Source organism: Copadichromis virginalis, linkage group LG19, assembly GCF_057382275.1.
Source record: "Copadichromis virginalis isolate Kocher_CV1m ecotype Utaka linkage group LG19, C_Virginalis_male_GT1.1, whole genome shotgun sequence".
Lineage (NCBI taxonomy): Eukaryota > Metazoa > Chordata > Actinopteri > Cichliformes > Cichlidae > Copadichromis > Copadichromis virginalis.
Window position 1 is genome coordinate 27079991 of NC_140636.1, and position 59097 is coordinate 27139087.

General features: G+C 40.2%; 1 protein-coding gene across 4 annotated transcripts; it reads left to right on the top strand.

The window, feature by feature from the left end:
• Positions 1-17229: 17229 nt before the first annotated feature.
• On the top strand, positions 17230-55093 carry LOC146686301 (single-stranded DNA-binding protein 3). 4 transcript variants are annotated; one of them, XM_085441312.1, is made up of 18 exons: positions 17230-17466; positions 24755-24827; positions 25580-25641; positions 30949-31033; positions 41187-41276; positions 45619-45702; positions 46839-46898; positions 47021-47087; positions 47503-47567; positions 47956-48017; positions 48265-48310; positions 48881-48916; positions 49062-49116; positions 49371-49441; positions 49848-49926; positions 50017-50045; positions 50207-50308; positions 53092-55093. In XM_085441312.1, the coding sequence occupies exons 1-18, from the start codon at positions 17411-17413 to the stop codon at positions 53260-53262; spliced, it is 1293 nt and encodes a 430-aa protein (XP_085297438.1). In that variant the 5' UTR covers positions 17230-17410; the 3' UTR covers positions 53263-55093. The 4 variants fall into 4 exon arrangements, with proteins under 4 accessions (XP_085297438.1, XP_085297435.1, XP_085297436.1 ...); XM_085441309.1 differs by lacking the exon at positions 53092-55093 and adding an exon at positions 52809-52903; XM_085441310.1 differs by lacking the exon at positions 53092-55093 and adding an exon at positions 52809-52903 and having other exon boundaries at positions 49062-49113.
• Positions 55094-59097: the final 4004 nt, after the last annotated feature.

Genomic DNA, 59097 nt, shown 5'->3' on the forward strand with positions numbered 1-59097 from the left:
AAAAAATAGAGACAAGAGGCCAGCACGAGGGTTCAGCATAGCAGGATAGGCATAGAAAAGCAAGGGGAAAGCAACAAAATGGAGTTCACAAACAGACATTAAGGAAACCTGGGAGGCCATGGAGGGCAGATCATGGAGTTGTTTCTTGGAACCAACATCAGACATGAAGGAGAAACCACATCCAGCAACAGGAGACTTACAGTGAGTTACAGCTGACAAAAGATACACGAAAGAGTCTACACCTACAATATGGCTGCAATAATTTTTTAAAGCATTTGTTTTAAAACTCTTGTAGCCATGGATGCCATGTACTGTTGGACTGCTAGTTTGACTTCTGCAGATTTTACTGTTAATGCCCTGGTTTGTTTTCATAGTCTTTTATTGTTGGTTTTAGAGTACAGGAATTTTAGAGATTGGAAAGAAATTAAATTTTCTTAACCACTACCCTGATCCTGTTTACTCCTAGGTTACCATCCCCCTTTTTCAGCTGCTCTCCAGTTCACCTTCAGGTGCATGTTTGTAGGTGTCTTTGCATTTAGTTTTGTATTTTCATTCATGAAGGCGTCTCCTGATTGTTGACTTTGACAAGATACGCCTATCTCGTCAAGAGTATTCTTGACTTGGCTTGATGTTATGAAGTTGTTTTTCCCATAGACATAATTCTGTCATTACACACTTCAGTCATCTTATGTGGTCTTTCAAGCCTTGTGTCTTTCATTTTAAGAATGTCCAACATTGTTGATTTGGCCTTTTAAGTTTTTTCTCTCTCCGAGAGGTTTATTTACTCTTTTTCTTTTTCAGCCCAATGATGGCCTTTCCTCACTTGCTCTGACATCTGTTTGGGCTTCATATTTAAAACTACAGAAAAAAACTCTAAAATACAAATGCAACACTTTAAATCAACTTCAGGTATTGTCTACTTTTTTTGTCATGAAGCAACAAGAGAGCAGGCCTCACTTAGCCATTAAATTGCTTGCCAGTCAATTGTCCAATAAATTTTCAGCCTCTGAAAAAGGGAGCTGTGTATAAAAATTGCTGCAATTCCTAAACAGCTAATAAAAATGTTTTGTAAATCCTTTTGATTTAAAGCTAAAATCATCACTGTGTTGGTGTAGAGAGGGAAATCTACAAAAACTGTCTTTATCCAACAAATGTCTGAAGCTCTGAATTTGTCTTTCGGGCATTTCTCAGAGACCCATGTAAGAATGCAAATGTCCAGTGCAGTTAGATTGGACATTAGGTAGTCTTTAGTCCATGTGATATTGCATTGCAGCCCATGTGCAAATAGCACATGGAATAAATACCTTGCTGCATTCAAAAGTAGTGAGTGGGCATCATGTGGACTGCCTCCTTCAGCTCTCTTTAAACCACCCGTAATACATTTCCTGTTGTGAGTACAAGTCTGAACCTGATTATCTCCTGTTGCGAGATACATGTGAAAAAGAGTGACTTTGGACATTTCCTAGACCTGATTTTACAAATAACCAAAGTTTGTCTGTGTCAACTGCTGCACATTCAGTCACCAGTCACTGACATAATATCACCATTATTAATTATCATTTGCCACGTTTTCTGATAATAATTAGATTAGAAGGTTTTCTTATCTTTTAACAACAAGATGAAGACAGCGTAGTGGCAGTAAAAGGTGGCGTGGAGTCAAATCAGAATACTTTCTTTGATATATAAAGACAGGATTTATTCCAGTTCATGGTGGGATTCTTGTTGAAGCAATTTCATTTGTAAGTAGAACCATATTGTGTTCACATAAATACCAATGCCTAGTGTGTCAACTTGTGTGTGTTTTATTATATGTGAGTAATAAATCTTGTAGAGCCAACTTGTACCAGAGGAAAATGCTTTCAATATCAATTATGTCAAGTTGAACATGTTATGTAGCATACGTGTTCTCTTCGGGATGCAACCTTAGTTTCATCTGTTGACTCTTGGTGGGTCTCCAATCATTGTTGTTATTTGAGATAGATAAATCTCCCAGGAGCAAGCTTAGTGTTGCAATCGTTTTAAAACACAGGCTAATCTAATCATAACTGCAGCAGCAAAAGGAATTTTCCCACTCTGAACTTGATAAAGTGCAAATAACCTGACCCTAACCCGACTCCAAATTTCTTTAGGAGCTATTGTAACACATCAACCAAGAAAACACAGTGCACAGTTGTGTTGAAATTTTTGGCAACAGTACGTAAGAATGAGCTCAGGTAGTCAATAGAAAGATTGTTTCAAATGCAGTGGTTCAGTTCCACTGTCATTTTATCTGCTTGTCTGTCTCACCACAGAAACTAGTGAATAAATACTCACTCCACTGTTATATCTGCGGTCACCTGTTGATTTCTATGTGGCCCCTTGTGATGTATTCTATTGTATTTCTATTGTTCTGGAGAGTCTGGGTTTGTTCTTCGTCATTTTGTGGCTTTTTTGTAAACTTTGTTATGTTGCCACTGAAGCATCAGCCTCGTTAGCAAGCTGGTGAATGGCACTTTTACTATTCATTCTATCATATTTACTAAACCCAAGCCTCAAAACTCTCCTTTATGCGCACAACACATCTGGTTTCCTAGGACACTTGTGGTTGCCTAGGAATGATGTTAGGTTTTACATAGTGATGACATCACCCCCGGAACAAGGACAGTTTTCATGTTTGAGAACCTGCTTTTATTGCAATGAAAATGCTCACAAAAAATTCAGGAACCGATTCCAACATTGGCCCCTTGTTGGTGGAAAAGCCTCAGGGGTGAAATGGGATCGGGCCCCATAGAACCCCACAGTGCGTGTGTGCGTTCGGATGCACATGTACCTGTATGTGCACGCGAGCATGTGTGTATGTGTGTTTGAATGGAATTGTGTGTGCAGTGCAGATGAAAGTGCGTGTGTGGAGTGTATATGTGTGTATTTGTGTCTATTCCCGCCAGCCTTTAATGGGGATCATGTGTGGAGTCAGCAGCACAGACGTACAAAAACATGCTAACCCCCACCCCCCATGCACGGTCCGCATTAACACCCGTGCACACACGCAGACACGCAGACACACAAAAATGCACACAGAGCGTGCCTCAGTCAGCGAGTTAAGAACAACTCCTAGGGGAGGTAAAGCACCAGTTTTTGTGTGTGTGCGTCTGTGGGTGTGTGTGAGAGTGGCAGAACACACACTCTGTTTCAGAAGGATGGGGGATGGTGGGGGGGTGGAAGGCTAAGGGGGAGGGGAGAGAATGGGGGGGCGAGTCGTGCAGAGAGAAAGGAGAAAGATATGGGCAGCGAGCAAAGGCAAAAGGATGGAATGGGTGTGTGTTTATGTGTGTGCGTGTGTGTCTGCGCGCATGTGTGTGTGTGTCTGTGTGAGCAAGCAGCAAAAAAGAAGGAAAGGGTGTAGAGAGGGAAAGAAAGCTGAAGATGGACAGGGAGGATAGAGCGAATGGCTGAGAATATTTGAAAAAGAGAAAAGGCGAGAGGTTGAGGGGCCCGTTGCAGGGGGGAGAGGAGGGCCTGTAGTTTTGGCCAAGGGGCAAGACAGTCAACAACATATGCATCCAAACCTCCAGACAAACCTCTTCATCGAGGACAATAGCACAGAACAAGAGCTATGAATCTCATAAACCCGCTCTGCATGTGTGGAACAACTACAGCTTCCCCCAATGCTTATTTGTGTTCATTTGTGAGAGCGCTAATGCTGACTGTTGACCCTTAGCAGCTTTGGTGCTGTAGATGCAACCAATGGGAACATGAATACACCTTGAATGACAAGATTTTTTTTTTAATGTATTGCACGCCTCTTGGAGTAAGAATGTCGATCCCCCCAAAAATGTAAGAAAAATTATTTTTTAAAGTCATGATCAAGCTTACTTCGATTTTGACTGCAAGCACAGGTTTGGGCAATAAAAAGAAAAAACACCCTTTCACTTGTTTGCTTTTAATATTTTTACACCTTTTTCTGAGTATTATTGTATATATTTTAGTATTGATTTTTTAAAGATCTCTTATTCAAAAAAGCTCAAAATGCACAATTAAGAACCCACCCATACATTCATCCACCCTCACGGTTTGTGGTGTTTTCTTTTTTGTTTGTTTGTTTAAAGCCCCAAAACAGTCAGATGAAGTTTCAGACACACTACTTTATAACTGCTGTTGTAGTGTTCAGGACTTCAGTAGACATAAAGATTGGGCAACACATATTTCTTGTAGTCGCTATCCTATTTACTGACACTGAGTTCTGAGTTAAAGGTGAGCACATCAGACATATGATGAGAGAATATTCTTTGTTGTGATGCAACTAATGTTCATTGTTCAGTGCTAACTCATTTTATGGCAGTGTAGTCCAATTCAGGAATAAAACGTACTCTAGCTGGTAAATGCTCAACTGTGTTCACAAGGTAATTGCTCTCATTTTGTCTCCAGTGCTGAACACAAAGTGTATATTTTGCTTATTAGAGCTCTTTTGCCGAAAACCTCAATCTTCCACCACTAAGATGTGAACCACACCCATACAACCCCCCCCCCCCCAAAAAAAAAAATCATAAATGTAAATGTAACTGCAAACACTGACTATATATTAAACACATAATAGCTGTGATTAGACATTTCCCTTAAATCTTTTAATATGTGCTGCTGAAGGTTCTACGATGTCTTTTAGCAAGATCAAGACCTGTTAACTTCTCGTTAGTGATCACCATTAACTACAACTGATAGTTTCTGTTTTCATAAAAACAATCAGTTTGACAGCACTCATTGGATAGAATAATATGCATAACAATAGGAAAGCCCAAGTAACTGAAGGTCTAAGCAGGAGAATTGTAGATTTACACGTTCTAAAATACTGCAGATTCCAGTATCATCAGTTCAAACAACTGTACATAAGTACAAGTTATTCAAATGCATCATCACTTTGCCAGGGTCTGAAAGAAGACCCAAACTGTCACCGTCCGAGGAGAGAAAATTGGTTAGGATGTGCAGGAACCACCCAGAAACCATCACTGCTCAAGCCTAGCGGTAATATATCTGTGTTCACCACTTAGAACAAATAGAGTGAAAGAATGTTGTTGGTGGAAAGCTGGTAAAATATTTAGATGTTCAGATTTGTTCATGTTTTAACTCTGTGTCCACTTTAAATAAATTCTGCAAATATGTCCTGTGTCAGTCAACAAAAATCTATACGTAATTTTATGACTTGGCTTTGCTTCATCTCTAGTGTAGCAGCAGCTGTGGTTCATGGTCATCAGTCTTTAGAGCACCAATCCGGTGGAATAAACATGACTTTTAATTTAAAATTCTCCTCTGTTTGTATTGCAGAAAGAAGATGAAAGAAGACAAAATAGCAGCAGTAGACCCGCCTAGCTTATGACTCAATTTGTTTATAAAATGAACAAATCTTTGCAGTCATTGACCATAGACTGTATACACAAGATACAACAATGACAGCACCTATTGACTTGTGGGATAGCATTTTTTTAAAAAAGGCCTGAATCAGAGAGCATCTCAGGATCAATGGATACTCTGACTGTAAGCCAGCAGATGAGGACACTGTACTGTACTTGAAGTGTCACAAGGATGCTTAATAAAGTTAGTAAACGGGATATCCTATCTTATGGCAAAAAAAGAAAAGCTGGACATCAATGAAACAACAAATTGTAAAGACAGTCGATTGATCCAGAGACCTGTTGTGATCCAGGGCCTTCTGCGTGGTCAAACTGCAAGGACTACAGCACCGACAGGTTGTTCAGTCAGTGAGAGATGTCCAAACTGTTACAGTATAAAACATGTGAACACCAATCTTACTACATTCAAAAGTGTTAAAAAACGACTATATCAGAAAATCGAGACCGTTCATATGCCATAACTTGTTTTGATCAGCCATTTATCCGACACAATTTTCTCCTGTGAATTATAATGAACTATTCACTGTATCAGTGTTTATCTTACTCTAAATTATCAGTATCTATATCCGTATTTTGATTTGGGGTCATTGTTCATAAAAGTAATGCATTATATATTACTTGTTGCTGTTCCTACAAGTAATGTAGTATGTTAATTTCTCGCTGGAGAAAGTAATTTGTTATACTACTTGCTGAGTTACAGTTGTGTTACTTCACAAAATGAACTGAATTGCACTGTCACATAATTACAAGTTAACGCCATAAAAACTGGGCTACAGTTCCACATGCAAGCAGAAATCCACAAATCACAAAATTATTTTAGTGTTTACACAAATACAACGACACAAACCAAAGTTGAAAACCAGCTCAGAGAGACATCAAAGCGATTGTCACAGTGATTCTACTAAAAACAAGGTAAAGGTATAAATCGAGAGTACAATGAGGCTTACCACTGACTTTGTTACTGCTGATGTTGTGTGGGTTGGGATCGGCATACACTCAGCTTCAACAACACTCTGGGTTTTTCGCTATATTTTGCTATAGTTTTGTCTAATCTAATCTACTCTAATATTTGTGTTAGCATGCTAACACTAAGCTAACGCAAAGCTAGCCAAAGTATTGTTAACACATAGCTGGTCAAAAGCTAGTAATGCAAACGTAACTCAGCAAGTAGTATAACATTGTTATGTAGCTGTTTCTGTCCTGAATGCAGTTTGCACTTCACTTCACTTCAAAAATAAAAGTCATGTCCATATTCCCATTCCTCAAATGCATTTACTTCCTCAAGCAAACTAGCATGAGTGCGCAAAAAGAAAAGGGTATGTTTGTTTGATTTTTAGCAATCTGCCCAGAATGCAGGTAACACGAGTTGTGAATGTAAAGTTTTAACATCGGGATCTGTGGAGTTCTTTTAGTGTCGATTTGATGACCTGCTTTTGACTTTTCGTCTTTGTCTTCATTTTTAGCTGTGGAGGTTCCAGCTTGGCTGTGAAAACACAAGCAATTCATAAAAAGTGCTGAGCATCATCATCGTCATCATGAAAACAACATCATACTTTTACAGTTACAGTTGTTAATATGTTAACAGCTTTTAAAGTCTAGCGACATCACAATGGTCAATTTTGAAATGAATGGAGAACACCCATCCTCAATCTTAGAAGGTGACAGAGAAACAGTCTTTAGTTACTCTACTAGCTGAAGGAAAAGAACATCTGTAGACTGTCTGTGCAGCCAATTATACCACCGCACACTCATGTTTGTCTCTGATTAAAAAAAAAAAGAAGAAAAAAGGTCTTGTAACTGTTCAAACGTTTTTGAGAGGACACACAATCTGGATCCAATTTGACATCGAGGGCAACATATGTTTCTGTCGCAAGCTTTCAGGTCAAATGTAAATAGAAGACTGTGAGCACTTCATGTTGTGAATTCTTCACACAACGGCAAAAGCAAAACGAAAATAGCCAAATCCATACCAAATGCATGACTTATGCTTTTGTGGAATACGGAATGAAGCGATGTCCTCAACCGTAGGTGAAAAAGTTAAATGTTCTATGTTAAGGGAACTTAACATATAGCTCCAAGTGCTTTACCAAATTTACAATATGCTCATGTACTATCAGAGAAAAGATACATTTACAGCTGAAATCTTCACAAGTTATGTAAAGGTAATTAAAATGTTCCGCTGACATCATCCACAATACCAGCTGGTTCGTCACCACAATATCTGATTATCAGAAAAAACACACCAAACTCTCTGAGGACAATAGGCGCTGTATTTTTGGAACATTTGACTCTAGAATAACTGCTGACAGCACAGGAAGGAACAGTTTTTCACACCACTTAAAATAAATCGGGAAAGAAACATACAAAACAATATGCATTTGACATATGTAAATATTTGTTGTTGTTTAAACTGCTCTGATCTTCCTGTTACGTGGTGGCTTTCCTTCAATCAGTGTTGGGGGATTTCTGTGCTTAAGTACAGAGCAGATGGATAAAACCTAGACGGTTTTTTTTTTTTTTCTTTTTAGGTCCCCTGACCTTTTGGGCCGCTGTGTCAGTTTAGTAAGCCAGCTTTGACTATCCGCTGTCAACAAATAGGTTCGACGTATCTTTGAATTTCTTTATAGATACCACAGAATCTTTAACCAGCTCTATTCTTTCAGTTTTACTACACTGGATATTATGAAACACTCAAAAATGACCAAATACTTTCCTTTCCAAAAGGTTATAAGAACTGATTTTAATAGCTGTAAGCATAACTGAACCTAGCATTTCTTTTCTTTTAGAGGAGCAGTAACAGTGGACTCCATTGTGGTAATTACAAAACACTGATCATGCTGCAAGCTGTGCTTGAACTTCAGAAAATGGTTTTATTGTTGGACCAAAGGTTGTGCTGGCATTTGTGATACTTGTCGTACTTGACCAGTTATAGAAATCTGTAAACCCACTCAAAACTGTTTTGAGTGGATTTGCTTATTTCAATGTAGTTTTAATTGTTTGTCAAGCCAAGCATCAGAATGGGGAAGAAAGGTGATTTAAGTGACTTTGAATGTGGTATGGTTATTGGTGCCAGATGGGCTGGTCTGAGGATTTCAGAAACTGCTGATCTGCTGAATTTTTTCCCACACAGCCATCTCAATGGTTTACAGACCCCCCCCCCCAAAAAAAAAAAAAAAAATCCAGTGAGCGTCAGTTCTCCAGTTGAAAATATCTTTTTGATGCCATAAGTATGAAGCAAGTGGCCAAGGTGCTTTGAGCTGATAGGAAGGCGAAAGTTACTTGGAAACCCACTTATTATGGCCAAATATTCAAAAGAGAATCTCTGAATGCCCATCAAACCCTGAAGCAGATGGGCTACACCAGCGGACGACTACACTCGGTACTACTACTGTAAGCTAAGAACTGAAAACAGGGTGGCGTTTGCACAGACTCACCAACATTGGAAGCTAAATGGAAAAATGTTGCCTGTTGTGATTCAACGTGCTGATGGCAGGGTCAAAATTTAGCATACACAACATGAAATCATGGATCCAACCTGCCTTCTGTTGAAGGTTCAGGCTACCAGTGGTGGTGTACTGGTGTGGGGGATATTTTCTTGGCACACTTAGCCCCTTATTACAAAGGAATATTATTTAAACACTGCACCCTACTCTACCATGTCCATCTCTTTATGACCACATTGTGCCCGTCTTCTGATGATTCCTTACAGCAGAAAAATGCACAAAACTCAAAATCGCCTCAAACTGGTTTCTTGAACATGACAATGAGTTCACTGTACTTACAATCACCAGATCTCAACCCAAAAGAGCACCTTTGGGATGTGTGATGCCATCATGTCAATATGGATCAAAATCTGAGATGAAAGTTACCTTTTTGAATATATACCAAGAAAAATTTAATCGGTTTTTAAGGACAAAGGGGCTCCAACCAGTGCTTGCAACATGTACATAATAATGTGGTAAAAGTAAATGTTTACAGGCACGTTGACCTAACTTTTGCTGCTTATCTGAGTCTTGTGTAGTTTAAGGTGCATTCAGTGAAAAAAAACTCAAATTCTCACATTCAAGCCTGGTTGCATAAATGATTCACAAACAGTGCAAAATAATTTGAGGGTAATGGGTCGATTGTTGAACTTTGGGCAGAGCCTAGACTTGGTATTTCCTTCTGCTTTCCCATACTAAGCTAAGCTAAATACTTCCAGACATTAGCTCTACCTCTAGACCAAAGAAATAAGGGACTATAAAATGGCACTGGTCTTCTAGTGCAACATACTTCCCAAAATGTTGCCCTTAAACCTTTGCTGTTGCATAGCAGGCGTTGTGCAGTCTCAGAGATAAAAGCTAACACCGTTTTTCTGAGAACGCTGAGAACAGTTTGACAAAAGCCCCCTGCATCTGAATAAAGTGTAAGGTTATCAGCTTGCATGTTACCGGTTCCAGTGTGACTTTTTCTCTGTGTGCATATTTTCACATGTCACTCCCTGAAGGCATGTTGCTGTCAACCATGGGAACATGTGTATCTAACTGTAAGTCCACAGTCCTGCTCTGTCAGAAATAGGCCGGGTTGGGTTAGAAAATGTTTCATAAGCTTAGACTGACCTCCTTCTTCTCTGTTTCTCCCTCTCTGCCACTCCTCACAGCCCTCCCAGTTTCTCTATCTTCTTCTCACCTAAACATTAAAACAGTCAATGCAAAAATAGTATCGTATACTTTCACCATATGCACCCCAACATCTAAAAAAACCTACTTTTCATAGCGATTTCATTTCACTGCTGCATATTCAAAGTTCTTCCTCTCTTTCTTCATTTTTAATCTCTCACAAAAGTCTCCATTCTCATTAATATTTCCTGCATTCTGTTTTCTGATAGCTTTGTACTCCACGAATAATAGTCTTCCTACTAAACTGACTGAGGGAGGTGACTGAAATACTTGAATTTATATGACACTACAGTATGTTCTTGTAAAAGTCTGCACGTTGGTGTGCGAAGGTGCGTGTGCGTCTGTGTGTCTTTACACAGATGTCTGCGAGAGTCTCTATCCATGCGTGCAGTTGCCAGTCTGGATATCCATTTGCATGTGTGTGTGTGTGTGTGTGTGTGTGTGTGTGTGTGTGTATGACTGTGTGAGCATGTAATTGCATGCATGTGTCTCCGTGTTTGTCTCCATCTACCATTTGACTGCCATCTGAATCTGTGGCACGTATAGCAGGAGAGCTACGAAACAGCAGAGAGACAGACAGGCGGAAAAGAGAAAGGGAAAAGTGTACTTATGTGTATGTGTGTATGTGTGTGTGTGTTTCTTTTTTTCGGGGGGGGGGGGGGGGTGAAGGAGACAAGAAGTAGGGAACAAGTGAGGAGGAGAAGGATGAGAGATGAGGACAAGGAGCAGAGGAGAAAGAGAGACAGGGGAAAGATGTGAGCATGAGAGAGTAAGACAAATAGAGATACAGAGAGAGAGAGAGAGAGAGAGAGAGAGAGAGAGAGAGAGAGAGAGAGAGAGAGAGAGACAGGCTCGGAGCAGGACGGGTGGGGGTGGGGAGTGGGGGGGCATCAGCATACAGAGGCAGTCTGTGGTCTTCCAAGCAGCAGCAGCAGCAGTAAAAATAGGGGAGAGGAAAAACAACGATGGTTTGAAAGATTAAATTCCTGTTGGAATAGGAAGTGCAGAGAGAGGGAAGGGCAGATACTGAGGTAGGCAGTGGGGCTGCTGGGTAAAGGTACTGGTTTTGGCTTTAGTGCAGATATTTTTAAAGGAAAATTCCACTATAAAATACTCGCACAGCCCCATCTAGCATGCTGGATGCATGTTACAAAATGTAATTGCACTTAGTCCTTTGCGAGCACGGCTTAGAAACCCTTATTCGGACTGAAATTCCAGTGATTTTTTTTTCCATGCAATTTTTACACAATTTAAAGTCTTTTAGTGTTTACTTTTCCCAAACAGCTAATGAACAGAGCTTATATATGTCTACCCTGAGCGTATAGAGGAGAGGCCTTTCAGCCTCAGCTTGAACTCTTTTATTTATTGTGAAGTGATACGACTCTGGGTGGGGTAAAACATTATTACGCAACTTAAAACGCTCAAATTTCACAGTGAATGAATTTGCATTTATTCATGCCCGCTCATGTTGCGGCAGTGGCAGTTAATTTTGGAGCTTGTCACATAAAAATTCAATTCATACGTCACCGAAGAAAACAAGACCACAAACTTTTCCATTTTTTTTGTTAACTAAGCATACCACATTTAAACCTGTGTCATGTTTATTTGTTTATCTGTATATTCTAATTCAATAATTCAAGTGGTCTAAGAAGCAACTAGCCTTGCCTGTCTCCTCTGGGATTTCAAGTTCTCTTTCTTTCTTTGTTTTCAAACCTGCAGCAGGTGAGCAGTACAAAAAATTACCGTATTAAAAGCAAAACCTCAGCAGTGACTTGTTTTTAGCGCAGAGGAAGCATGTGCATGTTTGTCTGTGAAGGGTCTCCGAGAGGAGAGGGGGGAGCTGCAGGAGGAGGGCTGTCTGTCACGTTCTCCATTATTTATTCATTCATTTATTTACTGCCTTTTCCTATATTTATGTGACAGTATCTAAATGAGAGACACATTTTAAAAAAGGACAACATCTTTGTATGTCTGTGAAGGGAGAAGTCAATTGTAGATGAAAAGCTGCGATAGCATAATTCAATAACACAACTTTCTCTCTCTTTTTTGGTCTTATTTGATTACTGGCACTCTTTTTTAGCTTGTCACGGGTCATTTATGTCGACATGTTGCGGAAATCGAGTAGAAAGTGGTTTTTTTTTTTGGAATCCTTTGACCAATTTCAGAGGCCTGCAAGTCTTATCTAGTTATTTACTAAAGTAAAAAAAAAAAGGAGATAAAAACACACTTTCTGTTCTGTAAATCATCTGAAACCTCAGTCTTGTGCTACGTACATCTATTTCATTCATAAATAACACACTGATGACAGAAATCTGTTGAAAGGTTCAACAAACTGCTTAAATAAGCACCACTACATGGGTAACATAGGGTTTAACTTACCTTCATCTAGTTTAATAGTTAATAGAGTCCCTGAAATGTCGACGGTGTTCTTACGTCTTCTCGTTATTTGCAACAATGGGTTGGATTCGTGACTTAAATTGATATCGCACAAGAAAATCTTTTTTTTTCCTGCATTAACTCACAAAGAAAAAGCCTGTTCTGACAAAAGAAAACGGTGGGGAGGGGGGAGGAAGGAAGTGATTGCTAAGTGTTGGAAGGAGTCCCATATCTCTCTTAGAAGCCAATGAGCTCTGATAGAGAAATTCCAACAAACCGACTGATTGGCACCGCAAAGGATGCCATTCAATTAGAAATGAACATGTGAATGGAATGCTTCTGAGAGGGATCTGGAGTGATGAAAAATACAGGTTTGGCATGATTGAGCTCAAACCTGTTTGGGGCTTGCACGTGTGTGTATGTGTGTGTGTGCAATCTCCCTGATAGGATAGGGGCTTCGTTAGGGTAATTACAGCTTTGCTATGTAAATAAGCCTGTCATAGAGGAGAAAGACACACCCACCTCTTTTTCAGACCCAATTAACCTAACTCCCCTGGAGTTTACATACCTAGCGCTCTCCAGAACACACACGCGTATACACACAGATAAAATCCATTCCAACACTACTGCGTGCACACTTGTCTACACTTATGTTAAGGGCGAATATAGTTATCGGCGAAGTCTTCCGTGCTCCAAACTTTTCCATTTCACACAGAGCCAGTCCTAGACACCAGGCAACGCAGTATGTGCGTGCGTAAACTTGAGAGCATTTGTGTGTATTCGATCCTGGGCGAAGCAGTAGACTACAGCTAGCCAGGTGATATCTGTATGCATAAGGCATCACCCCAGGCTAACTGGCTGCTGGAGCTGTGGTGAGCAGCATCTATCATCTCAGGCCGCTGATGAATGTCTGTCCTGAATGGCTCTGTGGCGTAGTGAGGGGAGCAGAAAGAGAGAGCACAACATGACTCATGGTGGAAGGAGAAAGGAGGGAGGTGAGGGCTGGTGGTGGTGGGGAAGGGGGGGGGGACAAGGTGGAAAGATGAGGGAGAAGGGCAGAGGGGGAGGAAAAAGGGGAGGAAGACAAAGACGAGGAAAGAGTGGGAGCGATGAAGAACAAAAAGGCAAAAAACACAAAGACAGAGAGGGAAAAGAAAGTGAAAATGCTCAGTGAGACTGCACAAGAATGTAGAGATGCAGATGCATCGGAAGGGGGGGAGTAGAGGAAGTGGCAGAAGAAGGTGAGGGGCGAGGAAGACGCGGAAGGAAGAAGAAGAAGCAGAAGAAGGAACAGAAATAGGAGATGGAATGGAAGGAGGGTGGAGAAGCATGAACAGGAAGAAGTGAAATGGAGGAAGAACAGGAAGGGGGGAGGAGAATGCGAGAGAGACAGAGATAGAGATGAAGGATGTGGGTGCATGGGGAAGAACAGAGGGAGATAGTGGCAAGAAGGCATTAAAGTGGGTCAGAGGAGAGCAGGATGATGTGGAAGAGAAGGAAAGACAGAGAGGAAGATAAAGAGAGAAAGAGAGCATGTTGGGAGAAGCAAGAAAGTGATGGAGAAAGGATGGAGTGGAAAGAAAGGGAGGATAATGGTAGTTCAGATGACAGCAAACCCAATAATGCACCAAATAAAGATTGACATATGTTGTATGGTGCGTGGACTAAATGCAAAAAACACATAAATGAACCCATAATCTCTGCCAAACAGAAGAAAACTTGTCAAACCAGAAAAAAAGTTGTTAAATACAGCTGATCCGTAACAGTAACTGTTTTTTATGACATTTCAGCTGCGATGTGATCGGACAATTTATATTTACCATTTTCTGTAAAACATTGCACACCATTGTTGATGCAAGATGTAACATCAGCTTGGTTCCAAATCACCCTGATTTCATTTCATCCAATATTGAATAAAATTATCATATATAGAGGGAAAGCACGACGACAAAAGCCCAACAGCCTTATCTGCATTTGAAACGGAGAGACAGACACACAATACGCAGTGACGCTGCTTGTGTTTATTCTCTGCAAAAGAGGAAGAGCCAGTGTTCCCGGGGATCATTGGGTTCTTGGATCAATATTGGTGCTATGATGAGACAGTGATAGAGTTTGTGGTCTAGAGCTTAAAAGATACCTACACCATCACTTTCTCACTTTCCCCTTCTCTCTCAGAGTTCAGCTGGCTAAATTTGAAAATGCATATTCTTCTTCCTCTTTCGGCTCTCTGTCCACACTTTGACACCCTTCTTTTATAAAGTCATTACCAGAGTAGAAGAATCTGAAAACAACATCTCATTTCAAAGTAGTAGTGCTGAGCAATACAAACTTCGGTATTGATCCGAGTACTGCCAATACCAATACTGATACCGGTACCGATATTTTTAACCTGTTAAGGTAGCTTATGTAGGGCAAAGCAATGTGCTGCGATTCACGAAATGAATTGTCATCAATTTACTTAATTCGGGACACATTTTAATGACCACCGTGATTTACGTGTTCTACAATAATTAGTTAAAACAACAAAAAACACCTTTTAGTTTTTCTTGTATTTTGAAACTGTTTCTTTTTTGGAGACCTGGAATGTAAATGTTGTTCTGTTGTTTAACGGTGCAATAGGTCATAAATCATATTTGGATGCGACAATTATTTAACACAATTCAGTGGGCTACATGCTGAACGTAGTATCGATGCTATCATACTAGTATCTGATACCAATACCAGCGTTAGTATCAGTAGTGTCGATATTTGGAATGATCTGCCCAACTCTAGGAGAAGGAAACTTTTTGAAGACCTTCCCGTGTTTGCACATGAAAGCAGTCTTTAGCTGCTTTATTGCAAACATTACACTGCATGCAAATATGAAACCATTAAGCTTAAGACAAATAGCAGTCCACAGCTAAGTGCCCAGTCATATTTGAGTGAGTTTAAATAGGCTGCAAATAAATGTATTCTTATTGTCAGGGTATACTGTATGTCCCTTGGAAAAATCCCAACACTCTTATGTCTGTTGCATCACTCAGTGTTTCTTTGTTGCTATGTTACATTCACTAGTTCACCGAGGAAAAATGTTTTGGTCATCCATAAAAATGATGCTCCTCGCTAGTGTTTTTTATCTGTTGTTCCTCTGTTCTTTCATATAATGTCTGCTCATCATGAGGTACATGCTCATGTAGAAAAAAAAGGCTTACCACACATACAGAAATATTTCTCTCTCTCTCCCACCCTTCTCTCTCTCTCTCTCTCTCTCTAACTCTCACGCACACAGAAATTCGTGCGCCTGCCTCCGCGCATACACACTGCGCCGTGCGCGCAGGCGTGCACGCCCGCAGACAGTCAGCTGTGTCCTTCCCACAGCTAGTAGCACGAAAACAGAACACACTGCCTGTCCCTGCCTTACACACATATACACACACAGACCCATGTGCACACACAAACTCTGAAACAGCCCTCTACACACTCTTAAAGGGACATGACACAAACTAACGCATTATATATCAAGCGCCAGCCCCGTACCTGGATAATCAATAATTTTTTATTAGTATTAATATTATATTAGATTGAAACGAAGCTTGTGTGTCTACAAGCATAAAACAAATATAACTCGGAGCTAGTGAACAGTGATAATTCCTTAATGCTCTCATCCCTGTGTCTTCATAAGATGGTCACTTTTTAATTATTTTATTTTTACTGTATAAACTATAAGCATGTTGATACAAGATCACAGAGATGATCACATTTTACAGTGTGTAAAAAATGTTGCATTAGTGAAATAGTAAGAGTCCTTTGAAATTGAGACAACACGTGTTGCCCCAAATATTCTTTGAATATATAAGAAACTTTTTTTGGCCTTATGATAAGGTTTGTGAATAAAGAGAGATAAAACTGGAAAAAGACTAAACAGATTAGGATAATTTTATCATCTGTATATACAGTGGGTGTATTTGTCTGCTAGTGACGCTAAAACTACTTCTTTATCTTCCAGAACGCATAAAATTGATAATATTTTATACCTCGGGACACTTTAGACACACAATGAGTGAATTATGTGCTTTAAGCAGCTGACCGTACTGATTGCACAACAAAACAAAATTAAAAAGATTAAATTATAACAGAATAAGAGTTTTCTTCAATTACTTGTGTTCCTACTCCTCCTCCTTTAAGGGCCGTTGAGGTCAGAGAACACTAGTTTGGGAGGCAATAGAGAAGTATTGCATGGAAAATAAAATACAATAAAATAAAAACACTAAAGGCTTCTGATTTGCACTTATATGTCAGCATGATAGCATCTATGAGTGGTGTACGCCGACTGTCCGAAGGCTCAGCAGTCAAAGGTAATAACAGACATCTTTTTCTGTGCGCACAGGACTGGGGTGTCTGGTTGCCCTATACGGTGTCACTGCATGACTGGTGCTATGACTGGCCACAGGGGTAATTTAGAGGTACACAGGTCAACAAGGGTGGGTATTTGGGACTATCAAGCCCCCATCTGCTGTGGCAAAATGAAGCCCTGAATCTTTAGCAGGATACATATTGACATATAATTGCTTAGAAAATGTTTCAAAACACCAAAAGCATTCAATCTGAATAATCTTGTGCTGTATATGAACTCACATGTAATGTAAGGCCTGAATTTGAAGGCCATCAAAAAGAACTTGAACTTCAGCGAAGTCGACAAAAACTGAGTCACTGTGCCTTTAAGAAGCCCCCACCGTCTCGCAACAGGGGGGGCGTGAGCTGAATCCAGGAACAGCGATTGAAAAAAAAAAAACGCTCCACCAGCGGACTGTTTCAAGTTCCCCCCGGCTGAAACCCTGCCTGATTTGTGGGCAATGTTGGGGATGTAGAAAAAAAGGAAACCGGAGCAAAGAGAGCGCAAGGGAGAGATAGGGAGACAACACTAACTAGGTAGCTATGGAGATAGTAGGTTTTCCTGGTAGCTTTCTTTGACAGGTGTCGAGTGGGATAAAATAAAGTATCAGAACAGCCTCCAAGATGTACGGCAAAGGAAAAGGAGCTGTTGTCCCCTCCGATAGCCAAGCAAGAGAAAAGTAAGTACAATATTGCACTGTCACAACTGAAATCCAGCAAAGAAGTGTGCTAAGGTGGCTCAACTTGCTAACTGATGTGGAGCAGTTCAGTCACTCCAGCGGAGTCACGCATGTTACTGGAGCTCTTTTCTAAAATTTACCGGCTACTTCAAGTGAAAGCTGTGCTACTTTATTCTTCGTGTTTGCCACTTTGTTTGTACTCGTGCCTCTACCTTTCTTCTTATGCATCCTCCCAACTACAGGCATGGCTGCTAAGTTAGCCCAAGTGGCTAGCTGCACTGCCAATTTCACTCTTGTCTTTCTTGTTTTCTCTCAAGTACAAAAAAAGGAAAAAGAGAGAGAAGCGGCAGTTTGAGCAACTAAAGTTGCTCCACTTTTACCTGCAGGGAGTGTTTTCTGCGCGTGCTTCCAGCGATAATGTCTGAACGTGCACTCGGGAGCATTGATGGGGATCCCACGTCCATCTCTTTGCCCCTCGCCCCACAGTGTGAGGAACAATGCATTTGGAGCGACGCCGTGCATTGTAGCTAGCATGCTTTGTGTCGCCTCGCTGAAGCAGCAGGTATAAATAGAATACAGCTGTTTGGGGCTTTGTTAAAAACTAGCAGCGGAACGTGCTCGAGAATTGTTCCAGAAACCCAGACTGGTTACATTGTAGCGATGCCCGTGTTCGGCCAGCGAACAGCCGCTTGCGGTCTCCGCGTAAAGGGGAGCTGCGCCTCCTCTTTAACTTTTGTGGCCCGTGGAGATTTTCTGCAGTCATCCCGAGTTGTGCGAAGCGCCGGCGGGGACAAAGTGCTCACAAAAATGCCGCCGCTTTTTTTTTTTTTTTTTTTAAACCGTAGGAGTTCCACATGGGCCTTTTATAGTGGTTGGTTTTTGTTTTGTTGGGAAACTTAGATGGCGTTAGCTGTAGCCCTCCAATCCCTTTGTCTGTGTGCCTCTGTCTCGGTGCCTTGTTGTTCGCTCTGAAGATACGTGCCGCACGTTTAGCAACACTCCTGTGAGTTTCGGAGCTTTCACGTTAGTCTCAAAAAGATTTGTAAAAACCCCATGTGCACTGGTTCCGAAATAGAAGACACGCTTCTCTGCAGTGAACTTCCTTTCCTAAAAGTCACAGCTAGCAAAGCGCATTGGGACATTTATTAAGATTCGTTAAACTTTGGTTAGATTTAACAGTTTGGGAGTGTTGTGCTTTGCAAATGGTCCACAGTGGGGTCGGATTCTCTACGGTTAAATATCCTGCTGAAGAAAAAGGAAGAGGGAAGAGCTTTCACACAGGTCAATGCTTATCGATTCGTCCTCAGAGCGGATGAGTTGGACACATCAGCTCTGACTTGCCGGACCGGTCTGAGCTGAAGTGGGACCAAATTGTGAGACTCGTGTGCATGTTTGCATGAAGATCAGCAGGCGCCACGTTACCCCACACCTTCTATTCTGTCATTTGTGAAGCCATCTGCTTTATTCTTTTCCTCTGTGCGTGGCTTTTACACCTCTTTTCTCCATCTGCCTCCCAACTCTCACTTCCCCATCCACTGCTGCTCCTCAGTCTCTTCATCCCTCACTTCAGTGTTGAATTATTGAGACAGACTGAAGCAGCTGCTCTCAGCTTTGCGTCAGAGTTGAGAGAGACAGAAGAGAAAGAAGGAGACAGAAGAGAGGGAGATATGGTGGGCAGGCTCATCCATGTTTAAAGAGGGGGTTTTGTCGGGAGCCTCAGGCAGGATGTCAGGTGTGCCGACCGTGTACATCAGGGAGATTTCTCTCTCTGTGGAAGTGAGTTTATGCACGCGCAGATGTCCCATCTTTAAATGTATAAGAGCGTAGTGGGCAGGGAGGTCAAAGGGCACCTCACATGAAGTGGAAGAAGGAAGAAAAATTTTCTTAAAGCAGGAGAGAGAATACCAACCAAGTAGCGTACGAGTCAAGCTATGTGGAGGCCACACAACCTTAACAATTGGCAGAAAAAGGGTTGCTTCAGTTTTTTAACCTCCCCTGATGAATATAATATCACACACTGCTACTTGACTGCTTCTCTAATCTCCTGTACCACCTGCTGTTCCCTCCACTGTAATACTGGGCATGTTCCCGTTTTTGTTCCAGTCAAAGCCATTTTTTCGTCTCTCCCTTCACTCCACCAACCGCTAGTGGCTCCTCACCTTAAACTTCTCTTTCTTTTTCTATGTCCAAGCTTCTGAGCTTTAATAATGCAGTAGGCCAGGTGCACACACAAGCTGCCCCTTCTTGCAGCCCACATACAAAAAACCCCACACACATACACACCACACATAAAAAATTCATTGAAGGCCTCTTGGGGGGCATCTGCATCGTGAACCTCCCATCCCCAGATGTAACACCAAGTCCTTACCCGTTTCCTTCCAGTCAAAACTCCTGTGTAAGGATGCACATGTATTGAGGAAGCCTGTAAGCCTGCAGTGTGCAGGGACATGCAGACAGTATCAATATTTGAAGCACTTGCTGTATCCTGAAAGCTTCCTGTGAGCTTTTGCCAGGCATTTCAAAAATATTTAAAACTGGTTTTAAATCCAAGGAATCTGCGGGTGTTGAGGTGCAGAGGTAGAAAGCTCTATGATGCATAGCATGTGTGTGTGCGTTGTAGGTGCTTGTGTGTGGCTCAATGCTAGACTGACCTGCAAGTGGCAGTGACTTACACTCTACACCAGCGGTCACAGAGAGCTCTGTGACCTACAAATTGCTAGGAGCCTCAGAAAGTGGTCAGATTCCCCTGGCTAAAGTGGTCAAGTGTTCGCGTGTGTTTGTTTCAGCAGAAGTGCAGCCTTTAGCCTCATAAGAGCATTGGTTATTTGTACAACAACTAATCTGCCACGCTGTCTGTTTTGAATTAAGTGGTTGCACTCGGGATGGTTTCTTCCTTTTGAAATATCAGTGCACTATGAGAGATTTATTTATCATGGAATATAATAAAAAATATGAATTCTTCTGCGAAGAAGTCAAGGCCAGTTGTGCTTTGTTTGTTTGTTCATCGATATGTCTGCCTGTTCATTTATGTGCTCTTATCTCTGTGACTATCTGCAACAGGGAAACACCCTCGGTTATTTATTACCTTCCAAGCAGGTCAGCCCACTGTACATACGCAGAGAAAGCAGCACTTTGAAACTGTTATCTCTTTCCGCATGAAGTGCAGGACTACTAATGATACATGTTCAACCTGGACTGACCCATTGATAGTTTAGCCTTATGTAACACATGTGTCATTATTGTTGACTGAAAACCGTGTCTGCAGCTGGGATGTGTGTTTACAAAGAAACTTTCAGTTTCTGTTCTCTCTTGGTCTCGCACTCTTAACTTTTAAGACAAGTTGGGTAGTTGCAAAATGTTTCTTTTATTGAAATTCCCGCCTAGACAGATCACTTAAATCTATTCAAAGTAGCAACCAATAGGAATGTACCAGTTTATTGTCGGCTAATGTTACTGCCATTGGTTAGACTCCATTTATAGTTTTCTGTATCTGGGATCCAGGTTTATTAGTTACAAACACAATTTGAGCTCATTCAAAATCGGTTGACAACTTTATGATTAATACGCAGATCTTTGCTTACCTGACACAAAGGGTACAGTGGAAAATTACAAAAACAAATCGGTTTCCACTACTGTCTAAATTATTTCAATCATTAGTTCTGGCCCAGAATTTCCAACTTGTTGCAGCGCTAGTATACAGTGCATATTATATTATTAAGCTCAGGTCAAGAGGACAGAAGGTTGTGCACCTCATGTCGACCCACTTGAATGCCAACGACGCATAGCGGCATGCAGGACTCTAAGGTGGCTTACAGTCTCTATAGGCTTATACATACATTGTGTGAGCAGTCTTGGAAGTTTGCAGGTTTTGAGTCCAACAATGTTGGTGAACGGGTGTATTGATGGTTATATACATGTGTATATATGTATGAAATATATGAATGACACTCAGAGCTGGTCATGGATGATGATGAATTTGCCACCTTCAGTTTGATATCTTGTGTTAAATCATACACATAATGTGTTCTGCTTAACTTTTAAGAAACATGCATTAAAATCCGCTCACTAGCCCCGTAAATGTCTTCTGCCTGTTTTCTCTCGTGAAGGACAAGGTTTGAACATGTAGGGACTAACATCACTGCTGTTACTGTCTATTTGCCTATTCATATCTTTCACAGACTACATTTGCATACTAACAATGCATATTTTAAACATTTGCATACCATTTGTAGTAAGTACAGGTCAGTCACAGATCATATCTCTTAACGTAACCCATGGCAGTTTTTTTTTTTCCATTTCTGTTATTAAGCCTTGAACCTCACAGAGAATTTGTTCATTGCTTTACTATCTGGATGTTTATTTTAAGCGCATTTATTTAATTTTTTTTCCTTCAGTACAGGTTATTAGTTTAAAGAACAATGCTCTACATGATTGTGTTTATAGCCTGGGATGATTTGCAAAACATACTCCTAAAAGAGACAAGAATAAGGAAACAAGTGCAGTTTAACATCCCCATAGCTAACACTGGATAATTCTGAATACTAGCACAATGGCAGTTGAACCAACTTCATACTTTTATTGAGCTTCTAAACATTTTTTTGAAATCAAGTTGGATGATTTTGATATTTAGAATGGAAAAACTAAATGTAAACAGGGTTGTAAAAACCTACAGTTTTCCGAGGGATGTCCACGAGGGCAGTCGCATGCCCTGGAACGGGACTGGGGTGAGGCCCTCTGTCATCTCCAGACACAAGCAGCTGGAGGCAACTGCTAGTGATCCTTCCACAGGTTCACCTAAGGAAGTCTTGTTACAGCAAGTAATTCTTTTACTTTTAAGTAAGAACAGTAATCTGGGGGTTTGACAAAACATGTACTGGAGCTCAAGCTAGTTGCTTCAAGCTATTTCTAGAAGTCCTTGCTTAAACCTTTTTTGCATGTCTGTCTGCAGCGTCAGAAAGCAGGTGAGACACTTGCACACATTTAGACATGAAGTACAGGCAGCTGTGCTACATGTAAATGTATAGTAAATAGTTGGACAGGATCAGTTAGCAAATATTTGTTACTTCACTTAAAACAGGTGAGCTGTCACATAAAATTGACCTTTATCCCAATGACAGAAATTTGGAGTTAATTGTTATACTTGTTTTGACTGTTAATCTAAAGATTTCAGATTGACTTCAATTAAAAAAACAAACAAATTTCATAAAAATAATATTATGTTGATGGAGTGAAGTTTAAAACAAGCCAGCACTTGACTAATGTACAGCATGCACTCATCAGCTTTATTGATTGGTTAATAGAAAATCAGAAAACTGTGATATAAACCCACCATAACTATCCCCAAATCACAGGGTCGCGCCATCAGGCGTCCTGATTAGTCAGAATAAATTTTACATTTACCAGATTGTGACCAAGAGATGACGCGTCAAGCCTAAACATTTGAGAACATTTGACAAATGATTTCTGAGCCTCCAGTCGATGGTCCTAATAATAGTGGTGGATTAATTTTCTTTTTATAGACACACCCCAAGGTTTAATCTTAGTCCATATGCACTTCAGGACCACAGCTATGCACAAACCTAAGGGTAATTTGAGTATTTGCAACCTCGGCGGTTATTAAACTGTCTTTATCCATTTTATTTTCATTGAATGCTGATAGAACTTCCTCTTTAGCATCTTCTTAAGAGACTTAAATGCATTAAATATGTTTTAATAGATATTTCATCTTATGAAGAAGTAACTTTGGAAACGAAGACAGAATTGGGGGGGGAAAAAAGCTGTCAGTGGTTGAAAACAAACTGAACAACATCCTAATTATCTCAAAATCATGTGTCATTGATCAGTTCATCGACTAATGATAGGGACTATGACACTAAGCTACTGTCCTTCTCATTAGGACCTTATTGGGCTGTCAGAGGACTGTCTGCTCTGGGCATACGGGGCACTGTCATATCCACACTGCTGGTCGATTGATGGTCCATTAACAGCCTATTAAACATGACTAAGTGAAGGAGTTAGGAGTACAATGTTGGGCCAATGGGGGTTTCCCACTCCACAGCATGGATGTCTGTCTGTTAATAGACCCTGGTGGATTGCCATTTTCAAATGTTGCTGGCCTGTTATAATAGCAGCGATTTTGAAAAGTTTGACAAGAGCTTTTAAAATATGGTTGGAACGATTGGGAATGCCTGTCATGTGCAGCTATTTCTGCTGGTATGTGGTGCTTTGAATAGAAGCGTATTCTTCAAAGAGTCTGACTGTCTTTAGGTTTTGTTGTGATTAAAGGAGTTTGGATAATTAGGCTTAATAAAATGCACAGAAGCAGTAAAGTATAGCAAACTATACAGACCACCTGGAGTCCCAGAATGTTTAAGTGAGATTTATGGTCTAGGAGAACAGAGGCGCTGTAGAGCTTCAGTCACAGGAGCTTTTGTTTTTCTTCAGTGACTTTACAGCCATCCCGAAATAAAGTGAAGATAACAATACGGAGGAGCTCCAAGTCTCCGGAACTTTGAGCTCAAGGAACTAATGTCCAGGAAGTGTTTAAGGAACTGAAGGTTCATTTTGCCCCTTTTGTTTTTACTGTAGTGTAAAGACCCATAAAGACGAATCAAATTAATCACCAAGTGAGGAGGTGATGAGGTTATGACAAAATGTCCAGATGCTTTAGCAAGGCCATATGCATTACTTTAAAAAAATCACTACTATAAGTTTTTATTATTTATTTAATAATTAAAAAAAATCCAAATAGAAGAGTCAAATCCACCTAAGTTAAATTGTAAATGTACAGCAGTGTTATGAGTATGCATAGTATGGAGTGTAATACTGGGATATTTACTTGTATTAATAGAACTATTCACTGTAATGAAAAGAACTATAATAACACAAGCAAAATCTTAGGTTGGTCATTGTAAGTCCAGTCTTCTGTTGCTGCATGATGTTATAGGTTAGCCTGATGGCTGAACGTTTGAACCTTTGTCTGAACTTTCAGAAAGTACTTCCTGTTTAACCCTAACAATATCTGACTGACATTTAGTTAACCCAACTTCTCTGTTGATTGAGGGAAGTTCTAAATGACTTCACCCTCCCTGACTTTTTTTATTTTTCCCACTCTTGCCACTTCCTGATAATAGTTTGTTCCTTCTTCACAGTTGAACAGTCGTTGATCTGTTGATACATAATCTTCATTCTTTTTGTCTAATTTGTTAAAAATGCAAGACAAAGACAGAGGAGTTTGACATTAATGTTGAAAAATATCACTAATTTTTCTTTTTCTTTTACATTTCAGGTTGGCGTTATATGTGTACGAATACCTGCTACATGTGGGAGCACAGAAATCAGCACAGACCTTCCTGTCTGAGGTAAGACGGCAGCCATGACATCGACTTTTTTATGCTGTACCGAGCCCGGTCGGTTTAGAAATGCCTTCGTTCTTTGCATCTTTCCTGAAAATCACCCTTATAGTTTAACCTTACCAACTCCTGTTCAAGTACATGTTACCAGAAACATTGGCCTTGGTTACTAATGAATGGAAAACGGCTTCCTGCATTACCAAGCTTTACACGATAGATCCCTCCTGTAGCTCGTGTTATAGCAGCTTGTACCCTCTCAGGCATACATCGTCAGTGCAAACATGCTAAACATGATTACAGGGTGCAAGGTGTTGCATAAATTTTTCATAAGGAAATCCTATAACGTTACACCGGATCATGCTCACTGTCCAACCAGGGGATCTTAGTGAACCGGTGAAGTAATGTTATTTCTAGCCGTTTATAGGCAGTGTATTGTAAACTGCATTGTCTCAAGTCTGCTGACAGCCCATTTGGGTGTAAGGAAGTAAATTAATAAGCTATACTCTAGATGATGATTGTACTTTACATTAAAAAGAGGAACAGTAGAGGGCTAATAGAAGAAAGATAGTCGGGAAGAGGGTGATGCACAGAGCCAGAAGGATGCCGATCTTCACATTCGATACCAGTGACAGTTTGAGACTAACTGATTATGTGTTCTTAACCTCGGACCTGCAGACATAATCCTCCCTCTCTAGTGGCCATAAGTGACCTCTTTTCTTCTGGCTTCCTTTTCCTTTCCCTTTTTCTTTTCCTTCTCTCAGATTCGATGGGAGAAGAATATTACATTAGGCGAGCCCCCCGGATTCCTCCATTCATGGTGGTGGTAAGCGATCTATTCAGTTGTTCTATTATTAGCAGAGCCTTTTTGCTTTTTATTCTTGTTTATTTCAAGTGAGTATGTGGATTTTTACTTGCGTAAACACATTTTACAGTGTGCATCTTAAACTGTGTATCCCCCCTCCAATAAATCGCTACTGTTATGTGAACAAACAGCTGTAATCCAGGTTTGAGAATAATAAACTCAACACATAAATCAGTACATGCAACCATTCAAAAGTTAAGGTGCTTGGGAAATGCCACTTTTTAATTTAATTAAGGGTACTTGCCCATATTCATGATTTAAAGTGACTCTCAGAGGTGGGAGGTCTGACAGAGTCTCACCCTTGGGGTTGACCAGACTCACCGAGGGCGTGACCCCCTCCCTTCCTGTCTTCTCGCCTCTCCCCTCCTCCAGCTCTCCAACCTTCACCCCCGATTCTGAAACAATAGATCCAGATGGTTAGGGAATGGACCCCCCCCCCCTCCCTTCCCCCTCCTCACCCTCTCGTCAACCTTTGTAGCCCCCCCACCTCCCACTTTTTTCCCCTTTGTTCACATGGGAGAGGGATTCTTGGTAGATTAACCCTTTGCATTCCAGCTTCCTTTGTGTACAGCCTCCCCCAACCCCTACCTCCACCCCCCAATCATTTCTCCCCAGGGCTAAGATTTAACCTTTAGGGTCAATACCTTACGAACTGATCAGCAGTTTCACTTGTTTTGAGGGATTGCCCTCATCCTGTGGTTCACATTTACGGGTAGAACCATGTTTGTTTTACTGTAAAACCCACATTTAACAGCATTTTTTTTTCTTTCTTTCTACCACATATTTAAACTTGGATGGAAATATTTAAGCCTGTTATTGGTATGTGGGTTTCCTGTGGATGCAGAGTCCCCTCCATTGTGTCCGTTTGTAGTTAAGACTACTGAGAATTGAGGCTACACTTAAACAGATCTTAAGCTTATGTAGCTAAAAAGAAACTGAGCAAAAGCTAAATCGTTGAAAATCTAAACTAAAAATTAAGCTGCTGAATTGTCTTAATACACTGAAACAGTAGCAGACAAGGAGTATTTTATTTTTCTAAAAGTCAGCACACCTAATGACCAAAACCACAGAAGAATACAATTTATTTTCATTTTTTTCATACTTCTTCACATTCTTGGCATATGAAACCATTTAGCTTTCACTTAAGACTTTGAAATCTGTTCAGTATAAGCTTTTAAATGATTCCTGGAAATGACTGGAGAATAGTTAAAATCATGCGTTTTAATGGGGATTTAAAATATGAGAGGAGTTGGCAGGTGTTTGGAGGAGTACTGACTAGTACCTGAATCACGTCTTTTAACGGGAAGATGTTATTTTCTTACCTCCTCTTAATAAAAGTTTAGCATAGAGAGTGAACAACAGTGTTATAAGAGTGAGTTATTGAGCACTGATGCTATTGAACCAGCTGTAAAAACAGCACACACACAGCTGAGTAGCTGATGCTTGGTTTGGACAGAACCACACCAAGAAGTTGATAAAAATGATGAGCAGTACCTGGTGATGTCACCACTGAGGAAGCTCTTGTATTGAGTTCACAGGTGGCCAAAAGTTTATTTGGATGAATGGGAAGTTTTATCGTCTCCTTGTGTTTAACAAGGAGAATTCATAGTAGAGATGGACCGATCCGATATTACGTATCGGTATCGGTCCGATACTGACCTAAATTACTGGATCGGATATCGGAGAAAAATAAAAAATGTAATCCGATCCATTAAATATCACAAAAGCACCTCACAAAACTTGCAACACGCCGTAACTCACCTCAGAACGTTAGAACGTCGGAGCAGTATGCATCACGTGATAGAGCGGCTGTGGCATGCGGGACCTGTCGGTGGTCTGGATAGCATTTGGAGCTTCGCTAGCAACCCGGCATTTCATCTCCGACAAAGTTATCCCGAGAGAAGTAAAGCAAGTGTGTAAGTCCATCTCTGAATGTTTGTAAAGCATTCCTGCGTTAAGCTTAACAAACGATATATGGAGCGACTGCCTCTTCTTGCTGCTACTTCAATCATGAAACTGCTTAATGATCAGCTGATCGGCTTTTCTGTCGCGAGTCCGTGTCTCTTGTTTGCTTTTGGCCCACTTTGCACCAGAAAGAGGAAACCAGCGGCTGAACAACAGCAGCACGTTTAAGCTTGATCAGCTGTTGTTCGAATGTATTTAATATTACTTTCTACTCGAGGATCTTTTTCTACGTAGCTGACGCTGGTAACTGTGCAGGGGCGGATCTAGCAAAGTTTAGCCAGGGGGGCCGATAGGGCATTAACAGGGAAAAGGGGGCACAAAGACATACTTTTCTTTCTTATTCTCATTTAAAATGTCTAGCTTTTAATAAATAATTATCTGACACCCAAAGTTTTAATTTGATGTAAAATGAATAGAAGTCAATTACTGTATATAGTAACTGTTAAGTCTAATATATATACCCTAGTAAGCTATAGTACCTTTTCCTTTGGGAAGGTACCATCTGTGCAGTCTGCAATTTTGTTGAAGAAAGATGTTGAATCTATTTAATATTTCTTGAAAAATAATTGATTTCTGTGCATTTCTTTTCACACTGCATCAAATTAAGGTTGATTACGTCGATTAAGCATCATGAGGTGGAGCGTGAGGGGTGGTTCCCTATTTTTTATTTATTTATTTTTGTTGTTCCTGGGAGTTGGAACCCTATTAGTTAGGTTGCTTAATATTTACGCTAAGTACTCTTTAAAATACCAGAATAGGGAGGATGGTGTAGGTTTAAGTCTATTAGATTGATCAGTATTGCTGAACTATGAAATATTTTTTTTTTGCATACAGGTATAACAGAATAGCTTTAGTGTAGTTGTTGTTTTAAACTTGAGTATGAACTTATACAAAATGCAGCAAGATATTTAAAAAAAACAGTTTTGTTGATTAAAAAACACTATATCGGATTCATATCGGTATCGGCAGATATCCAAATTTATGATATCGGTATCGGTATCAGACATAAAAAAAGTGGTATCGTGCCATCTCTAATTCATAGCTGTGGACAGTTCATCCTCATCAAAGGAGGAATTTCAACAATTGATCACGGTCACCAGAACAGCTAGCAGTGTCATCCGACATCATGACGACTGTTTACACTCAGTGGTTGTTGTGAGATATAACAAAAATAAATCAGAATATGTGTTCAAAGTGACAAACCCCCTATACCCCCCAGGGTGTAGTTTACATATGAAAATGTTGACAATTGTGAACATCCCGAACATTTAAAAAGAAAAACAATATTCAGTGCAGGGCCACACAAAGAACAAAGCAACATATTAAAAAAATTCTGAAAATGTCAAAGTACAGCATTTGCCAACCTTTCATACAAAGGCGACTCTGCTCCGTGAATCTTTGTAGAGCCTATGATGTAACCTACGTGGCCAACGCCATTGCCAGCATTCATGCTTTTGCGCAGTGTTAATTGTGTTGTGTCCCAGCATTTTATGTGGTGCCAGCCACGATACAAACAAATAAAATCCTGAGGCTTTTCCCCTCCTGCCTACCCGGGCTTTGGTGTGGTCAGTTTTTGTTGTCGTTGGTTTTGTTTGGGTTTTTTCGGAAGCAAACATATTTGCCCCTCAGATTTTTCCACTTCTTTGTACATTCCCTCATGTTCGTTCCGATAGATTCAGCAAGCTCCCTGCCGCAATTTGCTGACTTCTGTGAGTCCTCAAATTGAGGCTATGGTTATGATTCCCCATATTTAGGTGATAATTGTTATTCTCTCACTGATGCATTCAAAAACTGGTACTGATCAGGCCAATCACAATAGCTGCAGACTGCATTTATGTGCCATGTAGTTACATTTCCAGGTGCACATCAGGTTACAGGAGACGTTTGTGGCGCCGTCAACAATAAGAGTCCAAGGACGTGTTGTAATAAAAAGCAAATGAAAGTAGAGAATAATAATTTGAAAGCATGCAAGGCAGTATGAATCTAAAAAAAAGTTAGATTTGTTATTTAGTTAAAAACTTTGTTTCAGAAGGTTCTGAAAGGTGTAATAAAATAAGCATGATGCTGTGTTATGTAAACATTCAAGAAGTGCATCTTCTTGAGATCAATTTTTTTTTTTTTTTTAAGTTTTATTGCACACTTGAGCTTTCAACTTTGGTCATTAGTGCTGTTAGGTGCATTTTTTCCCCAACTTTTACCGGCACTTGCTTCTTCCAGAGTTTGCTGATACAGGTATCGCAATGCCCACAAAAACCCGCCTCCTCTCAGTCAGACTCATGCACTGCAGCTGAATAATACAGGCTTATTTTTATTTTTTAATACAAATCAGACATCTTATGCCCTCAGTGTTGCGGCGACTTGTCCGCCCCTGGTATTGAAAATAATGTGGAATTATATTTTCTAAGGCATTCAAAGTTATGAATTCCAGTGTAATGGAAGGAATTTCCCCACTTTTGGGATTATTAGAGTATATGTTAAACAAATCAGGGGTTGTTTTATATATATATATATATATATATATATATATATATATATATATATATATATATATATATATATATATATATATATATATATATATAAAAGAAGAATGTCTCTCTCCTCTGAGTTCATCTTGTCATTGTTTAAGCTGTTAGTAAAATAATCAGAGCAAATGAAAAAACATATGTGCTGCTTTGTAGCTTATGTGATCATTCTGACCTTCTAAAGATAGGCCACTAAGTTAGGATAAGCCAGCTTTTGGGATCAACATAATCTACTCCATTCTACTCATTTTGCTCAAATACAGGAGCTCATTATTGAACTATCCGAAACCTTCATAAATGTCTCATATGAAGGCAAGACTGTATGAAACGCACAAAAAAAATCCGCTTGGGAGTCTTAGTTTAGTCTTAGATGGGTAGCACACAGGCTGTTTGCATTCCCTGTTCTACTTATCATGCCCAAACACACTGACAAAGAAACTTTATGAATAGTTGGGTCCACTCTTGGTACGAGTCAGTGGAACAGTTACAGTGTAGGGACAGGAAATGGATGGAGGTAAAGAGGTCTGCACAAGTATGGTAATGCAAGTGTGTGCGTATGTGTGTATTCTGAGTGAGTGAGAGGTTGATTGAGGAGGCGACACTGGCATTGTGTCCCTCTTCCAATGATGCTCAAGTGTGTAAGAGGTGGTTTAAGAGCGCCAGGGAGATAGTGAGAGTGTGTGAATGGGTTATGAATAGCTGTTACACATTGGCTTGTATTGCTCTGTTTGCTAACCTTTGAACTGCACCCCCCCCCCCCCTCCCTCTTTCATTTCAGCGTATTCTGGGATTTGTATTGTGCAGCTCCAGACCGAAGAGAGACGTGTGAACACTCCAGTGAGGCAAAGGCCTTCCACGACTATGTAAGTGACAGACTGGCTTTTCTAACACTTAAAAGGAAACAATTAACACTTACTGTTAATCCTTTTTTTTTTTTTTTTTTTGCCTGTTCTTTTATGTATGTCTGCCAAGACAAACACTATATTTCAGTCACAAGTTCAAGTTTCTAGAGGAGTCGAATACTGGCTGACTGGATTAAAAAGAAGAAAAAAAAACGTGGTCCATATGAGACACTTCTGCTAACCAGAAGTAAAGTTCTAACTAACGGTCGTTTAACAATTCATTGATACATTCTTTTCTTGATTAGTTGATGTTTGGCCTATAAAGTACAAGGACATGGGGAATGTCTGTCCTTATGTTTAAGGTGGAAATCCTCAAATTCCTTTTGTCTGATCTAACACACAAACATTCTGATCATTTCAAAGGCTGAAACTTTTCAATATTTGTCCTTTGGCTTCAAGAACAACTTAAAGATCCACTCACACAAATTGTAAAAAAGTTTAATTGAAAATGCTTTTCCCCCCTATGTTCTGTCTTGTGTCTGTGTATGTATACCGTTACAGTGCTAGATACTCATTTAAAGTATTTCAGAGACTTCTTCAAACTTCAAAATTGTTCTTGACTAGTTTCATATGTCGGTTACAGTTGATGTTCTTAAAATGGTCATGTCAGCAACCCCAACCATGTGCTGTGTAGACCTGTTTACAAGAGGCAGGCATTTTAGACTAAAGTTAGCTGAAAGCAAGAAGGAAAGGTAGCTGCAAAAAGGCACCAGTGTAAGACAAAGGTTATTTTAAACTGAATCATACAAACCAATTTCAGTAGAGCTCAAGAATAAAACCGTGGAGCCAGAAATAAGTTTATAGGTCTCCTTTTAACTGCTTAAAGCCATGTAATTAAAATAAAACGAATAAAAAAATGCAGTGTTCAACTCAGAAGTCGTCAAGAAGATCAATTTATGTGCACCAGGCTTCTTGAGTTTTGCTGTCACACATGCTGAATGGCATGCATGGACATGTGTTAGACCCAAGTATGATTGAGCAGGGAACATTTCCATACCAAACCTATGGTTCCTCATTTCTTAAGGTGCATCAATAATTGACAGAAAAGGAAGAAACTTCAGAGGAGCAGAAAAATAAAAACAATTTGAGAAACAGCAAGAGGAAAAAACTGAGGGAATATTATGGAAATCCAAAGGGTCTCATTCTGTGGTGTTGCTGATTGAACGATGAAACTGAAAATGACATTATGTAGGTAGATTGCAAGTCGGTGTTTCTCTTTGTTACAATGTATAATGTTGTTACAATGCACCACTTGAAACGACACCACACAGTGTAATATCCTTGCAGTGCCATGAAAACCCTGCTTCTAAAAGTGTGTTCTTGTTACCAACTTATATTAATCATGTCTTTAGCTTTACTTAACATAGAATCGCAATTCAGCAACACACTTTTTTTTTTTTTTAATTGTTTTTCTGAACTTCATAGGTGAGAATGGCTTAAATTCTTTTCAAAGGTCGGGGTCAGCTGTGGTTTCCATAGTTTGTAAGGATTCAGTGTCTCATTTGAAATCAGTTCATTTGGATGGCCTAATTGTTATTCCTGATTTTCCATCTTGCTGAGGAATTCCTCAAACAACAACTCCAGATTTCTGCAGCAATAATGCAAAGTGTTGTTTTTATTCCAGCATGAGGAGAAACTGTAACTCTGTTGTCATGTCTGTAAAAGTCATCTGCTCTGATTGACACTGTGTCTGTCTTCGGCGTGTCCGCTTTGGCCAAGACAGTGTGGCATTGTGTGTGCGTGTTTTTGTGTGTGTGTGTGTGTGTGTGTGTGCATGCGCTGTATAGTGTGAGGAGATAATGGAATAGAGTTCTAATCCGGTAATCCCAGCACTGGGCCGAGGCTAAGCCAGGGATTTGTGTGTGTGTATGTGTGAGTGTGTATGTGTGTGTTTGGATGGGTGGGGGGCATCTTTGGCAGCCAGCCCATAATAGGAGGGTGGATGGGCTCATACCCTCCTTCCAGTTAACCCTGTGTATAAATGTAGATGGGTGAACTGCATGTCTGCTCCTAGCAGCGATAAAGCAAAGGAGATGGGACTGGTTTAATTTTGGCTCTTGTCCCCCGAGGCTGGTCTCTGAGCACAGGTCCTTTTCTACTGGTTTCAAAAGAACGAGCCAGTTAGAGGCACTGAAGAAAAAGGCATTTCACCTTACGTTAAAACAGTTTCTTACTCTTTTGAGGATTGCAGGAGTGCACGCCAGCGTTTAAGGAACATTATTACAGTTCTGTCCGCTGGGTGCAGAGACACAAATGAGGTCTGGCTAGTTTTTGGATGCGGGTTATAAAAGTACTACAGGGGTTATAATATAGTTGATTTGTTTGTGTATTTTTTTTTTCAATAGAAAATTACCTGTAATATTCATAGATCTCTTTGTATAGGTTTTTAATTCATGCTTAAATACCTTTATAAATTTCAAACACATCTTTAAAGTGATGTGTTTAATGTGGCAATATTTAGCTGAAGTGCAGTAAACATGAGAAAAACAGAAGCCAAGGCAAACACCATGTATATGTATGTATAATTTAATCAGGGCTTGTCAATAAGACCAAGACCAGGGATTCTTGTCATGGGCTGTGTTGTATTACTTGGTAATCTTCTATTAAGTGAATTTTTGTCATTCAGCTTTCAGCAACATCTTTTTGCAAGTATTTGCTTACTGGGTAATTTAGCACTGCTAGCTTGATCACTTATGTTAATGAGTGATAGTATAAAGTGTTTCATAAATGAGTATTTCTGCTAAATTATTGTGTGTTGTTTTTTATTTTTTTATTTTTATTTTTTAATGGATTTATTTGAATTTATGTTTTGAATGAGCTTGGGGATGTATTCATCTGGGACGAGGGGTCACGAGTGCCCATTGCTCGGCTATAGAGGCCCTTGAGTTTTATTTATTTAATTTTTCTGCTTTTAAAGCTTCTTCAGGAAGCTCTTCTGCCATTTTCTGTTACCTTCTCAAACTCCTTCCCCGTCTTCTTCTCATACACTCTGCAGCTCTGTCCTATTCACGTCATATTTTTGCAGCGTTGAGTACCTCTGTAACACCCCCACATCCGCATCTGTCTTCTGTCCCCATTCATTCCAAAAACTTTTTTTAACCTCTCTTCCTTGTTAACTCTACCTCTTACTCTTTCTTAGATCTAACAAACCAGCCCACCCCCTCTCCTCTCACTTCGCTTATCACTCGCTCTGTCTGAGTCTCCTTCTCTTGTTGCACCCACCACCCCCACCCCTACAACCCCTTTTCTCAAGACAAGATTGATTGGCTAATCTAGCTGTTTACCCACAATGCCTACTAGCACTGAAGAGAAGAGGGCAGTGTTGATAGTATAAAGACACAACCAAGAGACAATTGAGGTATTTGAAAATGGAGTTCAGTGAACATACCAAATGGATAGAGAAGGAAATTAAAGATAGCTGCTTTTGTTATTATTTTAAATAGAGCAACTGTAATTTCCAACTATGTGTAAATCAATAACACTATAAAAAAAAAAAAACTACAGGAAATTTGAAAACAGCATGTATTTAAAGTTATAGTATATCTGTACTGGTGTGTGTTTTGGTGCTTTTCAGCACTTTCTGATGCCTTGGAGGACAGTAGCAGCGTAATAATATTTGTACCATTTCCTTTAATGCCATAAAGTGTTTAAACCTAATGAAGCATTAGTGACAGAAAGCAGCTCTTTGTTATACAGCAATTTCTCCTGAAAAAAATCCATTAAAACCAGCTGACATTATGCAGCATATTAAACAACCTGCAATATGTTTTCACTGTGAATAGTTTAAGGAGAAAGCCTCTTAGATGCAATTGAATAAAAAACCCAAACTATTCTGCCAAATTGCTGCCTGCTGTGTAACTGCTGCTTTTGACCACATTAAACAGAAATCTCTCTAAATTCCTGAAATTTCATATAAGTCGCATTACCACAGTGATTTTTAAAAAAAAATGTCTATAATCCTGTTAAAACAGTATTTGTATGTATGTACAAATTCCTCTATTAAAAGCAAAGAGACATAAAACACAAGCATGTTTTATTTCAATCTATATTTTTGTCACTGGCTGACTCCAGATCAGCTAAATGGAGAACTTTATGCTTTTTGCATTGCAGAATAAAGTATGTAAGAGAGAAAGAAGTGTGTTTTTTATATATATATATATATTAGTTATTTATTACTGTATTACTTAGAATACTAGTAATAATACTAAAACATCCATAATAATTTCAGTTCTTCCTTCTCCTTGATTTGAATCTATACTGTTATTCACTGCTGTTCTCATTCCACCCATAGTCTTGTCTTTTGGACGCTCTGCCATCTCTCTGGAGCGTTGGCTAAGTGGATGTTGTGTCTGCAGCATGTATTAGTGCTGTCATCCGGTGTGTGCGCACAAGTCCGCCTGTCTGGTTCAGTACTGCTACCTTGGCAGCAGCGTTTGGGGAAGTGCGTGTGTGTTTAGCGTGCACGTTGTGCCAGTTTTGAGGACCAGCTGGGTTTTCAGAGACTGTGTGTGTGCACGCGTGTTTGTCAGACGTGACGGTGAGAGGAGCAGCCATATCCTGTTGCTCCAGAGTGAAACATACTGTTTGGTCTGGGCAAATTAGCCAGATCACCACAGTCAGCTATTTTTTTCCCCCCTCCCATCTCCATATACTAATAATAATAATAATGGATTGGATTTATATAGCGCTTTTCAAGGCACCCAAAGCGCTTTACAATGCCACTATTCATTCACTCTCGCATTCATACACTGGTGGAGGCAAGCTACGGTTGTAGCCACAGCTGCCCTGGGGCAGACTGACAGACTGACTGTCTCGCATCCTCACTCCTTTGCCTTTCTACCCCCCCCCCCCCCCCCTTCTCTCCCTTACTCTGTTCGCTAAGGACAGCAGGTCAAGGAGACAGTGATGAGGTACATATCAGTGTGAACCAGAATGTAGATTAGTACCTCTCCAGGCAGGGACACACATAAATACAGACACAAGCACACACATACAGGTGCATCTGCTGTCTCTTCCTACCTCACGCCCTTCTTTCCATCCAGTGTTTATATCTCTGTCTTTATCCCTGTGAAAGGTATCAGGCGGAGGTCAATAATGTGTTGAGCACTATTGATCTGTCCGGTAGGTCCTATGGGTGAGAGTGGGGAGAGGGAAATGGAGAGGGAAGGATCAATGCTATTTTGTATAGGCTATCTACATACTGTACTATATGAGCCAATCAGAATCATTAGTGTCTTGTTCTTTGATAGATTATTCATCAACACTATGAGTTTGTGCTGAAAAGGAAAAGCAGTCTCAACTCTGGATTAAGGTGTCAGAGCTTGAAATATTTTGCCACCCTGGTAGCGAGGCAGAGGGTGGAATACGTCTGAGTTCATCCTGATTTCCACAGGCTAAACTACTTAAACTCATCTCACTCCAACCAGGAGGAAACTGCTTCAATAAAGTGAGGTCATTGAAGAGTTTGGTACAGTCAGCTTACTGAAAGCTGCCTCAAGTGTAAAATTATTTTCATGGAACGAACAAATGCACGTCAAAGGTTTTACAGAGCCCAAGAGACCGTCTTCACTCTTTGCTTGGTAACTAATGACTTCATATGTTAGAAAATTGAATCAATAGGATTGAATGAATATTATTATTGTTGCTGGTATGTGAGTGGGAGGTATTTTTGCCTCACTGGATAGTGTATAATCCAGAAATAACAGGAAAAGATGAAGGGTGACTTGTCACAGAAATCATCATCCAGGCTCAAATCAGAAAAGGTGTGATAAGAGTACAAACATCAGTCTATTAAGAAGACTTTTTTTGGCCTTTTGTCCAAGTGTGCAATAGAGAGAAACAGGAAGCATGGGAAGACAGTCGGATGATATGAACCAAGGCTCTCTGACTGTCAGTGTACCCAATTAATGCTTCGTTTGAGGTGTCTGTCAGAGTCTTAATAAACTGTGGATGTACTCATCAGAGAGTGGGCTACAGGCGGGCCCACTCTCTGAATGATTCAAATTTATCTTCAGTATATTTTGCTAGCTGTAAATATATTTAGTGCGAATAATGGAGATTTGAATTTCTGAGTAGAATATCATGAATAGAATGGAAACACCTGTGTGGCAATCATAGCCTGTACAGGTTAGGGTGATAAATGTTACTGAAGCCTTTCTTGTTTAATAGTTAAAGAAAGATCAACACTATGTGACTATGTAAGTCCAGAGGTCGCTACGCTCTCCTGCCAAGTTGTGAACGAGTATGGAGTGGCTGAGAAATGAAAACCCTAAAAAGGTAAAGATGTTGGTGGAAGGAAAGAATACATAATGTAAGTTTAACGCTAATAATTGAATACTTTTCATTAGGAAAGTGTAAATCCATTATTTTTCAATGTTGATACTTGTGCTGTTGTTTCAGCTGCGACCCTTTGTCAGCTCAGTATGTTGTAAACATAAAACCCAATTGAATTGAATGGATGAGCTCCATAAGCCATAGTCCACCTGTTGTCACCAAAATCGTACACACAAAATCATAATTCATGAAGGTGCACCCAGTTGAATTTGAGTTTTTAAAAGATAATGTTGTGTTGTTTTTTTTTTCTTTATATAGCTCAGGTACAGATCAGGTCTCTGGCCCAGATTCCATGTTGTTGATAGCCAGGTAACATAAAAAAACTCACCTGATATTGTTTTTGAGCAGATGCTGCACCAGGATGCTTTAACACAGTGTTTGTGCAGCGCCATTAAAATATAGTTTACAGTTTAAACAGTGTAAATATTCCCAGGCATTTGAAAATGCGTCCCGTGGGTTTTGTTGAACTTTTCTGCCGGCTTCTATAAAAGAGACACATTCTTCTTTCTGCTGCATGTCAGACATTAAAGAGTTTGTGTTGCCACCAGGTGCTTCTTTCATGCACTCCTTATTTTGTAGACTTTTCCATGCTTCTGCCTGGAAATGAATAATTCAACTCAACTCCACGTTGCTATTATATCAGCTAATTAGTGCAGTACTAATATCTGCTGTGGATTATTATGTCTTCTTGAACTTGCTTCTTTTCATAAGTTTACACACTTGTCGCCCCTGTACACACATGTTCTTTGTTAATTAGCATTTAACGTTTACCTTCACAAATGTCAACCCATTCCTGGAGATCTGATTTGTTGTAAATCACGTTATTGTGATAAAATGCAATGGGGGCAGGATTTTCTGACTGTCTTCCACTTCAGAGGTAGAAATGGAGAGGTGGATATAAACACTACTGTACGTGCCACTACAAACACACAGGAAAAAAGGCACTGCTGGATTCTTTTGTATTTCCCCAGGCCAGTTGATTTTAATAAAGTCCAACTGCATATTAAATCTACCTTCATTTTTGCTCGTGGCAACCGCGCTCAGTCTACACGCTTTCAGTCTGCATTCATTTTCAATCAGCAAATTAGGGAATGTGTGAGGAGATAACTGGCCATTAATAGTCCATAAAAATAATGTGACTGAGTGATTGATTGTGAGCAGAAACCATTTTTGGTGCATGTTCTTTGTTTTTCTCCCTTCGTGTTTTGTTTTTTTTTCTTTCTTCTTTTTATCTCCTTCTGTCTCACTCTTGTATCTTCTAACTCACTCTCCAATCTCACTCTCCTGCATCTTCTTATTCTCTCTCTCTCTCTCTGTCTCCGTGCTCCTGGAGCGGGGGATGCCAGGGGGACAGAGTGCAGATAGGACCTGTCTCCATAGCAACAGCTTCTGCAAGCTGCTGACACCCTACTGGGGGGACTGAGGGGAGGAGAGGTTGTGGATGGGGAGGGATAGTACAAGGGTTGGGGCACAGGGATATGTGTGTGCCGTATGTGTGTTTGTGCATGTGTGTGCACCAGTGCCAAGACAAATGAGTGTGGGGGTCACGAATAGGAGGAAAGATGACGAGAAAAGTGTTCGGAAGAAAAAGAGGAAGGATGGAGAAGGAGAGAAAGAGGCAGCCTACCCTGCTTCTTCCCCAGGGACTCGGTGGCCTGCTCATGTTCACTAGCAGAATTAGCATAAAGATGGGGGGAGGTGTGTGTGCGTGCGTTTGTGATATTTCAGTTTGTGTGCTTTGGTTTCAGATGGGAGAAGGAGGACGGCAAGCGTGTTTGTGTACATCTGTGTAACTGGTGGTATGTGTTGTCCATGCATGCAGCGTGTGTCATATGGATATAGTGTGTTTGTCAGTTGTGCGTGCTGGAGGATCTGTAGATGTGCAAAAGTGTGTGTCTGTGTATTTGTTAGAGCAACTCCCTCCCCTGGGTCTTAAACCCCCTCTCTGTTCTGTCCTGTAGCCTGCGGTTCTCCCCTGTCTGCTTTTCTGTACTGAAGGGCTGCACTTTATGAGGCTGTGATGCAAGCCTTTGTGTGTCTGTGCGATTCCGCGTTCATGTGGTTGCGTGCACATGTGTTTGTTCCGGCTTGCTTATGTAAGCACTCTGAACATGCGTCTCCTTCTATGTGTGTTGACAAGAATACAGTTATATCATATTTAACTCCCGGGCTGAATCATTCTGCCCCCCTTTTCCTATTCTAGATTCTAATTTTATTCTCCCATAAAGGGGACTGGAGACAGTACTGGTGTTACATCTGATTTGTTTTAGTTGAGTGGTATGCTTTCTGTGTTTGTCTTTAAGATAACAATAACATAATTGCTCACTGATTTTATAAATTTCTATTAAGCGAGAAATGTAGCATTTGTAATTAAACATCCTTAGATTTGTAGAGTAAATGGAGTACTATTAAAGACACTGTGTTTGTCCTATAGGGAATGTTAGCCCAAAAATCTAATGGACAATTGCTTTGGAGTTAAATGTTATTCAGAAAAACTGAAGAAGAGAAAAAAAAAGATTCAGTGGCCTTCTAACAAAACAGTCTTTAAGTGTCTCAAATATCTTGATTGCTTCATTTTCTAAAAATTAGCAAGAACTCTGTAAGATCAACCTATTTGCAGAAGACTTGTTACTATATTTAACCTCTGTCAGTACTCATTAGGTACTTATGAAAGCTTGTAATGAAGATAAGTTTTGAGTAATTTAATTGTTTACAATAAATTAATGTAAGTTGGTTTGGTGCTGAACTGTATTTCATAACCATTTTTTTTTATATGTAGCTCATGAAACATGAGATGACACTTGTCTCTGTTGTGATCTGACCAGGAAGTAATCACTATACTTCAAATCGATCAAAATGTTTCTTAAGACATGAAATATGAAGATTTTTCCTGAATTCATTAAAATTAGTTGAATTTTGAAATAAATTAAATGTAACAAATTGTGTAGTTTGTGTCAGATTCTTAAACTGGATCCAAATATGCCATTACTGACACTTGGCTTCTTTGTAATGAGAAAGGACCTGTGGAATAGTCGTTGAGAACTTCAAAAAACAAATTGGCAAAATTTTTCAACTTTACTAGCTGACCTATGGAGCATCTGTTAGGATGTTGAAATGCAGTTTCAGGGTGATTAGTTCCATATGAGTACATTCAAGCTACAAACTCCTACATATGCTGTGTTCCTAGATCGCTTTGCAAATCAGCTGCACGTTATTATAGAGTCAGTGTTGTTTTCATTTATCTCCAAGAAATGAAAAGGAAGGAGTTTGCTAATATTAGCCGTTATATTTCTGTTGTTTGTGACAGAGAAAAGCTTTTTAATGAAAGAAGCATAAAAGTATGTACTCATTATCACCGGTGCAAATAAATAACTGCTGTGTTGGTCAGGACATTATTCCTGGGTGTATGATAGAATAGATCAGAGTACAGGCACAGGTCTCTTTACAGCTTTGTGTCACTGACATTTTATGATTGTTCCTCTTCTGAAGTGTTTGAATATTTTTGCAATGTTTCTCCCTGAAGTCTTTCTTTTCATTGCTGGCCTTGCCTAAAGAAAGAGATGGGGGGGGGGTTAATACAGCTCTCTTCTATCTAACATTTAAACTTTAAATGGAGTTGTTGTTTTTTTTGGGGGGGGGGGCAAATGCAGGTGCAGCCACTGCTCCCTGTTGTCGTTTGTTGGCCAATGCGGCATCATGCACATATACATTAGGGTAGAGCAGTGAAGGATGCATGTACACGTTGAACACCATATCGAATTCATCTGTTTGTGTTTTCCAGAGCGCAGCGGCAGCGCCAAGCCCAGTGATGGGCAACATGCCACCCAATGATGCCATGCCAGGTGGTCCCATGCCCCCAGGCTTCTTCCAGGTATGACCCCACTCTTGTGTCATCACCAAACCCACTTCTCATTTTACCCCATCTGCCATTCATTCATTTCTGACTTCCCCAAAACAAATAATCTATATTTAGTCTACTCTTTGACTTCCTTGTCCGATGTTCACTTATTTCTGTAGAGCAATAAACTAGCAATTTCGTATTTTATTGTTAGCACATTTTATAGTAGTTGCACTAAACATGGACATTTCCCAGTTGAGAAATTATTCAGGTTTCTTTTTAAATTTTCATTCATGTTATTATTCTGACAGTAATTACAGTCTTCTCTGTACAGAAGCTGACTTTTATTTTATGAAAACTTTTTTTAAGTAGCAAATAAAAGCAGCCTTGTTTGCACCTTAATTACTGAGCAATATTTGATTAGCCCAGTTGGTGGTTTATTTACACAAGAAGACAGGAACATTTTCTTAACCTAAAGTTTATCTAAAGAAAAAGGCATGGCTTTGCTGCTAATTGAAAATATCTGTTATATTTATAGACGGTAAAAGGAGGGTTTTCCTCAGTTATTAGACTTCTTAAGATACTGATCAGATACCCGTTTTTTTGTTTTGTTTTTTAAGCCTTTAATTTGACTTCCGATATCAGTCAGGTTCTACTAATTAAGACTTTCACAGTAAAATCTATATGGAGTTTAATCAGATGACAGCATAGTTGCAGTTTGGGTAGCAGGTTTTTTTTTTTTTTTTTGGTGTTTTTTTTTTCCCTCCACATTTTTCCAAATACTGTTTATTCCACTCTAGATATTTACACCCACCAGAGCCTCTGAAGCTCATACTGTTCATTCATCTGTGGCTCTGCGCTCGCTGGGCTGCTGTTCAGCCGATTTGTGATTCAGCCATCCCGTATTCATCCTCTCTCCACTCCTCCATCTCCATCTCGTCTGTCTCTGACCTGTCCCGGGTCTGTGAAGGGAAAGGTTTTAGTGTGGGAGATGGCTGTCTGAAGAGTGACGAGAACGAGACATGCAAACGCGCACACAGTATACAAACACGTGCAAGCATGCGAGCACACATTCACAAACAAAAACACTGTGAGGCAGTGGTGTGATGGACAGCACTGGCATTTGGCAGGAGGCACGATAAGGTGATGGCGAAGAGTAGGAGCGAAAAAGCGAGTGACACATTAAGGGAGAGGGAAGGATGGAGAGGAAGAGGGGTGAGTGGAGGAGTAAGAAGAGAGGGAAATGTGAAAGATCAGTGCCACCAGGATTGTGGCCCACTGTTTGTTTCTGTGGCTACGTCCCACCCTATTGTTTGCTGGCTGAGAGTGAGGGTGGTGGTGCTGATGGTGGTGGGGGGGCTAGTGAGAGTATGACTGTGAATAAGCAAGGGAAAGGGTAGGGGGGAGAGGGGGTGACGAGACATGCATGGAAGTGCTATTTATAACATTGGTGGAGGAGTAAGATTGGACGATGGCTTGTGTGTCTGTGTTTGTGTGCACATTGTGTTCAAGCGACCTTACTGTAACAGAAAGCTTCGGTTGTTCACTGCAAATGTGGCTCACGCAGGCAGAGCGTTGTTTGAAATCCTGTTAAGAACGTCAGGCTCGACACCTAAACAATACCTCCTCTGATATTTGACTTTTAAAAAATGCTAAACTCTTGCTTTCACCATATCTTTTTTTTTTTTTTTTCAGCTAAAGCAGTCACAAATTTAAATGCTCTTAACATACAACACAAGCAGCTATGCAGAAATCTGTCAAGGACATATGAGATCCAAGCAGCGGCTGCTGATGACTTTCATAACCAGTCGATATGTTTTTCTTGTTTTTGAGTTGTTATTTTGTCTACAGTATGTCAGATAAGACATGACAGCTTCAAGATATGACTTAAGTTTACGAGCAAGAGTTCAAAATAAAAGCAAACAGTTCAATTTTCCATCATTCTGCAAAAAGACAGCAAATCTTCGCAGCTGAGACGTTTGACATTTTTGTGTTTAAAAATAATTCGCTAATAGATTATAATAGTTGTTGGTTGTTCAAATTTTCTTCTGAGATGCTGACCTCATATTAATTGGGTCAAGTGGTTTCTTTTCTTTTTTTATTACAAAGTTTCAAGGTTTTTTTCTCTCTCCATGAATTGCATTCATTAAGAGCTTTTTATCAAGGCCGCCCTTCTGACAGATCTGCTGCCCCAGACAGATATTGGTCCGTACAATAAAGTAGACCCCATCTAATCTTGTTGTTGTTTGTTGTTAATTAGTACACCTATTTCTTACTCAAGCAAGCAGTTGGTCTGTTGTCTGTCCAGCAAACACAAGCAGTTGTATGGAATTGATGTCTGTCTCTATGCATTTGAAGAAAAAAAGAAGCGACTTTTGGTAGTCAGTTGTACAAAGCGATTGGCTCAGATTCTGTTGGTCAGCTGATTTCTTCATTTCATCTGAAAAATTATAATATTGAACTGACTGTTTAGCACTTATGGACATTATTTAAATTTAACCGTTACATTTTAAAGCACTAGAAGTAGTTAGGACGCACGCAGGTGCCCCCCCCCCCGGCTTGATTAAGTAAGGTCTGGAGTTGAATGTGCATTTGGTAGCTGCTCACTGGGACTTTCAGCATGAGGTCCAAAGAGATTTCGATGCAAAAAAACATAACAAAGATGGTGGAAACTTTAGGAGTGGTCTAATCAACAATATGGTGCATTCTTAAAAAGAAGGAATGCGCTGGAGAGCTTAGCAACATCAAAAGGCCTGTAAGCCCACACCACATCTAACTTCTGCTAAAATGATGGGAAGCATATGGAGAAGAAAAGGAAACTCTTACGATCTTAAGCATGCCACATCATCCGTCAAACATGGTCGAGGCAATGGTATGGACATATATGGCTGCCAGTGGAACGAGGTCACTTGTGTTTATTGCTGATGTGATTGCTGATAGCAGTAGCAGGATGAGTTGTGAAGTGTACATGGCTATAGCCCCTGCACCGAGGCAGCCTGCTGCTAAACTGGCCAGATGGCTCTTCACAGTGGGACTCTAAAATGACCCAAAATGTACAACGGAAGTAACACAAGAGCTTCCTAATCAAAGAAATGTAATGTTGCTAAATGGTTGGGTCAGTCACCGGACATCAACCCAACCCAGCATGTTTCTCATTTAGTGACGACAACTGAAGGCAGACTGACCCACAAACAAGCAGCGACTTAATGAGGCTGCAGTAAAAGGCTGGCAAAGCATTTCATGGGTGGAAACCCAACCTTTGGTCATGTCAATGCATTTGAGACTTTAGGCAGTCATTGACTGCAAGAGTTTTGTGTATCAGGTATTTAAAATCGTGCCGTTTGGTATGATTTTTTTTTTTGAGAGTTTGTGTAGTTACTTTTGAGCCTAACTACAGTTTTTTTTTCTTTCTTTTTTTTAAACAATTGCAATAATTTATTTCGACCGTAGTATTTTTGCTGAACTCCCTAGGATTATGCCAAAAGTCTACACTGAATTGCTTTGTTTTAGATCTATTATTGGGTGTGTGCAGAGATAAATTCACAAAAAATGTTGTCACTGTCCAAATACTACCAGACTCACTGAGGTAATCGGTGTGCTGTCTTTGTGTGTGTCCGGATGCCTAGGAGGGATACATGGAAAATTCCATTTACCATTAAATCAGCCAGCTTTTGTTTTCTTCGGACAACTGGAAAAGGAAAAAAACCAAAGCACTGAAAGCACTAACAGTGATGGAGCAGAAACAAGACTGTTGCATAATGACTTCTTTATTAGAGGCCGTTAACCGCGTGTCTCTGGGTGAGAAGTGGGCAATAACAATGCAGTGTTTTAGACCAGCAGAGGGGTCCCTCACAGGATCACGCGTTTTACTTTGAAGTAGGCTGACGATAAGCAGGGAAAAACTTCCAACCTGTTCTTGTTTTTGCCAGTATCATCTTTCTGGTTTGAAGTTACCTCTTGTGCCTGTCCTGCTGCTGCCTGTCCTGTTGCAGTGAGCCTTGGGCAATACTGCCCCCATGTGGATTTAGCGAATACATTTAATCCTCCAACAAGAAGGACCAAAGTATCAGAGAGATGGTTATGCTTTAAGATTTCTGTCAGCTTGTTTGAACTCAAACTCACATTGAAACTACTCCTCTATGACTTTTCATTTTATGGGTTTTTAAGGAGTAACTCTTAACTCCACGTTAAGATGCAGCTTTTCCCACTTTTGTGCTTCCTTCTACCTCAAATTAAAGACTCCCCACTGACACCCCCCCCTTCCCAACCCCCCCCCCCCATCATCTTCCTCTCATAACTTTGATTGGGTAATTCCTCCAGGTGTAAACCCACATTTTGCCCCTCCCCTTTCTGATATCGCTCTTCTTTCTTAAAGGGACCACCCGGCTCTCAGCAGTCCCCCCATGCACAGCCCCCCCCACACAACCCCAGCAACCCCATGATGGGACCCCATGGCCAGGTAAGAAGCAAATGCTTTCTCTCAAGCACCCCTCTTTTTTTCCATTCCCTCTAAATCTCCCCTCTACCCCTCACCCACACACTACCTCTTTCTTCCCATTCACTGCTCACACACCTTCTTCTTCTTCTCCCACCCTTGAGCCCTGTGAGCTCCAGTTTTGTTCAGGGTAACTCCCCGTAGATGTCAGGCCCCCTTTTTATGAAAGCCGAGCTTCCAGAGGCAGCAACGCAAGCTCCTCTTCAAGGCCCAGAATCAGCTGTCCCCGTGTGGGATGAATAATTCACTCCTTGCCCCTCCCCTGGAGCAGCTTGTGGGGGGTTGCACACTTATCTTCTCCGTCACTCTTAGCACACACACATGCTCATACCTCTCCCCTCCCCCCTGCTTACTTGTTTTAACACCTTATAAATAAAACAGGGGACAGGCATTATAAACGTCACATATACGTACAAAACACATGGGTATGCTGATGCACGTAGAACAACCAGAGGCTTGGGTTGCTACAGCCTGCCAGTTGACAAACACATATCCAGTCTTTAAAAACTTCAATCCTCAGTCATTCAGCAGTTATCCAGAACAGTAGCTACAGATGCCACTCTGGAGGTAAAGCTAGCCTTTACCCATTAACTGCGGCAGCTCAGCTCTTCATTCTTGTGGTTTCTGGTTTCCGTCTTATGTGCGAGAGAGTGTGGACACGCTTCCGCTAAGGTTTTGAACGGTGTTGTTGGCCTGAGGTGTCTCTAACTACGCCAGGCAGACCACAGGCCGAATCAGCTTACACCACAGTGAGAGCACGCGGGCTGTGCAGGGAGCTGTGTAAGCGCTGCCGTTAAGCACACACAAATGTGCATGCTGTTAGTATAAGCGGGAGATTTGAAAAATCAGAAAATAGGCTCTTATGCCAGTGTATTTTGTTGGTTTCCAAGTTATTAAGTTGATGAATCTGCACTTTTTTCACTGCCATCTCTCATTCTCCAACACCACTGCGTTCATCTGTGTCCTCACCATCACCCCTGTTTGAGTGCGTTTGAATCTATCAATAATAGAAACTGTGTTTTCTCTGTGTCCTCCTTTGCCCTATAATTTCCACCCTCCTTTCCCTCTGTTTTTCTTTCTTCCCCTGTTCCTTACTGCAGCCTTTCATGTCACCGCGGTATCCAGGTGGACCGCGCCCCTCACTCCGAATGCCAAATCAGGTACTGAGCAGCATTTTGAATTGTGTTTATCTATTTTTTTATTTTTTTTATTTTTTAAACACCACTGAGAATCTGTGATGCCAACATATGCCAGTGTGTTGATCAATTTTCTCTTTTCTCAGCCTCCTGGTGGTATCCCAGGATCTCAGCCTCTCCTGCCAAACAGTTTGGACCCAACAAGACCGCAAGGTAAGGCCGGTCGTAGTTACAGGTCAGAGCAGATGATGGGTCTGTAACTGAAGTTTTAGTTTGGATTTTCTTGAATCTACTTTAAAAGTGGTGATATTTTAAAATACCTTAAAAGATTTGGTCGGTAATCAAGAAGTTAAAAAAACAAACAAAACTCTGCATTGTCTTCATACTAGGGCTTTGGGGGATTTTGTATACATTCAGATTGTGTGACTATTTCTTCCTGAATAGATTGAATATGTGGGGGTGTGTCTGGCTCAGGAAGGGGTCTGTGCTGATTTTAACTGCAGATTATAGCTTCAGAGGCCCGAGTGTTGCTACCAGAGGGCTTAGAAGGAACCATTCTAAGTGGCTATGGCATTTCTTAATTCCTGTGTTGCTTTCAGTGTGTGACTCTGGGGGTCTTTTCTTGCAGGTCATCCTAACATGGGTGGACCAATGAGAATGAACCCTCCCAGAGGAATGGCCATGGGCCCACAGGTATGACAAATCGGCTGCGCAGAGGGCACGAAACTCTGATGGGAGTTAGTTTCTACATCTAGTAATTGCAATAGTGAATGAGACAGCTGTGCACTTAGGCTTGCTTTTAATGGTTATATAACTGTATGGAAGCGCCTCTTACAGGGTGAAATGTAACTTTTCTTGAATTTGTTGCTATAATTGTCATTACTCACTTATGGTGAAGACTTTTGTCTTTTGTTATCTGCCTTTGACAGTCCAGTCATGTTTTGTGTATGATGTGTGAATATAAAACAAAACACTGAAACCTGTGCACTCAACAAAATCAAATCTTTTTAAAGTTCTTGTAACTTTGCTTCGAAGCTCTAACTGTGTGTTGGATTTTTTTTTTAAACATCTTGTCTCTTAGAATTATGGAGGTATGAGGCCTCCTCCCAACTCAATGGGTGGTCCAATGCCAGGAATGAACATGTAAGTCCCATTTGCTTCATCTTCAACATACTGCTGTTCATTCGCAAGTAGTTTTAGTAGCAAGCAGAATCCAAAAAAAGGACATCAGTTAAATGTTCTTCATTAATTCCGAGGAGCTGTTGGAAAAAGGTGTCCAGAGTTTATCCTTGGATCTAGTAAACTTATATAACTCTCATATTTCCTTTATATTCCCAGTTCCCTTTATTGTTGGTTTGCTTTCTAAACTTTTCTTTTTTTTCCCCCTCAGGGGTCCCGGAGGAAGAGGGCCTTGGCCAGGTCCTAATGCTAACTCTGTGAGTTTGAAGCCCTCTGCACATACACAATAGGTGGCAGGCAGACTTATAGCAACAAGAATAACAATAACTTGGCAATATTCAAACTCAATGTATTGTATAATAACTTGATAATGAACTCGTCTAGTTTTCCTAAACAGATTTTAATTGTTTAACATGTTTAAACAATGTTGGAGATCATTTTGAACACGGCTAATGTGGTGCATCAGTCAGTGCCGGCAAGTTTGTCCCCTAAAACCAGGTTCATCAAGTACATTTGGAGATGACTAAAGTTTAAGCAACACCAATTAAACCTCTGAGAAGAATGTGCTTTCTCATTGTTGTTCTGTGATGCTAAACCAAAGTCATGCATCTCCTTTGTTAAATACCCAAAGATAATAAACGGGTAGCTCTTGCACAAAAATCGAGGAAATTTCTGACAAAGCATTTTCACCAGCTGAAGAAAATCTCCCTGACAGACTTGCCGTTTACTGCAGGATTGTTGTATTAGTTTTAATTTTCTTGTCTAGATGAACATCTCTATCTTTCAACCTTCAGATCTGACTCTTTATTTCTTCCTCCCCCTTGCAGATAGCCTACTCCTCCTCATCTCCAGGAAACTATGTGGTGAGTTCTTATATAAAAGCATGTCTGCTGACTAGGATGCAGTGTAGGCTTTTTTTTTTTTTTTTTTTTTTTTTTTTGTATTAAAGAATGCTTCATTTATGCTCCAATGAGTATAATTTCACAGTTGTCTTTTTTCCTTCCTCAGGGTCCTCCAGGCGGAGGAGGTCCACCTGGAACTCCCATCATGCCAAGCCCAGGTGGTGCGTCACCTAACTATGTCCCCAGCACTAACACTTGTGCATTAGAAATAGAAGTGTCTCCCATTTTCCCCTTCATCTAAAAAAAAAAAAAAAAAAAAAAAAAAAAGCATGAGTGTGTCCACTCACAGAGTGCTGTCAGTCTGAGTGCTCTCATTATTTCATGTCCGCTTTCCTGTTTTCATATTTGATTCAGAGATTTTATATCAACCTCCTGATATCCCAAAACTGAACATTTTGTTCTCTTTTTTTCTTAGATTCAACTAATTCCAGTGAAAACATCTATACGATGATGAATCCCATTGGACCTGGAGGCAACAGACCCAATGTGAGTCTCCTATAACTTTTCTTTTTTAACAGTAATACTATACTGTTCTCTTAGAAGTTTAACTTTGCAGCCTTGCTTAATTTTTCAGATATTGCACATTGATTCTTGGCTAAAATAATGGATGCTATTGTAATGATTAAAATTACAGCCTTAACCTCAAAATATAATCCAGTTCTAATAGGGCTTATAACCACATCACTGGGCACCAGTACAATCCAGCTTTAGAAAAACCAAATGCTGCCACAGTGAGCTCAATAAGAATTGACTGGGAATGAAGTGGGGAGAATAAATTAAACAATCTCAACTTCACCTCGGGCTGAAAACATCACAATTATATCAGAGAGGTCACGGATGGAGAATCGTGTTAGTGGTTACTCATTAGATTTGTTCCACACCTTTTCACCAGTTCCCTATGGGACCTGGGCCTGATGGGCCAATGGGAGCTATGGGAGCCATGGAGCCACACCACATGAATGGATCACTAGGTGGGTTTGAACACTGATGGTTTGGTATGTATACAAACAGAAACTGCTTACAAAAACAATTGACCTGTTTATCTCCTTTTACTTCCTCAGGGTCTGGGGATATGGATGGGTTGCCAAAGGTATGTCGACATGAGATTTTCTATAAACGCTTCTTATTTGGGTATTTTTGTGAACTAAAGCACTTTTTTAGAATCTCTGCCTTCTGCACTTCAACTGTGTTGCCAATAAGAAACAATTTTTCAGTTTAACATTGATTTTTACCCCCCGTTTCTGCCTCTAGAGTTCTCCCAATAACATGGGGGGCATGAACAACCCTCCAGGGACGCCGAGAGATGACGGCGAAATGGGCGGCAACTTTTTGAACCCATTCCAAAGCGAAAGTGTGAGTAGAGCGAATGAATGACATCTCATGACCCCTTAACAGTTCTCCTTGACATCTTGACATGAACCAGTGGAAGAATGCAAGCAGAGGGTGCACCTGGTTTTTTAGAATTAATCTCAGACTGTTGAAAATGTTTTGGTAATATTTATGAAATTTGGTCCCACTTCAGTTTATTAATTCACTTTAGCTGATAGGGGTGCAACGATACACAAAATTCACGGTTCGGTTCGATACTTTGGTGTCACGGTTCGATATTTTTTCGATACAAAAAAAATGTTCATGCCTTTTTAATTTGTCATTTATTAAAATTATAAATATATATTTTAACTCAAAAGTACAGTTTTTAAATTTAACCCTAACCCTTGTGCGTGTTTTTTATTTTGACAGCGAATGCGCACCTGCGGACCACTTATGTGCAGCCCTGGTTATTTAGCTCGTCATATTGCAGCCACAGAAATTCTTTTGTCCATGAAACCATAAAGCTGCACTTTCTTTTTGCCTTATAGTCTGATTTGTCATAACTTCTCCGTTTTGTGGTAAGCTTTTCTTTGGCTGTCACTTCTTCACCCTGACCTGTCTTATTTGGCTCAGCAGAACTAAAATATATATCTGTCTGTGAAGGTTCTCAGTCATCCAGGTCATCGTAGTCAAATATAAATCCTGCTGCTTTTACACACGCACTCACATAAGCTCAGCGATTCTCTGCGCGATCAACCTCTCACATGTTTAAGCTGCGGGAGATTTCACTTGTCATGTTTGCATAGTAAGCTAACAATTAATAAGACGATGTCAGAGGAATTGGTGCACAAATTATCATCACTCACAGATCAGTGCTGTCGCTCTCTATACACAGTTCGGGCGATTGCAAAGTGAAAGCAAAGAACAAGCGCAAATTCAAACGCGATTTCAATATGTCACATATTGACAGTGGCTCACCGATGCCAATGACATAATTACCCAGCTACATTTCTGAAAGAATGCAAAAGCATTGACATATATTTTTCCTTCCTACAATAGCCCGACGGGCAGGGCAGAGAGAGATTTTGGTACCCCGACTGAAAAAATCGCTAGCTCCGGGACGTCGGGCTAGCGATATTGCGAGCCCTGTATCTGATTGAGGAATCACTCATCTTTGGAAAAGAGAGTTTATTACAGAGAAATGTCTCTTTCCAAAATAAAAGCTATACTATCCGCTTCTTCTGGGCTATATTCTCAGCAGCATATTAAACAGCTGTCTAAATGACTCGGCTAAAGTTAGTAGCATGCTTGCTTGTTTTTTTTCTGCTTCCACTTGTCTTTGCACTAGGATGATGTCGGCGTAAATGTGCAGTCATATTCGTTGTGTTCCCACTGGTGCTTTCAGGTTAATCTCGTTGAAATGACCTTAACGCCACAACATGGCAAATCTCCGTTAACGAGCTACCGCCGATCGCCCCGTGCATGGGGCTAGACGGCCAACACGTTAACGAGCTAACTGCGCTAACACACTAGTTCCCACCCATGTAATTGAGCATTGCATGGCACATCCAACATACTGTTTTACTTTAGTCCATGACTCGCTTACCTTCAGGGTCATACGTCACATGAAAACCAAAATAATTCCAAACGCCAGATCTGAATGAGGGTGGGGGAGGTGCCCTGCGCTCTTCCTTCTGACGATGCTGTCTGTGTTGAGCACTCAGTGGATCTGCGCTCGACAGTGCAGCCTAGGCGGAGTAGTCGAACGCAGATTCACTGAGCGCTCAACACAGACAGCATCGTCAGAAGGAAAGTTGATAAAATAAATTACAAATGTTGTATTGTTCGATACATATGCGTACCGAACCGAAAGCACTGTATCGAACGGTTCAATATCGATACGAATATCGTTGCACCCCTAATATATATATATTTTAGTGGATTAATAACTTGTGTTCTGCTTGCATTGTAGCCGCTTACTAATCACATACAGTTCCCTCTGTATCAGTGATGTGATTGCAGTTGATTGACATAAATGTTTGCTGCGCTTGAGTATATGATAAATACCTGCATTTTATTTCATTTTAAAAATGTACTATATGACTAGAAGTGGCAGTATCTGTAAGCCTTGTGTTGCATAAACAACTGTAATGCTCTCTTACCTTTGGCCTGAAGAGCCACCGGGTGCACAGACTAGAACTCGAGCCAAGCCTTAATCACTCGATTCAGCTAATCAGTAGCGGGGCTGGGTATCATCTGAGTTAAACAGCTGCTGGATAAATGATCATTAAAACTCCTAAATATCTGTTTGAAAGCTAGGATTCATTTCAGTCCATACAAATCATATATGTACTATTCCCAGCCCTTATTAGACATACAGCAGAAAGTTCTGATTGCCTGAGTTAAAGCTTGGCTTCAACCATAGTCTGAGCTTCCTCTAGCTTTGCAGGGCGGGGTTTGAGCGCCCTCTGGTGTTTAAATGTTGTCAGTGACATATCCACTCATCTGTGCCCTCCTCCCCCTTCCCTCTCTCTCTTTTCAGTATTCACCCAACATGACGATGAGTGTGTGATTTTATTTTCCTTTTTTTTGTATTTTCATTTATTTCTTTCCCCCTCTTTATTTTTTGTAACCTACACCTGATTTTTTTTTTTTCTTCTTCAACTGAATCCTTACTTCACCTTGGACTGGATCACTTCCCTTCCTCCGCCCACACACACCCTCTGTCCCCTCCTCAAACGGGGACCCACTACTACCCAACCCACCACCCCGTTTTTGTTTTTTTAATTTTCCCCTCTTCTCACTCGGGAACTCTACGGCCACAGCCTTCTGGGACAGCCCTTGAGCATGCTGGGACTCTAATTAAGACGGGCCCTCCCGGCGCATGTAAGCTGGCTGCGGGTGTGAATAGGAAGCAGTCACAGAGCAACAGGAAGAGCCTCCTCTCTGACTCCGGCCCCAGCCTCCCTGGCTTCCTGTCAGGGTCTAGACAATGAGCGAGGGAAGGAGGACAAATGGAGAGAAAGGGGGAGAAAGGAGACTTGAAACACAGCCCTCCCCCTAATGACACAGTGTCAGGTCTCTCAGCAGCTGCCTGGAAGCGTCTCAACCACGACTTTGGATTTTTTTGTTTTGTTTTTTTAATCATCGTCTTTTGATTTGTTGCTGTTCCTGATGGGGTTATCGGTGGGTCGGGAAGAACCGACCTTCGTGCCCCCCACATTGTTCTCCTTGTGTGTACATTTGTAACAGAGGTGTTGTGATGATCAGTGAACAGGATTTTCCTTTTTTGTGTATGTATTGTATCATTGCTATTTTTATTATTGTTATTAATGATTATTGGTATGATCATTTTAAGATTAGGTTCTAATTTTCTGTTGTTTGTAAGGGCACATTTATTATGATGAAGACAGTATACGTGCACACAAATCGGTAATTATTTGCTGTGTAACATGAGGCTCCGTGTGAGCACACTGCCCCCTGCAGGTAAGATTTTATTCCTCACGGTACTAATTGGTTCTTTGTTTTTGTTTTGTTTTTTGGAAGGTTGGCAACTTCCTTTTATAAGATCTAAAATTTTAACTTGTTGCTCAGTAACTCACACCCGAAGAAGAGTCTCCTAGGTTCCCTGCAGTAAAATGCACAGCTCTATTTATTTATGTACTTTTAATTTGTCTTATGAATCATTGTTCCTTTTTTTTTAAGTGTTATCCCTGTTTTTTTTATTATTATTATTTCTTTCTCAACTGCAGAACTAGTAGCAACTGTGTAAATATGCAGATCCACTCAGCAGCATCTTCTTATCTCCATCATTAGACCCCCCCTCCATCCATCCCGAAAGGTGCTGACGTTATCACGAGTCCAGTTTGACCACACTCACACCGCTCCCACTAATGCTTCCCACTGTTCACTCTGTCATGTACATACGTAACATGTTAGTCTGTCTGCTGACCTGTAGTGAACACTTGGATCGTTTTCATTTGCCGATGAGGTCCCCCACACACTGTGATGTCCGTCTGCACTTTGCGGGCGCTTGCTTTCACACACCGCTCATTTTAGCTTGCAGGTGTTTTCGTTCGAATATGTGCTGTCCTTCCTCTTTTTTTACGGTTGCTTGTGGTGAAATGGCTTCTGGCCATCTGCTGATCGGATCAACGGTGTTTTTTCTTTATTTTGGAGAATGGCAGGTTAGGAAGCAGCAATGGCATTGTTCTGTTGACTGTAGCGAGTGGCCTCCCTTCCATTTGCTTCCCTATTCTCACCTCTCTAATAGGCCAGCATTGACACACAAGACACTCAGTCACACACCACCCCTCTGATATTTTTTTTTTTTTTTTTTTTTGGTACAACTCCATGTTTTAATTTTAATTTTTTTTTGTAAATACTGTAAAATGCATTTTGATATCATTGACATGTTTTGATATTTCAAATCACGACTTTAACAGTTGATCAGAAACGAGCTGATTTGGGCAACTGTGTATTTGTTCAGAGAAGGCCTGTCTTTTACTCAGAAATAATATGAATGACGAGAGAAACGGAAACTGGAGCTGCTAAAGACTATTATGCTATTTCACCTCATCACAGACAAACGTGAGGCTTTTACTGTGCATCGACGCTGTTGTGTCAAGCGGTCCAGCGGGACAAGGGAGGAAAAACCTTTTGTAGTCGAGCTAATTCACTGTCACACACGTACCTGAAAAACTCAGCTTCAGATGAGATATGTCTTCTTCCTCTGCCTCTTTTATTGGAAATTTATTGGGGGCGAACAACCTACCTCTGTTTTTGCAAATTCATGGTCAAAAACAGAGGTAGGTTGTTTCCCCCCCCCCAATAAATTGGGACATTTTTATAATTAAACTTGTGGTCTCTTGACACAACTGAATCGCAAAGGAGGGGTACAAAGGACACTGGCTCTCAATCCAAAGCACCAGGGACCAGAGTTCGTGCTTTACTATGAAGGAATTTTTTTAATCTATTTAAAAATGAGGCAAGAGAAATGTTTGAGAAAAGTAAAAATGGGGAAAAACAATAACACGTGGGACAGATTTGTTGCTAAGAAGCGGTGCAGGAAGAGGCGTTTTCCTCCCCTGTACTTTGAAATGCTGTTGTATAAAATGCAGTCCGACTTCTTTCTGTCCTGTAAGTAAAGCCGTCACAACGTTGATCATTTCTGTATTTCTATTGTGCTGATGTATAATACTGTAACATTCAGGGGTGGGGAGGGTTAAGAGAGGACTTTTGGGGGAGGGGGTGGGGAGTAAAGATTTTTTTGTTTGTTTGTTTGTTTTTTGTTTTTGTTTTTTCCTGTTCAGTTCCTCATTTTTCCTCTTGATGACAAAGCAGTATTGAATATGAGGCAGTCTGTCCTTGGGGAGTTGCTTTGTATCTCATGTTAGGGTAGTTTCAGATCCTAAATGTCTTGTGTAGTAAAATAAGAGGTTCCTTCGTATGTTTCTTTATATTGTAAAGTTTCTTTAGACGAAAAAAAATATTACTTATTGGAAAAAAGGTGGGAATCTGCATTGATAATGTATTTTTTTTTTTTGTTTGTTTTGTTTAATTTTCATCAAGTTGTCAGTCGTTTTTTGCCTGTGTCCCCCTTGTTGTAGATACATATTAAAAATAAATAAAATGACTTCACTCCTTTTGCCATGAATATAAATTTTTGCCTCCAACATAAATGCAAAAGTTGATTAACAGGAGTCAGTTTTCAAAAGGTTTGTGAGTTTTTTCTTTCTAAATATTTGTTTCATACAATTTATATCTCCATTGTGTTCAATACAGAATCAACAAGAGAGCTGCAGCCAGGGATTAATTTATAATTCATTATTTACAGTTTTGCAGAAATTAAAAGCAGAAACCTTAAGTAACTTAATTCTAAGAATAATCCACTTTCCCATTGTTAGTGTGTTTGAGTTATTTGTTGACTGACTATTCTTATATCTTTTTCATTGCATTTCTTTATGTTCTGCTGGTTCACGTTGTACTTCTCTGACAAAACACTAGTGTTTGAACCCAGATATTTGTGAATGGTTTCCACAGCAAGCTTTGAGTTGATTGCTTGCTCATGTTGAATGAGAATTTAAGCAGGTATCCTCTAAAGTTAAATTAGTTAATAAACCGTACTCCATCTCAGCATCACAAGTCTGAGTATACAGTAAGCTCTGTAAGCTTTTGGGCAGCAGTACAATTTTTTTTTTCCTCCTAACTTGCCTCTGAACACCACCACAGTGTTAAATCAAACAATCAAAATGCAACTCAATTGCTGTTTTTCAGCTTTGAGTCATGGGGTCTAACAAAAGTGTTTCATTAATTGTTTAGGGATTTTTCAGAGGCTGTGTCTGTATCTAACTGAAAGTTTTGAGGGGAGGTGGAGCCTGTCCCAGCTGTCATACACCCTGGACAGTTTGTTAAAGGCTTAACACAGAGACCAAACCACTATTCATGCTAACATTCACACCTACAACATACATTTAGAGTCACCACTAGACAACATGCATATCTGGATTGTGGGGTGGAAGCTGGAGTATCTGAAGAAAATTAAAGCACTTAAAACATGTCTTATTGGGTTACGATCAGGTAACTGAATTGGCGATTGAAGAATATCCCATTTACTTTCATTATCCAAGTGTTGTAGCCCTGCACACTTCAGAATTTATCCTGTGACTTCTATCAAAAGTCACACCATCAATAAAAACTCCTTGTTCCACTGGCAGACATATGTGTCTATACCATTGCCTTGACCATGTTTGATGGATGATGTGCGGTGCTTAAGATAGATCGTAAGTATTTCCTTTTCTTATCATCATGCAGTATGCTTTAAATCCTCTGTTCTGTTTATTTATTTATTTATTTATTTAGGACAGTGCATGTTAATGAACATAAATGTAAAAAAAAAAATTACATGAATGTAAACATACCAGATTATAGCCAAGGGCTAATTTCCATCTGTTGTCCTTAAGCATAAAAATAGACATAATAATTCATAAAAATTCATCATTCATTCATAATAAAAACTCCATCACCAAACTTACACATACACACCATTCTGTTCCCAAATAAAACATTAAAACTATACAACTTATACATGATCACACACTTGATTTGTCCATAACCAGTTTTTAACCTTTGCCTTAAACAAATTGAATGTCGAGCATTCTCTAATGGGTTGAGGAAGACTGTTCCACAGATGGCCACCCTGGACAGAAAGGACGTTCTGCCCAAATGCTGTCCGTCTGTGGGGTATAAACAAGTCTCCTCGGATTGTAGCTCGAGTGGTCCTGTCTGAGCTTTCTTTATGCCTAATGAACTGCTTTAGTGGTGGTGGAGCAAGGGAGTGTAAGACTTTATATATTAAACTCACTCTTTTAAGTTTCACTAAGTTATTGAAGTTCAGTAATTTATGTTTTTTTAACACATGACAGTGGTGGTGGGAAGTCGGTTTTTTGTCAAGTAGTTTTAAACTTCTTTTATAAATGTTTTCAATAGTTTTAAGTGTTGTTGGACAAGCAAGTGACCAGGACGTCAAACAATAGTCCATATGAGAGATGATCATTGAGTAAAAATAAGTTTTTGCAACATTCATATTTAAATTATTACGTATATGATTAAAATTTCGATTATTAAATTTAAGTACCTGGGACACTTTATTTATGTGACTCTTGAAGGATAATGTTGGGTCTAGAATGACCCCAAGATATTTAAATTCTGGAGCTAATTCAAGCTCTACTCTATCCAGGAATATGTTTGACTGCTTCAAGTTTAAGGGGCGTTTTGAAAAATACATACCGACAGTTTTTGAGGTGTTCAACATTAGGCATGAGTCCTCCAGCCAGCTATGTATTAATGCTAAAGCAGCTGTAAGATCTTTTTCCACCTGCTGGACACTATTTGCTTGCGTATATATAACTGCATCATCTGCATACATTTGAGTAAATATATTTGGACAGACTTCAGGTAAGTTATTGATAAAAAGAGAGAACAATAAGGGCCCAAGAACAGATCCTTGAGGAACCCCTGTATCACAGTCTAAATATGGAGATTTAACCCCATCCAACACCACACACTGTTTCCTGTGTGAGAGATATGAGGCAAACCACTGAAGAGCCTGACTGGAGATATTAAACCGAGTCAATCTGGATAACAATATCTGATGGTTTACAGAGTCGAAAGCCTTCCTCAGATCTAAAAATACAGCTCCAACACAGGGACTCTTGTCCAGCAAGCTCTTCAAGTTCTCCACTAACATACACAGGGCAGTATCTGTGGAGTGGTGTGCCCGAAAGCCAAACTGCAATGGATGTAATGAGGGTTGGGTGTTTTCTAGGTGAGCAGTGAGGAGTTTAACCACCCACTTCTCAGCTATTTTAGATACGACCGGGAGTATGCTTATGGGGCGATAATTAGCCATGTCAGTCTTCACACCTGCTTTGAAAATTGGTGTAACTGCAGCAATTTTCCAATCTGTTGGGACAATGGAGTGTTTGAAAGACATATTCAAAACATGAGTTGTTGGACGTACAAGAAAATCCATATGTTCCTTTAGGAAGTTTGTGTTAATACCATATACATCAAGTGCTTTTGATTGTTTTAAACCTGTAATTAGTTTAGCAACTTCAGTGTCTGAAATATGAGTGATGGTGAACAAATTTTGACCAACATCATTCACATTATCAGAGCATATGACTGAGTCAAAGCTCTGACTGATCTCCTTAACAGATGAAATAAAGAAAGTGTTTAAGTTACTGGCAATAGATAGAGGCTCTCTAACAATAGAGTTATTTACATAAAGTTCAATTGTGTTTTTACTTTTGTTTGAATGACGGCCAAGT

What these genes read in the sequence shown, in the direction of transcription:
- LOC146686301 (XM_085441312.1), top strand. Translation starts at nt 17,411, where the DNA reads ATGTACGGCAAAGGAAAAGGAGCTGTTGTCCCCTCCGATAGCCAAGCA. An exon ending in CAAAGGCCTTCCACGACTAT is followed by an intron (nt 31,034 to 41,186) that starts GTAAGTGACAGA and finishes TGTGTTTTCCAG; the next exon opens with AGCGCAGCGGCAGCGCCAAG. An exon ending in ATATGGATGGGTTGCCAAAG is followed by an intron (nt 50,046 to 50,206) that starts GTATGTCGACAT and finishes TTCTGCCTCTAG; the next exon opens with AGTTCTCCCAATAACATGGG.